Source organism: Manihot esculenta, chromosome 13, assembly GCF_001659605.2.
Source record: "Manihot esculenta cultivar AM560-2 chromosome 13, M.esculenta_v8, whole genome shotgun sequence".
NCBI lineage: Eukaryota > Viridiplantae > Streptophyta > Magnoliopsida > Malpighiales > Euphorbiaceae > Manihot > Manihot esculenta.
This window is the reverse complement of record NC_035173.2, coordinates 1,448,499-1,514,742: the sequence shown is the minus strand read 5'-3', so window position 1 is coordinate 1,514,742 and position 66,244 is coordinate 1,448,499. Positions and strand designations below refer to the sequence as shown.

The window sequence follows — 66,244 nt, the reverse complement described above, 5'->3', positions numbered from 1 at the left end:
GATGATGAGGATGATGACATTAGATGTAGTCTTTTTCGAACAAGTTCCTTTTTATCCTGTTGCACAAACCTCTCCTGATCAAGAGGATGATGATGAGTGGCTCATCTATAGAATCATATCTGATGGTGGGGCCTCTTCGAGTATGCCTTTTGCTTTACAATCTGATGGTAACATTCCTCCTAATACTCAGCCTCCTGTTAACCGTCAGTTGTTCAAGTTTACTCTCGGAGACCAATACCTGATGATACATGTCCCACACCAGAATCTTCTTCGTTATCAGATCCACCATCGAGTGACATTGACCTCCCCATTAGTCCTCGTAAAGGTAAACGACAGTGTAAATCTATCTATTCTGTTGCTAACTTTATATCTTAAGATCACCTGTCTCATTCTTCTACCTCCTTAATTGTCTCTCCAAATTCCATTTCTTTGTCTAAGACAGTTAAAGAGGCCCTGACTCATTGTGGATGACGTGATGCAATGTTTGAGGAGATCAAGGCTTTAGATGAAAATCATACTTGGAAATTGGTTGATTTACCCTCTGGCAAGAAGGCTGTGGGCTGTAAATGGGTTTTTGTCATCAAAGTCAATCCAGATAGCTCCATAGCGAAACTTAAGGCCCGTCTTGTCGCCAAAGATTATGCCCAAACCTATGGCGTTGACTATTTTGACACTTTCTCTCCTATGGAAAAAAATGATTTCAGTTTGCTTATTTATCTCCCTAGTTATTTTTTAGCATTGGCCTTTATACCTATTAGATATCAAGAATGCATTTTTACATGGTGATTTCCAAGATGAGGTGTATATGGAGTAACCAGCAGGGTTTGTTGCTCAGGGAGAGTATGGGAAAGTCTACCATTTGAAGAAATCTTTGTACGGTTTGAAGTAAAGTTCCCGTGCATGGTTTGGCAAGTTCAATGAAATTGTGCAAAAATTTGGGTTGAAGAAAAGCAAGTGACACCATTCAGTCTTCTATAGAAATTCAGATATTGGTATTATTCTCCTTGTTGTATTTGTTGATGATATTGTCATTACAGGGAATGATAGTATAGAGATCTCTTCTCTCAATCTCTCAAAAACTACTTGCATGTGAGTTTTCATATCAAAGACTTGGGTCAGCTTAAGTATTTCTTAGGAGTCGAAATCTTGTGGAGTAAAAGGAGAATATTCCTATCTCAAAGGAAGTATGTCCATAACTTATTTGCAGAAACTGGGAAGATGAGAGTTAAACCATGTAGCACACTAATGATTCCTAATATATGTCTTACAAAAGATGACGGAGAAGAACTACTTTATGGTGATGACTCGGCTAGATATTGTTTTTGCAGTAAGCGTCGTAAAGCAATTCATGTCTGCACCTATGGTGAAACATTGGACCGCTCTAAAACAAATTCTATGTTATCTAAAAGGGACTCCTAGACTTGATATACTCTACAGAGATTATGGACATACTGCACTTGAGTGTTTTTCTGATACTGACTGGACGAGATCCAAAAGTGATAGAAGGTCGACTATAAGCTACTGTGTATTTGTTGGAGGAAGCCTAGTAACTTGGAAAAGTAAGAAGCAAAATGTGATATCCAGATCCAGTACCGAGTCAGAATATAGGGTCATGGTTCAATCTACTTGTGAGATTCTGTAAATAAATCATATGTTGAAGGAAGTTGGTGTGAATGTTATATCACCCGCAAAACTTTGATATAATAATCAGACTGCTCTTCACATTACTTCTAATTCAGTATACCATGAACGGATTAAACATATTGTAGTTGATTGTCATTTCATCCCTGAGAAGATTCAAGAAAATTTAATCTCTACCAGTTATGTGAATACAAGAAAGCAACTAGGTGATTTACTTACCAAAACTTTAAATAGATCTCGAATAGAATATCTATCTAACAAGTTGGGCACAATAAATATCTATAATCCAACTTGAGAAAGAGTGTTAGAGTGTGAACATAATCTGTACATAATTATAAGAGATTATATAATCATAAGCTAATTTATTGATAGAGTATTATTAGGAGTTGTCTTAATAAGACCTTTCAATAGGTATATATACCCACTTACTTCAATGGAAAAATATACTGAAATTGTCCAATTATTTCTTATCTTATTTTACATATGAATAATAATTATTAAAGGTTACTGTTCAGTTTTTATTTATAATAATAATGATGATAATGAGCAGAAGAAAGAGATATCCATCGATGTCTCATATCTGATTACCGTCTTCTTGCGGCAGTTTCTCTTTGAGCATTGAAGTAAACAGCAGCTACAGGAAGACCAAGGTCGTTTTCAGCAGCAAAGTTTCTAGTGCTGAAATGATCTCTCGAAGATGGTGGATTGATCGTGTGTCTTCGTTTTTGCTTGAATAGAACAAACACAAACCTGTGGATCCCTATGTTTGGCCTTGGAATTTCATAGCTCACCACCTCCCTTCCTGTATAAAAATTATTCTAAAATTTATTTCTCCCTGGAAAGTTTCATTTGCTGAAGGAAAATATGAATTTACCAAATGTAGCATCTGTTGTTCCTGGGATGTCGCTCACTATCCTGTAAAAAGAGTGAAATTATTTTAATTATCACAGTAATAACATATAATTAGAATTATCATGATTGTATTATAATCATTGATTATTTCGTATTCCATGTCGGTTCCACCGTAATCAATCATTAATTATAACCGTTATGTTCGTATAAAATGATTTTTTAATGTTTCAGTTGTTAAAATATGATGAATATGCAATAACTTTGCATGTGACTAAGCAGCAGCCAACATGATTTCTACGTAGTGAGAGATTATTCAGAGCATCTGGTGTACATGCACTTCCAATCATATTTATATTTGAATACACTTTTCTTATTGGATGGAGGAGTACTCCCATGAGTAAGCAAGCAGAATTCTATTATAATATGCTCAGCTCCATGCAGACTATAATTAATACGATACACAATTCTTATTTAAATTAGATTTATATATTTAAATCGACTTTATATAAACACATAATATAAATATATAAAATTTTATATAAATTTCAATATAATTTTTACACTATATAAATTTGATATAAATTTGATATAAATTTCTATAAGAGAATAAGTATTGTATGAGAAATATACATATAGACTAGAAACACCCAATAATCTCTCAGCTTGTGTGATGTTGGTTTGGTAATTTAGCCAAATAATCAATCCTAGTTTTTTTTTTTTTTTTTCGTGAATATAAACACAAGAACTTAAAGGACAAAGTAGCCCCCCCACAAAATAAGATTCAGATATACCAGTGCAGGTGCTCCCTCAGATATGGATCACTAGGACCAGGAACATCAGGGTCTGTCATGACCTGATTGAAAAAACCAAAAAAAAAAGAAAAAGAAAAGAGAGATGGACATTGAACGATCACAAGAAGCTACCATTTTGCAAGAAATTAAAAGAACATGAAAAGATGAGAGTATGCCATACCAGTGTAAAGAAAGTTCTCATGTCTCCTCCTTGGACCTCAATCTTAGGTTTCGAAGCAACTGCCGATGGATAGAACTCATGTCCGTTGTAGACGTTCCTGTTACTGTAAGAGACAGACATTTTTATTGATGGTGTGAAAGAATCAAGAACATCTCCTATCACTCTTCCAACAATAAGAGGTTCTATTATTCTTGCCATTGAGACAGAGAGAAAAAGAGATATAGATGGGGTCTGCCTAAGAGATATGATCAGTATAGGGTTATTTATTGAGCTATGATATTAAAAAGGCCCATATTTATAGTGTCTGAACAGTTACTCTCTGCAAGTTACAGTTGTCAATTCTGATTTATGTATAGAAGGAGTCCTTACATGGTGGACCTATGATGCAAGTTGTCAATTCTGATTTATGCATATAAAAAGCAATAAAAACAGACCAGAAAATACAAAAAATCATAAAAAAGATTCTTGAAAAATTCTCTTATTGATGATCATGACTTCCACAAGCTGATAAAATTATAATAACCCATCTTTCAATTTGCATTTAAGGAAAATTAGAAAAAGGAGAGATTGTTGAAGGCAGATGTCTTGGTTTTCATAGAACCTTCCCAAATTAAATGTTCACTTGTAAACAACTTTTACCATTTTCAGATATATTCTTTAAGAAGAGGGCTCAGCCATTCAGGGCATGAAGGACCCCTCCACCCCCTAATGCCTATGGTAAAGGCACTCAATATATATTTAGCGAAAAGTCATTTTAACGATGTGAAACAAGCGCTCGTACTCTCAATCGTAATATTAAATCAAAAATATAAAATATTTAATATGATTCATTTATAAAAGTTATATTCGATGATAAATAGAAATAAAATTACATTATATTATAAAGAAATAATATAATCTCTTAAAATTTTAACTCTAATACGATTTTTGAAATTTTATATAATATAAAAAAAATACAATTATTTATGTTTTCTTTGCGATGGTGAATTTTTTTATTCAATTTTAATCACATTATATAATTTTTTAAATCGAATTACGATTTAACCATAAAAAAAAAACAAAATTCAAGTTGTTAGATTTTCAAGAGAAAAAAAAAAAAGAGACTTCCAAATGTAACTAGAAGCCAAAGTATTTTTCTATTTGTGAGAATAGCTGGGCCTCCCTGGTACGATAATTTCTTAACCTGAAATTATATGCCATTTTCATTTCTTTGTTTTCTTAATGATTCTCTCTGTGTATTCTGCTTTTCTCCCTTTTTTTTGTCCATATTTCTCTAACTTTTTAATAAAAGCCCATTTTGCTTTTAAGGTGAATTTGTTCTTTTTGTTTCCATTATGACTGTAAAATATAGATGATGTGTCTATCTCAACCCACTTGGTTGCTGTATCAATTAATATTAAATTCTGTTGGTCAATAATTTTTAAAATAGTTTTTAATATTTTAACTGAATTCTGAAAAGTTACTTCTTTTAATTTTGCTTAATCATCACCATTACAGCTGTAGATATTAAAAAGTTATCGCTATTATAATAATAATTAAATATTATCAAATAAGGTGTAATATTTTCGACGCATGATGCTAGTCGATGAAAAAGCATGATTTTTTTGCTCTTCAATTGTTTTAATGAAGAATTTTGGGTTTTTTTTTTTTTTGGAAATGTAAAACAAATCATATATATAATTAATCTGCTAATTTTCTGAGAAACAGCTATATGACGTGGTCAGATTTCTTGTCTTGCTCTTGCTTTCCTTTCGTGAGAAAAATACTTTGCTCATCAGGCCATTAGTATAGTAAATTATCGGCTAGCCTCTGTTTAAAATCAAAAAATTGTAATAATTCAATTTAAATTTATTTTATGTTTAAATTTTTTTTTTAAAAAAAACCTACTTTCATTCTGTCTCCAAGAGATTAGTTTAGGTAAGAAAGATTCATCAACCTAAAAGGTATCATATTCAAATCTCATCATTGGCTCTTTAATGTGGTGATATATTTACATCCAATTAATCTACCTATGAAAGTATTCCCATATCGATTGAAATGAACAGAAATTAATTTAAATCAAAATAATTAATTAAATCAAATCAAATTAAAATTTTAATTCAACTTATTAAAAAATACAGCTTACTAGAAGTTTCATGCTTTTAACTCTTCTCAGCTTTGGCGTTCGACCTTGAAGATTGGATGAACTCCGGAATTTAGAGAAGAAATTACAAGGATTATGTAAATTTTTAACTTTTATATGGCATTTCAAGTTACTAATGCATTGTCATTGATGGGGCTAGTAAAATGAAAATTCAACAATGTTATAATCCAGAGAACATGAGCACGCCTGCCATGGATGGGAGTGAAATCCCATGGATGGCTGGCGATGCACAAGTCTATAGATGGAATCATGGAAAGAGTACCAGTGTAATTAATGCTGATATTGTATGACGAATGGGAGACTTCTGTGTGGAAGTAGTAAAAAATCTGCTCAATTTTTGTGGTTAAAAATCCTCCCTCTGCACTCCCAGTAGGAAAATCTATAGAGAAAAATGATTTCGACGAATCTGGTAAATATAATTTCTCCCTTGATTAATGCCTTTATTCCTCCTCTGATGCCTCTCAAGGTCGTTGCACACGACATCCTTGAACTTTCAGAAGATTATTTACATCTTTTCCTGATTCAGACACGGTTAAAAATCCCTCCAAAAGTCGAGGAATATAAAATGCAGGAAGGCACGCAGACTGATAATCTATATATATCCATGATCATAAATACTAGAAGAAAATTTGTATTGCTCTATCAAGGGGGCCAAATTGGAAACAATATAATTTACTAAACAATTTTTAGGTTAGTTTCTCATTTCTCATTAATTATCAAATAGGTGAAAAAATTACAGTAAAATCATAATGCTTTTCTACCCTCATGCTAACCAAAAATTAACAATTCAACTTACAACAATGACATGATATTTCAGTAATTTGCTGATAAGATATTTTTCAGTCGGAAAATTCTCAAAATCCTCGGGACTCGTAAAAATGTCCGAATCTATTTATTCTTTAAGACCCATTTTCTGGCCTTTCAGCTGAAGAAATAAACTACTTCCAATGATATACTGATTAATCGTCGTTCTAATGCTTCAGATATCTTCAAAAACTTCATCATTTTCCATTAATCCTGATGCCACCTTAACATTTTCTATGTTGAGGGGCTTTCCATTAGACACGTATTGGAAGTTAACAATTTGGATGTCGGAATCAATATGCTCAAAATACTTGTCTGATATTGATGTTGATTCTTGAAGTTCTAATATACTCCAAGACATCATTTTCTTGAGAGAAATGTACCTCAAGCGGTGTGATTTCAGCATTTTCTTCGTCTGTGAAGATCCGAGGCACACCTTACAACAATTACCAAGTAAAGCCATGAACTAATAGTCGGGAACAAGTGAATTGCAAATTCATTAGAACAAAATTCTAACCATAACAGGCCAAACAATCATTTTTACGCATGGACATGACACCCACACAGCCCCTTTATCTGCGTTTCTTTCTAGGGTTAGATATGATATCACCCACTAGAAAGTAAAAACCTTTTAAGGCCATAAGGTAGTCCATTAAAGTAAATAACTAAATCCCCCATCTGTTAACGAAGAGCTTAAAAGGCTCTGTATCACAATATCTGGACAACATATTATCTTTAAATATTAGTACACTCCTCTCTTATACCTACTGGAAATAAATATTCCAGAAGAAGAATCTGTGATTTGTTTTCAACAAAGTAAGGCATACCTTTATGGAAGAAATTTAACTGTCAACATCTACGCACATTTCTCTACCATATTGGTTTTCCATTTATCTTAACCAAGATGAATATTTTCACTATGAATTTTGTAATTCAGAGCCAAAAGTTAACATTTACCATGAAAACACTCCCTTGCTTCTCCAGCCATGAGCACAACATCACCACTTCGGAGAAACATAGCAAATGGAGGATCCTCCCTACTTTTTCCTCCCAAAAGGAAAATAGCCTTGCATCCCAAACTGAACGGGCAAGGATCAATAAGCAACCAACAATCTTCTTCAAAAATACATGAAGAATACAACCGAAAAAAGAATTTCCAACATACCTCATGCTTACAATAGGTTTACTCCAATCAGCTTCCATGTCATCCAAGTGACCCCCAAGCATATCACCTGGAAGGAGATGCAAAAGTGATAAAGATGGTGATTTATATACACATTTGCACGGATGCTTGTGTTAATTCCACTTTCAACATGATAGAAATTTATTTAAAAATAGAATTTTTTGCCATGCATAAAAAAAAAAGGCATGGGAAGGAAATGCTAGCGTGCTTGAGCAGGCATATCCCGGTCTTGCCTTCTAATTTCAGCCTATTAATTTAACCAGTGTTATTTTAACCCAGACCAGAGGTTGACCCAGTGGATGGATTAATGGATCAACCGATGGGTCAATAGTTGAACTACTAGGTCATTCAAAATTAACTAAAAATATATAAATGAATTAAGTGTTACACCTACCAGTATAAATAAATAAAATGTTATAATTAATTAAACAAACTATTAGTATAGGTTACATTATATTTATATTTAATTTTAAATAATATTTTCAATTTATGTGAAAGTAATTAATTTTAATAATTATTAAATATTTTTTCAATATCTATGAGTAAAAAAAAATGTAAATGTATAACTATCTTTTTAATAGCTATGAAATAATGATATAAAATTTTGTGTGTGTGTGTAGAAAGTTAGCCAAATTGTTCATGATTTTGAATTTTTTTTGAAGAGGTCTTGAGTTCACTTCCTCTATCAACACTACAAAAGATTTTTAATTCTATTCACTATTTGACCCACCCAGTCAACTGGTTCACAAAAGTTAATTGATTAGACAGCCGGGTCGACCTGTTCATACTGGGGCACCTCCTTGTTCGGTTTGATACAAACATGGACTATTTTAAGGTCCGGTTCACATGTCCGACTGGCCGGTTTGGTCCAAGTTCAATAACACTAGATTTAACAACATTTTGAAACTGATGTTAACAACTTAAAGTTAAAAACAAGACACATAATCAAGAATCTTTCATCAAGTAAATGCAATTAAAAATTACCTAATCCAAAATAGTTCACTATAGCAGCCTCTGGGTGGAATTCTTCTCCCATAGGCATTGCAGGAGCAGCCAATCTTTTAGCTAGTTGACAGAGTGCATCAGGGATCTTGTTATGTGGGAGAGATACATTGTAATTACGCTACACCATGAACAAACACACCTTTAGAAGCTCATTCCACTTAGTAAGTGTCTTCATTAATATGTAACATTGAATTTCATTTGTTTGCATCCATCACACTGAATCAATGTGCCCAGGGACAGAGATATAGGGGAAAAAAAGTAAAAAAAGGAAGGGATGGTTATGGAGGACTAGCTAGCATCTTCAAGTAATATCATAAGTGTTGCTGTGGACCTAAGCAGCAAATATATGTAGTATTAGTATATAGCTGATTCTTCACATATCCAGCATGAGCTAAAAGGGTAATAGCTTGATTATATTTTTGTCCACACTAAGTGTTACAGTAACTTCAGCCTTAGAAGGAGTCCGAAGCACTGTACGCTAAAGCTTCCACGTGCTTTCACCATGACTGGCTAAACAGAGTTACTACCTCAGGGCCACAACCTATGAATATCTACCTAAAAATTAGAGAAGTTGCCAAACAAAAATAGGTTCTTTGCTACAATTGCAAAAGGATCTAATGTAAGGCTGCTGAAATACTTGTTAGTTGTTATCAATCAGCATAAACCCAATTAAGAAACTCTAAAAAACAATAATTAGGCGTGCACACGTCCCTGATGCACAAATAATTGAATCACACAGACATGTGATGTAATAGGGTGAGATAAGCAATTCTGAAATTTGGAGAACAGAATTAAATGGGCATACCTTGGACCAGTCAAATTGCAAGCCAAGGGTACTCCACCGCAGCTTTCGTATTAAAACCGAGGCTGAAATGGATTTATGTGTCTTTCCTCTTGATAAAGCAATATGTTCTTCACAAAATTCCCATCTATGAGAATCTTCATTGCTGACACAAGCATTAGATCCAGAATCTAAACTCTGAAGTGTATTCTCATCCTCTACAAGTACTTTCCTCTCCTTTGAAGCAATAAATAAGTCATGTATAGGCCCATAGATAGCATTGTGATTTGTTCTGTTAGGAGGCTGTGGGAAACTTATTAAGCCCTCTCTTATCCATCGGCATTGTTCCTCAATGCTCAATGCTCCAGGAATGAAATAAAAACCTGTATTGCAAAACAACATATCTTTTTATTTTTCGAAAAAAAAAAAGAATAAAACCATCTCACAACATAGAAATCCGTCCCAAACCTTTAATTTTTTTTTTTATATGGACTATTGTATTACAGTCTACACACAAATGTACACAAGTCACAAATTCAAAGCGATAATCCCAAACGCATATCACAAAGCAAATTATCCAGTCCAATCGGCTTTGTATCAAAACCCTGTGAGCTATTTCAACTAACTATGCAAGTGATCAGAGATGATATGCGATGGGAAACTAACCACCCAGTTGATAGACATATAACAAATCAATACCAGGGCAATTTTGCAAGCAGAATACGGGACGGTCAAATCCGCATTGAAAAGGGACAATTCCAGGAGGAAGATCACCATTCTTGTCGTAAGATTCCGAAATTGTTTTGAAATCTAAAACCTCAGATAAATCCACTCGTTTTGGTCTCTTTTTCCTGCTGCAAAAAGTAGACTAAACATAAAGGTACTATCTCAATAGCAAAAGCAAAAAATAACAAAGAGCAAATAGAAAGAATGCGTATAGCTTTACTTTTTGGATGATTTAGAATCCTGATCGTAGTACAGTTTGTATTGCTTCTCTGCTCTCCGGAATGCTGTCCGCTCCGATACCGCTTCGTCGGTGACTCTATCTGGGCCGTACATTTCAGTGAGTCGGGCAACGAAGGAGGGAATCTCTCGCTCTCGAGACTTTCAAACCTAGGGTTTTAAGTAAGCTGTTCCACCAAAAAAGAAAAAGAAGGGGATGTGATCCTACATTTTCTTCCACTCGGCTGCGTTTCACGTCCTTTGGCCTGCGTTTTGAAATGTAGTATTTGACTAAAATAGACTCGACTAATCTACAATCTAGAGAGTAATTTTTTCTCACCATCCCATAACTTCGAAAATATTTCGTCACCCTTTCTCAATTTCAATTTCAATTTCAATCACAAAATTTTTTTCAACTTTCAATTTAAATCAATCTCTTATTCATTAGCTTTTATCTATATCTATCTATTTATACTATACATAAAATTATATATAAAAGTGAAAACGAGCGAATAATGAAATTTTTCATTATGTTTTTAAATCTTTAAATTATTTATAAATTAATTAATTTAATTATTTAAATAATTGATAATTTTATTATTTAAAATTTAATTTTTAAAATAGATGGTAATTATATTTTTTAAATTAATTTTAAGTAGTTAAAGAAAGTTTAAAAAATATATAAAAATATAATAAGGTTACATTTTTTTAATTAAGGATATATACTAGATTATAATTTTATTATTTTAAATTAATTTTAAAGTTTATTAAGAAAATCTAAAATAAAGATTTAAATTAATTTTAAAATAAGAATTATTAAAATAATATGTTTAAATATTAGATAAATATTAAAAAGATTATTCAAATAATAAATACATATTTTTAAATTATAAATTAAAATAAAAAATTTAAATTTAATTAATGAATATTAAAAATATTAATCAAATAAAAAATTAAAATAAAAAGTACATAAAATCATTATTTTTTTAATGAATAATAATTTAAAAATGATTTCACTTAAATATCTCTAATTCTTTTAATTTTTATAATTTATCTATATATTGGAAGGAGGAATTTTGTGATTTGTTAAATTAATTTTAGAAATTAGTTAAGAAATAATAAGATATATAAATTTATTAATATTTAAAAATTTAAATTAAATATATTATTTTTCATTTAGATTTAAAATCTATTATATTGTAAAAGACTTAATAATATATAAATAAGAATTATAATATTAATCATAAAAAAAATTTACGATTAAAATTTTATCTGATAAATTTCATAATTATTTTTATTGTGATTAATTAAAAAATAAAAAATAAAATTACTATTATTTAATATTTTAATATAATTAATTTTTTATTTAAATGTAAAATTATAATAAAATTTATCGATTATAATTTTATAAATTAATTTTGGAATTTACTAAAAAATCTAAAAGAAATACTTAAATTAATGAAAATATAACTAGATTAATTTTAAAATTAAGATTATTAAAATATCATGTCAAAATATTAGATAATTATTAAAATAATAAATTCATATTTTTAAGTATAATTTTAAATAAGAAGTTAAATTTAATTAATAAAAAATAAAAATATTATGAAAAATTAAAAATAAATTTACTATTATTTAATATTTTAATTTAATTGATTTTTATTTAAATCTAATTGTAAAATATAATTAATTGTAATCTTTATAATCTAAATTAATTATATTTTTAGATTAAATTAACTCTATATTAAAATTATTATTATTTTTATATATATAAATTTTTATTTTTATATGCTATTTTTTTTTTGAAATGGAATTTTTATATGTCGTTGTATATAAATATCTATATAATAACTATTTTATATGGTATCTCTATTTATTTTATGATTTGAGTGTTTTAAACTGATAAATAAATTATAATGAAAAATTATAAAAATAGTTACAAGAGAAAATAATTATTATGAATTGCTATCAAATTAATAAAAATATTATTTTAAAATCATCTTAATATGTAATATTATTTTTATTTTTTAATAAATTATTTTTTCAATTAATTTTTTAATTTTTATTGTTATAAATTAATTTATTATGTATAAATAATAAATTAAAAATTAATTTTATATTAATTTATATATATATAATATTATAATTTTAATATCTTAAAATAAAATTATAAAATATACATTACATTTAATATATAGATAAGAAGGTTGTTAATAGTTTAAACTGATGGATGACAAAAAATAAAAGAATAAAAATGGCAATTTACAAATAAGCTCTGATGTTATATTTTATTTTTTAAATTATAAAATTTAGAGAATATTATTGATTATGAATTATTAATGATTAGACTCGTATAAATAGTGAATACTTCGAGGTTTCATTGTTATATGTATATAAATAAGTTTTTTTATATAAAATTAATAATATTTAATTGAATTTAAATTTTTTTATATTTATTATTTAAAAATTAATACTAAAATTATAATTAAATCCCTCTTTATGTTTTTATATATATATATATTAGGATTTACAAATAAAAGTGATTAGTTTATAAAAATTTTCTTTAACTATAAATTAGCAGTTCAATAAAATTAGTATACAATAATTTTGTTTAATAGCATATATTTTTTATATATAATATATATTATGTATTTTATTTTATATATTTTATAAATTAATTTATTTCTTTTTTAAAAAATTATTCTTATATATAACTGGGAGAAAGAGAGAAATAATGAAAGCTCCCATGCAGTTGACTATGAATCTTTGGATACTTATCATGAGATTTATAAAACTATCTAATAGTAAGAAATATAAAAAAATAAATTTTAAATTTAAATTATTATTCATATACTTAAATTTTAATTTTATTATATTTTTAAATAAAATTATAAAAAAATAAGTTATATAAAAATTAAAATTTTATTATTTAAAAAATAAATCACGCAACCCACATTAGATAAAAGCTAATATATTTCAAACGGAGAAGTTTATAAATAATTTAATTAAATTAAAGAAAATAACTTATGTTTTATATATTAAAAGAAAAAATAATAATTTTAATTTTTCAAGAAATCAATAAAAATGTTCTTAAAATTTTTTACCTGACTCCAACCAAAATTACAAAAAATAAATCTTTAAAAAGTGCGAAAATAGATATTATTTGATTTACACTATTAAATTAATTTTCTAAAAAGTAAATTATTTTATTTTATATTATAGTAATAATATATTTAGATAAAATTTGATGAGATGCATTTTTTTCATTAAATTTAGTAGAATTTATGAATTTATTATTTAATTTATTAAACTTGAAATTATATGATGGATATTATAATTTTTATCTACACAAGACAATCTTACACCGAATAAGTTTATTTACCTACAAAATACATTTTATTATGATTTTTATTAGTTGAATTTTCTAAAAATATACTTTATGAAAAATATATTTTTAGAAGAAAAATTATTATTAGATTCTTGAAATTTTAAAAAATTTATTAATTTATTCTTATTTTAAAATTAATCAATTAAAATATTTTGTATTTTATAAAATTAAATTTTTTAATCATTAATGTTGCGTGAGACTCGTCCAAAATAAGAAATGAGTTGTGAGTATAAGATTGGGTCACATGATAAGCATCTGATAAATTAATATGCGGTCCTACCTATTAAAAGAAAATATCGACTTCAAGTTGGATAAGATTCACTCTCATATCATGAGGATTCCATAAATAAGTTATCGTTAACGACTACAATTTAGTAGATCCCTTTATGATTATGATCACGGGATTTCCAATCAATTAGCTAGTGAAGATCCTTTACTAACAAGTCAGCCACATCATCACCGGATTATCAGAAAATATTATATTTATCTCTGTTTTCTTATAGTATAAATGGGGATCGATCACAGAGGAAAATATACGCTATTCTTAAACATTACTCAAGTTTTAAATAATTCATTGCATTCTCTCCATTTTTCAGTATACTAACTTGATATCTCCATTTTTCAGTATACTGACTTGATATCAAAGTGGCTATCGTGTTACTCACCACCTCACATTCTGTTTTTTGCAAGTTTAATCAATAAAAGTACAATACTGTTTGGCCATGTCATCATTTTATTTTTAGTAACATCATTTTATTCTTTTATTTAAAAATCCATTGAATTCTCACAGTTTATTTGGATTAAAATTGACCTCTTATTCTTTTTTATCTAAAATAATTATTTTTTTTATTTTAAAAAATGGCTGACGGTTTATGAGCTACTGCTAAAGTTGCTACCAAGAAAGATATTATCATTTTTTTCACTCCTATTAGTGGATAAAACCCACCTCTATAGTCAACGAGATAGATTTTAACAATCTGAATATCGAGCAAATGCTCCAGTATGTTAAAAGATAGGGAAAATTACTTTTTAGTCCCTGAGGTATAGCGTAATTAACGGATTCGTCCCTCTATTTTTAGAACCCAACACTTTCGTCCCTGAGGTTTAATTTCGTCAAAATTCAAAGTCCCTCCGTTAAAAATTTCTGTTAAGTCAATGATTTTCACCTGGTCAAAGGAAAGAGAATAAATATAATCCCAAAAATACCCTTATCAATAATAAAATAAAAAAATACTATTTAGTCCCTATAGTATGAAAAAACTCGCTATTTAGTCCCTCAATTTTGAAAAATATATTAAAATGTCCCTAATATTTTAAAAAGTCTACTAGTTAGTTCCTCTATTAATTTTATCATTAAAGATTTTACTATTTAGTCCCTATAGTTTAGAAAAAAAAATTAATTAGTCCCTCAAATTATTAAAAAATTTACTAATTAGTCACTCCATATCATGGAAATTTTAGATTTTTTTTTATAACACTTAACGACTAAAATTAACGGAAAGTCTAACTAGTAAATTTTTTAAAATATCAGAGACATTTTAATAAATTTTTAAAATGGCGAGCAATGATCGATGACAAACAGCATCACAAAAAATATTTATATTGAGTTTTAACTTTTTATTTTTAATAATTTAAATTTTATATATTTTGATTTGTATTATTTTTGCTGAATTTGAATCTTAAATTTATTAAAATTTTTATTTGTTTATGGAGATTGAGTTTGAGATTTTCTTCCTTGAATTTTGACGAAATTAAACTTTAGGGACTAAAATGTTGAATTCAAAAAAATAGAGGGACAAATATGTTGATTATGTAATATCTTAGGGACAAAAATGTATTTTTTCCTTCAATTTTTTGAGAGAGGGACCTATAAATTTGTAGGAATTAAATTTCAGGGACTAAAGTATTGAGTTCTAGAAAGGGTAATTCGGTCATTTTTCCTATCACTAACTGCATTTTTGACGGAGGGACCTCTAATTTTGACGGAATTAAACCTCAGGGATGAAAGCGTTGAGTTCTAAAAATAGAGGGACGAATATGTTAATTACGCTATACCTCAGGGACTAAAAAGTAATTTTCCCTAAAAGATAACATGTTATGTTCGAACAATACAATACTCGGGAAGAGACGTCACTCATGACTCTTGGGAGGGAGAAAAAGTTTACATAGAAGACCTCAAGGATTCGGCCAGAGGTAATACAGATTCAGTCCAAAAGGAAGGATAAATTCGAGGAAGAGGAGCCATGAGATGATGTTTCCAATGACGCAAACTGAAAGTTGGTACAGACTGTCCAAAGATGTCAGGAAGGATGGGAAGAGAACAAAAAGGCAAGTTAGAAACAAGGCCAAAAGTAGGAGAAGTAAGGATAGGAGGGAGACCGTAGAAGTTACATGGTCTCCCAAAAAAAGAATGGTCGAGATAAGTCAATACAGATTCAGTCCAAAAGAAAGGATAAATTCGAGGAAGAGGAGCCATGAGATGATGTTCCCAATGACGCGGATTGAAAGTTGATACAGACTGTCCAAAGATGTCAGGAAGGATGGAAAGAGAACAAAAAGACAAGTTAGAAACAAGGCCAAAAGTAAGAGAAGTAAGGATAGGAGGGAGACCGTAGAAATTACCTGGTCTCACAAGAAAAGAATGGTCGAGGTAAGTATTAGGAATATGTTTTATTGAACGACTCATGAACACACATTATAATGTGGATTAGAAAAAATGACAAGAAAATTAGGTGGCCTCTTGAGCTCAACCTTAAAAAAGATGGAAAACGAGATAGAACCAAGTATTGCCGTTTTCATAAAGACTATGGATATACAACGGAAGAGTGCCAGCATTTGAAAAATGAGATCGAGAGGTTAATAAAAAATGACACCCTTCGAAAGTTTATTAGAAAGAGTAGAAGAGATAGGAGATTTGAGTGTGAGATAACAATTTCCGAAACTATCGAGCAAATTTGTGGGAGTTACTCATATATTTGCAGGAAGACCAAGCATTAATAGGGGTGATAATAAGAATATTACTACGGATGTCCAGCTCCTAAGTTAAACCTCGAGCCTTGAAAATGGTCAAGTAAGATGATCGAATATTTTATTTTATCCCAAGAAAAACATTTGTGATTTATGATAATATTACTATGATCCATTCTTCAAACTTCTTTTTTTAATAGAAAAATGAGAATAATTGGATGAAAGCATGAAAGCTTAAGAACTTGGGTGATTGGTATGTGAAAACACATTCATAAAATGACCGCATAGCCATTCGGGTATGGATCCTGCATATATTTGAATACGAGTCCCGCATATAATTCGTACATTAATACGCAAAATTAAATTTATAAAAAATTGACTTTTTGGTATTAATTCTGATAAATTTTTAAGTCATGTCATATTAAGACTGCAGACACGAATATATGCCAAACCAGAAAATTGAATATTAATTCCGAGAAGTTTTTAAGTGTTTTATATTAAGACTATGAAAATCCAACGTTAGCCCACAAATTTTTTAAGACATTTCATATCAAACCCAAAAGAGATATATTTTATCACAATTAAAAATATAATACAACATTGATATCAATTTTTTAGTTGATATCAAAATTTACTTATTTTTTATTAAAAAAATAAAAAAGGTGAGTTGATTTTTATTTTATTTTTTTATTCTCACATCGATTTATTTTTTATTTTAAATGTTATAATATTATTGGTAGCATAATATATTATTTAAAACTAGATAAAATTTTATCTAAATTATTTAAGGATCTACATAATTATAAGATATTTTAATTTTTAATCGGTGGAATGTAGAAATTTAAAAAAATTTCCTAAAACCAAAAGCAACAAAAATGGTTACCCAACGAGAGTAGTCGAAACTGGAAATGGCTTGCAGGACTCTTTTTCATTTCTCAACCTCTGCACCACCAAAATCAAGCCCTTTATTTGCTTCCGTCGAGAACTGCAGCCGCCGCTGGATTTTCTAGCCTGAACTCAAGCTATGGATTTTGTAGAAGCCGCTTTAGGGCTCGCGATTTCCACTTCGTGACCCCAAGCCACCTCAAGTGTTCTGCCTCTGCTGGTGATAATACCTTAGCTTCCGAGGATGACCAGGACCAGGGGCCGCCCCAAGAAGCTGTTCTCAAAGCTATTTCAGGTGCCTAGTTCACCATTTCTTTCAAATTATTGCTTCGCTTTTGTTTCCTGGGATGTTTTGGTGTATGTATTTGATTATTTTTGCATCTTTTTGGGTCCAGGGGTGTCTAAGACGGAAGGGAGGGTTGGGCAGACCATAAACGGGATCATTGGAGGCACAGTGACGGATGATTCTACTAACGAATGGCTTGCTTTGGATCAGAAGGTATCGATTTATTGCTTTTTTTTCCCGGATTCCCGCTTTCTTTTGTTCAATGGCGGACCTAAGGGGTGGGAAGGTGTGGCATCTGAACTTTTAATTTTTAAGTGCGAGCAGGTGGAATATGAATTTGTTTTTAATATATTGCGACATTTATCTCCTTAGATTTTTAATAACAATTTACATGGCTCCTAAATGTTGCTTTTGTTTGTTATCTTTTTGAGCCTTTAAAAAATCCTTGACATTGTTGTCCATGTCATTTCAATATTTGTGGATTTGAACTTTGCTTTGGATAATATATTAATCATAGTTGCGTATTGGATACAGAATATAGTTAAACACAGCTCATAATACTTCAGAGTACTTTGTTTATTGAGAAAAAAAAATCATGAAGTGAGGTTCTAGATTCATTTGATTTTTTTCAGTTTGACAATAGGATAAACTAATTTTTCGTAAGATAAAAAGAAGTTGTATCTTTCATTCCCCAGGTAAATTCATACCCAACAATTAGAGGGTTTACAGCTATTGGAACTGGAGGCGATGATTTTGTGCAAGCTATGGTTGTTGCTGTTGGATCTGTAATTCAGCAACCTATTCCTGAGGTAAATATTTTCCCCCACATTGATGCAAATGGATTTGATTTTTTTTTTGTGCCAAAAAAGTGGATTTGATTTAAAGAGGAAGACTGTTAAATTATTAAATACTGATGCATTGAAGAGAAAATAAAAATTGAGGCGGTGTATTAGTGCAAGTATTTTGTGTTCCTGATCATGTTTTTAGTTTGTTCTTGTACTGTTTTCTTATTTTGGGTAGATTTCCTTGAAAGTTTGCAAGTTTAAGGTATTGCTGGTTATTTTATTTATCCTTTACTTTAAACAAGTGCCAATCATTTAGAGAAAAGATGTTTCTGACATGAATGAATGATTGTCAGTGCACACTGTAACTCTCGAGTGGAATTTTTTTAAGGTGTTACTCTAATACCTTCAGTAAGTAAATGACTGTAGAAAATGACAAAGACATGAACAGAGTTGCCTGTTTTCTGCCATTATGGTGTTAAACATTTCATAGTTTAACTTTTTTTATCTATGCAGATATTTGTGTTGAATGATTACATAGGTGATGCTTGTTAGTCAACTGATTAATTCTTTCATTGCAAGTATTGGTACCTGCTGAGCTTGCATTTCTCCAAATCTGAAATGTCAAAAATGAGAGAAAAATGTTTGGTTATATCAGTGGAATATTAGTTATTATCAAATTTACTTGACTAGTGCATACATTGCTGTAGAGAATAAAGACTGAAGTGAAGATACAAGTGATCAACTTAAGATATTTGTGGTTAGTTTTCCAAGATTTGATACAATACAGAATTAGGAATCTCTCTGAAATTTGTTATCGGTGCTCTGACTTTGGTCTTTTGAATTGTGAAAAATGGGGTTCTTAATCTTATTAAGAGTGACATTTGTTATTACTTTTAGCCTTACGCCCGATGAATTTATTTTATTCCGTGGTTGCAGTGTCAGGAATCATGAAGTATTTACTTAATGGTGTCTTGGTGACCTGTTTCAAATCTTTTATTTTTCCAGAGCTTCTTGCTATTTGAAATAAGTATAACTACTGGTCATAGGCAAATGCAATTCTGATTGGCACATCACGTGTTGCTACTCCTTCGTATACCGGTGAATTTGTGACAACCAGTTGCAATTAGCTGCCTAAAATAAATTTAATTGGTACACATATATAATTGGAAAAAATACAATTTCAGGGTCATGTGAAGCAGAAAGTATCATCGAGGGGGAAGTATGTATCTGTCAACATTGGTCCAGTTCAAGTTGTTTCAAGTGAACAGGTCTCTCTCTCTCTAAAAAACACATGCATGCATGTATTAACACAGAAATACCAGTGCAGTGCCATTGTCTCTTCGTCATGGAAACCCCAACAAATAAATATAAGAGGTCATCAGGTTCATATGTGGACATCTTAAGATTTTTAAAGCCTTCTCCCCTGCCTAAAAGGGGGAGATAAGTATTTAGTAATCCATTGGTCGAGTAAATACCAAAGGAGGCTTTATTCACTATAAACAAATGATGTGTAGTATATTTGTGTGCTGCAGATGGAAATAGAAGAAAATTAGTGGATTTGAACTTTTTGTTTTGCTTTTCCAGGTTCAAGCTGTATACAATGCCATGAGGAGAGATGATCGGATGAAGTACTTTTTGTAGTAGAAACTTTCTTTTTGTTATGTATAGAGTACTGGTCATGTGGGGTTTTTTTACAGTTTCCCTCTCTCCCAATATTTTCTTTACCGTCCCTTAGTCATGTTCTTTGATTAACGCATCTGTTCCTGGTGAAGAAATCATGATTCAATATGGTCTGTTTCATACCCTACAAAAGATGTATATTATAGTGATTTAATAAAAGTAGGCTGCAAATTAATCTATTCATTTCTGAGATCGCATGTTTAAATCAGCAATATATGAATTGGTTATGGATAAGCACCATAGCGGGTAGGTGAAATGAATTATTCTTTGTTTGAACTTTTGGTTTAAGGGCATTGAAATTTGAAAGCGTGGATTTTATTAGCAGCTGCTACTATTTGAGAGTCCTTAGAAGTCCATAGAATGTGAGACTAGAACCTGCTAATTTGCCTTCCCTATTCCCCCGAATGGCATACTACTACAAATAACATTATGCCTTTTACCTATTTTAGTCTCACCTCTTTTATACCTATTCTGCCATGTAGGACTGGGGTATCCGACTTGGTCCGTCCTTCCGTGGTCTCTGGGAAACAAAAAACTATTTAAAAAAAATGGAGGCCAAGCAGAAGCTGGATTTCAATTGTTTGAGGTTAATTTTGTTTATCCACATTGCACTGTTTGATTCTTAGTCAGCAATGAATTTATGCCTCTAGTGGGATATTCTATTTATGGCAAGTGTCCTAACAAACTCATTTTTCATTTATCAGGTTTTTCTACGAGTTCCAATTTTATTTGCATTAGTCAAAGTATGCATAATCAATCATCATGAAATTTTTGGTGACCACCTTTTATCATTTAGATGGAGGTGATAATTTGAAGCCAGAAGTCATAATTTAATGTTGATAGGAGGCCTAGTGGGAGTAGTGGTTGAAAAATGCATCTGAGAAGCTTGTTTTAAACTAAATTCCAAATGCACGGATTTTTATAGCCAGTGTTGTTGGCCATCAGGTGTTTGTTAATTTCACCTAGCAATGACTCATCTAATAGAGCAGTTCAGAATCGCCAGATGCTGCCATTTGCCGTTATAAAAAATTCTTCAATTTTAATCAATTTGCATTTACCATAGAATTCTGGAAGGAGGAAGCTTGACTAGTATAGTGGTATGCGGGATATTTATTAAATACCCAAACTATAGTTCTCAAATCAAGTGGGAAAATCTGCTCATTTTGATGTGTGAGTGTTGATTTTCTTAATTGCAAATTGTATAATATAATTGCCAATTAGGTCAATCTAAATGTTTCTATTCAACTTTAATTAATAAAATAGAAATTTTTTTAAAAAAAAAATCATCTCCTGACAGCTGATGACACAATACAGATATGTCTTTCCTTTACCATCCTCTTTTTTTTCTTTGCCAAATTTACCAGCCTCTGTTTGCATTCTTCAAAGCTTTGGTTACATATTTGCCCTTTTTAGTATTGCAACTTCTTTTTATTATTTAATTATTTATGCCTTTTTATTCATTGGGGTATATAATATGCTTGCATCTTTTGTATGTATTCTTTTACTTATTTTCTTTTATTGCGTAACTTTCCAATTCTTTTTCATATGAAATCTGAATATTAGTCAACCTAGAGGTTTGATTCTTCAGCTTTTGAGACATTATTGGTGTCTTCTTTCACCTATTTTTCGCTATACCTCTACCCTCTAATACCAAATTAATATATAAATTGAAAAAAAAAAATATCAATACATAAATTCTCTATTTGATATCAAAAATTTTATAAAAATTTAATTCAATTGACTTATTGTTTAACGCTTCGTATATCTTATAATTAACCAATTTCAATGCGAATGAAATTACAGTTAACATACCTAATGTTTAATAAAAAATTCTAATGCATAAGATTCGGCAATGTGGTGAGAGGCGTACAAGTGCAATCGAGGAATAATTTTCTAAGGGTAAATAATTATTTAGTTTATTAAATTTAATGAAACCTACATAGTTCTTATATTGTAACATGAAAATATAATTTAATAATAAATATTGTATTATTTATATAAGCACCAATTTGTTATAAATATTATATTTAAACTACAAATTAAATTATTGAAATGTATTGAATTATAGGAATTTTAACTGTATTTCTCATAGGAGGACTAATTTATGAGTTTTTCAAAATTATAAGTATTGAATAGCATACTTTTAAAAACAAATGGACTATTGTGTAAGCTTCATTAAATTGTAGAAACTAAATTGTAATTTACTCATTTTCTAATTCAAAACTAGCAATTTCGAAATTAGTCATAGAGTGACGCCATGAGCAGTCCTTTTCAGTCCTTTAAAGATTCCCACTCCTCCCCATTCTCATTACATGCTTCCTTCCATCTCCCAAATGGACCATAAACATAACGAACAAGAAGCACCAACGTCCTCAAAACCTCTGCCAGTCACCATCTCTTCATAATTTTATATTTCTTCGGGTGACTTAGCATTCCTGGTTAATATAATATGCAAATTGATGCTCATTTCCTAGTTTTATATAAGTTTCTGCAACTCATATTGATTGAGGTAGGTGAATAGTCCAAATCATTGATGATTATTTTTATTACTATTTTTTCTTCAGTTCAAAGAACTGAAAAAAATACAGGGGTTGACTGCAAGTTCTCAATCATTAGACTTGCCATGAAAAAAGTTATTGGACAAGCACATTTTTAAGTATGTATTTTATTAATCAAATGAATGCAATTAACATAGCTCCATGTTGCAGGAAAACGCTGTCGTCATTACTTAGTGCTCCTCTCTTTGTCCTGATTCCTTTATTTCCATAACTACCCCAATTGTGATCTTCTTCTGCCATAGAATTTTTTTTACATGGGTTTGGCTGATCTTCACATCTACCTCTGTGGCTTTGTTCTTTCTCTTTTCTTTTGAAATAGTTCTATAATTTAGTCTTTCCTGGTCTGTTAAGAACTTCAAGAAAGAAGCAAGAATCATGCTGAGTAATCCAGAACAACTAGTCATAACTGGAGAATCTAAGGTAGTTTCTTTTAATTTCCTGTTGATTTTCAAGTTTTTGTTTTTCTCTCCACCCATCTGATATTTTCATTTATTCTTGATATGCGGGTTTGTAAATTTTCAGGATATGTTAGAAAGCAAACTGGAAGAAACACAAGTTTCTATATCCAATGATTCACCAATCCAGAATGGCAGGCCAAGCAGCATGGTTATTAAGGCAAGTCTTTAAAGTATTTTTTTGCTCTTTGTTGAGTTTGTAAGTTGCATATATACATTATGAGTGTTTCTTTATTAAATTGATTCAAAGTTTTGCTTTGAAAATAACAGAAAGCACACAGAGTAATTCCAGCTCACCTGATAGCTGAAGCCATATCAACCATCCGAGGCCTTGACCTGAGATGGTCAGGACCAATAACTCCAAGTGAAATGGAGTATGTTAGGCAGTATGTGTTTGCCAAGTACCCTCAATATTGCAATGGGATTGTGGAAGAGAGAGACTCTATTCATCTAAGCAATCTCTCTATCCATGAGGAATCATCTGAATCTACTGGGAACGAAAAGCACAATAATTCCCCCAAGAATCTTGCATCTAAAGAGTCTTCATCTCCTTCCTTCACTCGTACACTCTCTCTCGACAAATCGCAATTAGAGGCCTCGAGACTTGTAGATATTCTTTCCAAGAAAACTTCCTTTGAAGGGAATTTCATTTCAATCCCAGAAATCCAAGCTCAAAATCGAGCCCTCAAAAACTGCGGTCTAAGCGAAGAAGACTACTTGGTCATTTTCATGCCAAACTATAAGGACGCGATGTTGATGATTGGAGAGAGCTACCCTTTCTTCAAGGGCAACTACTACATGACAATTCTTGGAGAAGAAGTTGACACCATTAGGGAATTTGCAATTCAGAGAGAATCAAAGGTTATTCCAATGCCAGAAACATGGTTGGATCTGAGGATCAAAGGCTCACAACTTAGCCAATACTTCAGAAGGAAGTGTAAGTACACACCAAAAGGGCTTTTCTCTTATCCGGCTGTTGTGAATGGGACTAGATATTCTATGCATTGGATTTCAGAGGCACATAGAAATTCTTGGCATGTTCTTCTTGATGCCACAGGCTTGGTTTTTGGGGAGGATCGGCTGGCCCTCGCACTGCATCGCCCAGACTTTGTGCTATGCACACTTGATAATACACATGGTCAGCCTTCAAATATCACTTGCCTCTTGGTCAGGAAAATATCGTTTGAGACCTCTGCATCTTTGGCCTAGGTTTTCTTAGTGGGAAATTGCCTGGAATAAGGATGTTAGGATGAGAGGTAAGCTTTATTATACTCTTGTATTTCTTCTAAAGAAATCATTTTATTACTATGTAGGGCGTAGAGTTACTGGCTCAAATGGGAACCGAAATCAAATTTGGTTTTTATTTCTGTTTGATTTAATTTATTTTGGTTAACTTTAATCATTATAATTTTCTTTAAAACATGAAAATTAGAAGTTTTTGTTTTTAATTTAAAATTATAATAGTCAGTTTTAGCTCGGTTTAAGTTTTTGATTCAGTTGGTTTAACAAAAAATAAATTATATTTTTATCCCAAATCTCTAATGATAGAAGTCAGCTAAAGCATAGTTTAACTAAAACTACTAATTTGATATCCCACAGTATCTAGTAATCAAAACAAAATTAACACTCTATTTCCTTTTACAAATTTTTCACTCTTTATTTAAAATAAAAATTTTATAAAAATTCAATTTAATTAAATTTTTTATAATAATTTTTTAAATAAAAGAACTTAATTTTTTTTATTTAACAAATTTTTATTTTAAAAAGAATAAAAATTTTGTATAATTTTATAAGAATTTATTTAATTTTTTTTATAAAATAAATCACGTTAAAAGAGAAATCAAATATTTTTTATGAGAAAAAAAAAATTATTGAAAGGAAAGAGCTTTTTAACAGTCACACAATCTAATCTGACTCAGTCCAATCGTGAAGAGAATTAATAGCATTCACCACAATTTTATATCCATATGTATATTGACATTATTAGCATTTGTCTGGTTTAATCAAAGGAGAATTTTTCTGAAAGCCAGGACTTCAGCAGGGGAAAATAATACGTGTCTATGTTAATATTATATTTAAAGAAAAATTTTATTTAAATCCGATTTATAGAATTAAGTATTTAGATTCTATATAATTTTTATTTGGGGAATCTTAGATGGACTTTAGTAAAGATTGTCCAGCATTTAATTATTCCAGGCAGCAGTTTTAACCTATGATCTGCTCAACAGGTGGCTGGGCAACTCTCGTCTAGCCATCTACACGTGCCATCAAAATAATTTATTATGAATATAAAACATGAAAGTAAATAAAATATTTAGAAGTTTTTTAATTTATTACCACATTTATTTCACTCCAATTGGGAATCCAGAGATTTCATATACCTATACAACTCCAAATGACATGAAACGTTTTCTTCTATTGATCCAACTTATCCCTCCTTTAATATTTCTAAAATTCAACCTTCATTTAAAAAAAAAAAAAAAAAAGCTTACGTGTCCCTCCTCAAATCTTTTAACGGCATCGTCGGCCAGGCCGCTTTCTAGCAAAACCATTCGCCGCCGGTGTCACCTCCTCCATTGGTGGTCAAGTTAGCTGCAGGTGGTATTTCAAAATGCCATAGCCTACCCACGCCATTTACCACATATTTTCTGCACAAAAACTCTTCTGCGTAAACCTTCTCTACCTTCCGGTCTATATCATGCAGGAACACATGCGTCACACCAGATCCTTTCCTTGCTCTAGCCATCACCGCCGCAGAGAATATCGCCCCCATTCTTCCCGGTGCCTCAGCGAAGTAACCTCGCGGCGCATCGATCATGATCAGATCCCACTCCTTATCATACACCATCTCCGGTAATCCAGTCAATGCGAGCTTGCAGTTGTAATTACCTCGTAGATATGCTTTATACGGTGAACAGTACGGTTCTGTCCGGTACGTCGAGAGAAGCTGGTCGGCTTCCCGGAGCTGCGTCCTGTACTGTACAGTATAAGCCTGGAGATTAGGGGCGTCTTTGAGGACAGATTTCACCCATTTTGGGTCTTCTTCGAGGAATACGGTGGTGCCACGTGGATTGAGCGAGTTCCACATGACAGAGTCATGGCCGAGACCGAAGACGAGGAAGTTGCAAGGTGCGAGAGCCTTGAGGACGTTGAAGGTGATTGAGATTTCAGCGAAGGATTGCTGTGGAACGATTCGTGAGGTGGCGTAGTGGACGATGGCTTGAAGCTGGATCGGCGTCTCCTCATACTTCGCCTTTTCACGAGCTGTAGAGCTGGCCAAGGAGCAGAGGAAGGTGGTCTCACCGAAGTGGATGAAGCCGGATAGCATCATCCAGCCGATTATTAGACCGCCGATTGCCATGCCGATGAGCCATGGTTTCTCGGGCAGGTAGTATTTACAATTCTGCATGTCTTAGATTTTTTTCTCCCCTTTGTTCAGAGGAAGCAATAAATGATGTTTTTGGCTTCTGTCTTGAAAAGCTAAAGCCCGTTTTTAAGATGAAGTTTTTTTTTTTTTTTTTTTTTTAACTTTCAATAAATATTTTTGAAAATTAAAATTTTTAGCAAGAATTTAAATATAAATAATAATCATATTCCACTTATGGTATAAAGAAAAAAATTAATAAGTGGATAAATTAAATTTTGTAAAATTAATTATAATTCCATGTTATGCGTACACTAATATCTGGTTTTTTGACACGTAAAAAAAGATGACTTTTGGTAGTGCATTTCTAGACAAGCAAGGAAATAAAGGAATATGAGATATAAATTGGAATCTTACCATAAGTGGAGATTTTGTCAGACTTAGAAGATATTACCTTCTTTATAAGATGGTACTTGGATTTTAATCTAGTATGGCTTCAGAAAATTATTATATGATCAAACATACAAAGAATTTAATTTAATTATTTTTTTAATTTAAAAGTATAAATTTTAAAATAAATATAAATCATATATAATTGTGTAAACATTTAATTATTTTTTTGTTAAATTATATTCCAAACAGCAGTAAATGTTTTATTTTATTTTATTTTATGAAAATCACACATTGGTCTTTTTATACGTATTTAATTTTAGAATAGACGGATGCGTACATTAGTCTTCTGTTGCTAATGGCATGCATTGGATATTAAAAAAGTGTAGCCTGGTTTGCTTGGATGGTCAAAGGCATACCATCCTAGATCTAGATTTAAGTCTTATTTTAAGGGTGAATACTCTTCATTCGATTTAAAACAAATGACTTGGGAGGTGTAGGATAAGTGGGAGCTAGAAACGGTAACAGTAAAATACCACTACTTTTAATGTTATTTTACTTATTCCGTGAATTGAAGGTCGAACTTTGCCTCTCTCTTTAGATTCAAGGCTGCCACAGTGGCCGATTTAAATGAAAAATATTGTCAGGTGGAGAATTTGGCTAGGGCGGCACATCTGTTAAAAGATAATGCAGGTGTCCTAAGATGAGCTCAATGAGAACAGAAATAAATAAATTAAAAATTAAATTTTAAAAAATTATTATAAGTACTGCCCACTTTTACCTGTATCCTTAATTCCTTTAAAAAAAAAAAAAAAAAAAACTTGTGAAAAAGGTCCATATCCCAAGCCGAGCGAGCTCATAGAAAAGGGCTGAGGTCTGGTCCCATTCAATGGGCTAATCCTCATGGTTGCCCTTCACATCCAATCCATAGATTAGGTAGTTCAAGCTTGGGCTTCACATCTGTTCTCTTTATTTGAAGGAAAATAATGACACGTTTGGATTTATGAATTTCAAGTTTATGAGATTGAATTTAAATAAATAAATCTGTCTATTTCTGAAAAATAACATATATTTGAAAATATTTTTCATAAAAAACATAAATACTTTCTAAGAAATAATTTATTTTCTATTATTTAATTTTAAAAAATATATTAATAAATTTATACATAAAAATACTAATAATATTATCAAAGTGTAAAAAAATTAATTTATCTTTTTAAAAAATAAGTAATTTTTAAAAATGATTTAATTTTTTATTTTAATTAAAAAAATATTTTACCTTAACTAATTTTTTTAAATGTCACGAAAAATATATATAAAATTTAAACTTTAATTAACAGACTTTCTAAAATTATTAAAGAGAAGCTTAGATCCATGCATTTCTAATGGATACAAATGTAAGGAGATAAAATTATATATATTTGAAATGAATACAAATTTAAAAATTTATTAAAAGAAAAAAAAGTGAAAAATTAATATATAGTAATTGTTTAATAAATGCATGCTCCCTTTAAAAACAGATGATAAAGTCATAAAAGGGACCCTTGGCGGACTTGGGTCTCTTATCGCTCAATAAAAGAAAATTAATGTTTTTTTCTGATATAAGCTAAATAATAAATTTCGCTTTTCCATACTTAACGATTTATTCTTTTTAGAATTATTTATATATTATAAACATATAAATGCTTAATTAACATTTGTTACATAAAATCCATTCATGCATGTCAATATATATATATAATTTTATTAATAAGCTTTAATTTATTAACATCACAATCTTTTTTAAAATTATAAAATATTAAATTTGTGTTATGATCAAAATACAAAACTAAAATTTCCTTTTTTAATGAGTAATTTTCTTTTTACTATATAAACTAGGTAAAAAATTTGTTCAATTAATTTCATATGGTTTTATAGTCTAAAATTATTAGATTTGAGTTAAATTTAAAGCTAATTTAAAAGGATGAGTTCTAGAATTTTTATACCGATGATATTATCTTATTTCAAATCGATATAATATTTAAAAAAAATAATAAATCAATATAATATTTAAAAAAATAATAATAAAGTTCATCTTAAAAATTTATATATTTATACTATAGATTTATATAAATTCAATTTATGCATTTAGAGTTTTTGGCTTTTGATAGAGTGAAGAAAACATGGCATATTAACACTATTAAGAGTGAATAGTATTTAATTCAAATTAAAAAAATCGATTGGATTGAATTAATTTAAAATTTTGGTTCGATTTTTTATTTATTTTTATTTATTTTAGTTTTTAATTTTAAAAATTTTGATTATTTCAGTTGAGTTCGATTTTTATCATAAAAAAATTAAAAAAATCAAATCAAATCGATTAGTGATAATAATATATTATTTTCAATAATATAGAGAAATTAAAGCATATTAAGGTTAAAATATTTTAATTAAATTTTAAAATATTAAAAATAAAAAATAAAAAATAAAAAATTTATTAAAAATTCAAACCGAATCAAATTAAATCAGAAAAATTCAATTTAATTCAATTTTCTAATTAAAATTAATTTAATTCGATTTTTATAAATATATTCTATTCAGTTTGGTCTCACCCTACGGCATACGTAACCTCCTTTCACGCATGTTAAAATTGTGAATTCCTATTCCATTAGAATTTGGATCGGTTAAGAACGTTTAGAAACAAAAAGGTAAAGCTTACCTTCCTATAATAAATTCTGTTCCAGGCGTGCAAAACTTGTCTTTGTTAGTTCTGAACTTTGATTTCGACAATGCACCAATGTAAAACCGAGATCTCTAATGGCATTAAATCTTGGCCGTCAATTAGAGCCACACAAAAAAAGCATCCCAAACTGTGTCACATGGGTTGACGTAGTTTCAGTTCTCACTTCTCAACCTCATTAAATCCGAAACCGTCAACTACCTCAGCTTCTCTGGACTTTAAATGCAGCCCCAACCACCTCCATTAAACGTATTGTCTTGTTAGAACTTAGAACCAGTCGATCCAAGTCTCCGATCCTCCACCGTTGATCTGAACCTCTTCTATAAAGGAAAGCTGTGATCTTTCTCTTGTTAGGATCAAACTCTGGAAATGGGTAGCCGGGGATTTTGTGTTTTTAGGGTTTTGATGTTGATTTTGTTGAGTTGCTTTGTGTTGAGAGGAGCTGATGGAGATGGGATCAGTGAAGAGTGTAGCAGTGATTTTCAGAAGGTGATGCCTTGCCTGGAATACGCAACAGGGAAAGGGAATACGCCTGCGAAGCAATGCTGTGATGCAGTGAAGGATTTGCAGAAAAGTGAGCCAAAGTGTTTGTGTTATATAATTCAACAGGCACATAATGGTAGTGCTCAGGTAAAGCGCTTGGGTATTCAAATAGATAGGTTGCTTCAACTTCCTTCTGCTTGTCAGCTCCAAAATGCCAGTGCTAGCGTTTGCCCTAGTGAGTTCTCTCTCTCTCTAACCCCCTGAGCCTGTTTCCTTCATTCGGTGTGTAGATCTTTTTCTTTTTTTCTAAAATTCAGATTATTAATTACTCTTATATTTTAAACTAAGGTTAATATTTGTATTGATTGTGAGTATTAATTTCTATTGGTTTCAAGAAGATATATTTACTTTGTTTTATCATAATATGGCATGATATTTTATTTATTAGTGTCTTAATATTATCATCCCTAATATGTATTGAAAAAATGATATGAAATTCATTTGTTACTAGATAAATTTAATAATAAAACTAGAAATTAGTGTAGATTATATTATAAAAGATTATATACAATTTGTTATTTTAATTATATTAAAAAAATTATAGAATAATATATGGAGATTAAACTTGCTCATATTTAACTTAGAGCTACTTGAATTGGAAAAATTACATTTAATAATAATAATAATAAAAAAAACATTTTCAAGTTGACGATTCGATTCCATACTTTTGATTTTAAGAACAAAAAGACCGGAACCAGACGGGCTCATTGACTCCTACACATAGTCTCAGTAGTTCTTGCTTCTTTTTTTTTTTTTTTTTTAATTTTCAGGAGACAAATTTATAGTTCATTATGCTGACGTAATTTCTATGAATGGACAGAGCTTCTTGGCCTCTCTCCTACCTCACCGGATGCTGCAATTTTCACAAATACTACAGCAACTACTCCCGCTACTCCCGCCGGATCATCATCACCGGGGAATTCTGACGGCTCCGTTGGAACCACGTACAAACCTTTCTTCTTCAATCCTCTGGCGATCGCCGTGGCCCTTTTTATCTACACTCTCTACTGAGTTCACTTCTATGATCTGAACTCCAGAATATGGAAGGCCACCATTAAAGCTCTGAGTTTGCTTTTCTGTACTATTGTTGTTTTCTTCTTAACTTTCCCAGGATTCCATTTCAGTTTCTATGCATTTTTATTGTAATCATCTTAACTTTTGTGACTTTCTCAATTAATCACACGTGTTTTGGTATTTATGCCATTCTCTTCATTTTCAACTTATCTGGAAAGTTGCTGGCCAATGGCTATTGCAGTGTGTTAGTGAAAAGCTGTAATGTTTACACCTAAATAAGCAAATTAAGCTCCATTTACATGAAGGGATTAGCATTAAATCAGACACCCATTCTGTAAATGATTCCGCATAGAGGTTGATTAGTTTAGTTTATAGTTTATAGGTTAAATCAAATACCTTTAGTCACTTCACCATCATTATCTTTATGTACCTATTCTTTGTATTATTGAAAAGGGCCAAACATTATGTTTAGATAGTATATTATAAAAAAAAACAAAAATTGTATCTAACTTTGACATCATATGCAAACAAGTTTTAAAATTAATTAAAATGTCTACAATAAATATATAAATCTGGATATAAATTTAATTTAAAAATTGTCAAGATGAGCTCCAGCTTTCCATAAGCATAACTTCGAGGTTTAACAATTTACCCAAACAAGAAAAGCTGAAATTCAAGCTCTATTCATAAAAAGAGGCATAGTGAACATACCATGTTCACTTTTCTGCATCCTTTTTCTTATACCTTGATGCTTTACCAGACCCTACGATGTATCCATATCAAAGTGATGGAACACTGAGTTCCACAAGATAACTCGTAAAACAAAAGATATATTATATGTGATATGCCAACCTCATCAATCTTATCAAACAATCCAGATAATCTCCATGTAAATTCAAATACAAATAAAATCAAATCAAATAAATGGAAACAAAAACAGAGAATGAGAGGTATCATCGAGTTCAAACTTTTCCTGTTCAAGACACCTTCAAAGAAATTTTCTACCTATGCAATTAGCTAGGTGTGCTGTTTGTGTCAGCTTCTTTTTTCATTTTCAAATCCCATGGCCCCCTGAGGCAGATGTGAAATAGACAGCTCTGTTACTGTCTCATTAACAGACAGAGCTTCAGCAAAGCTCTTAGACATTTTCTTTATGAAATCATTAGAAATTGAAACAGGACTTTGTTCACCATCTCCAATCACTGAAGTAGGCACCAGACTTGATTGCTGTTGTTGTCTCGACTTCCTTGCCTGCATCGCTTTCTGCCGCTCTTCATAAAAATGAAAATCATCTAGGATGGATGAATGACTTTCATAGTTCTTAAATATTTTTAACATTTCAACACCATGTTCAAGTTCCACCTGTAATATTCCATTTAAAAAGAAAAGAATAAGAAATCTAACACAATTCACAATAAATGAAGATGACCTAAAAACAAAATATTGTGCATGACGAGCAAGCCTAAGTGTCAAGAACCAAAGACTTCAGTTTCACTTTCAAGAACCGAGGAATACAACAGCTAATATACATTGTTTATATTTTGCAAACATTCATCTATTAACACAGTAGACCACAAAATGCATGCAGTACATTTCCATCCATCCACAATCCACAAATTAGTCATATGAAGAAGAATATTGAGGTAACGTAAATAAACATGGAATTACTACATTTAGTTTGTGCAGCACAGCACAAGGACAAGTAATACCACTACCAGGCAAGGGAATGACTTTTTAAGGCTTCCTAGATAAAAAAGAAAGTTGTCCTGCTGGTCATAGAGAGCTGTTCCTGAATGCTATTTGAAAGAAAAAAAAAATCAAATTTACTGTTATTACTAGTTATTGTATTTTACAGTATTGCATATAAGCGTGTTGAAAAATGTAACAAATAGTGTAGAAGTACTGTGTCAAGCTTCACCCTTCTAATAATTAATTCTTAGGCATTGTATAATAATCATCACAGCCAGCTGACAGCAAATTGTTAAAACAGCCCAACCTCATGCAAATGGAACTGAAATTGTTTATTATCAAGCAAACTGCAATACTGCAGCATTAAATTGGAGGAAAAGTTGATGAAACAAAATAAAGTTCTACCTCTTGAGTATCTCTACTGTTGGTGACTGGTTTGTTGTCATTATTTTCAAGCACAATATGACGAAACTGACTGTTAGGGACATCTTTAATAATGTGCCACTTGACAGGAAACTGTCCAGACCACTTATCCTGCTGCCAGTAATCCACACTCTTGTCAAAGTCCACAGCCCCAACCATCTCAGCCACTCCACAAAACTGAGCACTAGCATTCACCTGTATATAATCATGCAATATGAAAAAAAAAGGACAATTAAGTTGGTAATTTACTGTTTTTCACTTGATAGGTTTCACATTATACTTACCCCAAAAAGGAAAGGAAAAAAAAGGCATTACACAATGCAAGAGTGCAAGTAACCTTTAGTAGCTAGATAGAGAGCTAACCTGACAAAAATATTCTGACAATGGCCAAATAAAAAAAGAACCATAACTGTGGAAGAATATCTTTCACAGAAAATTATAAAGAAAATATAAACATATACAACTAGAGAACAAAAATGTACATGAAAAAATACATTAAGTTGGCTCCATATGTCTTTAAAGCCATCAACCAACCATGAGTATAAAAAAACAAGATGCATAATCTAAGAAGGCATATAGACATAGTTGCCTCGTTGACCTTGAAAAAATAAGAAAGGGATCATGTTGAATTTGCATTAAAATATCTACCCCATCCCCCTTTCTTGAACTAGATTTCCTACACATTTTCTTGTCTTTCAGTGATCCTATCAGCCCATTCAATTAATCCTAGTTGGATGAATTAAGGATATGTCTAATTATAAAACATCAGCACGTGAGAATTACCGAAAACAACAGAAAGATTGGAGATGTCCCAGTTTTCTCCTTTGCCTCATGATAAGCAGCATCTAATTTTTTGTTGCCATTTGGGGTACTTGCCCAGACACCATACTTTATGCTCTTATGAACATTATCTTCACTGTAAGATTTGATAACGAAGAACTTTGCATCCTTGTAATCGGTGACAAAATCAAGGCGGTTGTAAGACTCATTATAAACATCAGAAACTGCAGTCCTGCGACTGTCAATTACAGATCCATTTGCTGATGTCTGACTTCTTGGCTTAAATGCCCTAGGTCCTCTATTTCTCTCACCCAATGTATCAAGTGCAAAATTACAACTACATGAGAAGTCATTGCACCTTCCTGCTTGTCTTGCTTCATGAAGCGTGGGCCAGCTCTGACCATTTATTCCAAACATGGAAGAGGAAACATCATAGCCAGAGTTTCGATTCGTTTGTCCTTGAGGATAGCTTTTATTGCTGGCACGAGTTCCAAACCCATAAAATGATTCTTTTTGTTGAGACGCCTGAATAAATTTTAATTGTTAGAAGGCAAAGCAAAACTTGACAATATTAACAAAGAGATCTAGAAGATCTCGAAACAATGCTACTTGTCTACTTAATTGAATAAAAGTGAAAATTCTGTTACAAGACTAACCATTCCAAAATGATTTGCAGAAAAACCTAGTGAACCAACTGGTTTTGGACCAGTTGTTGCTGATGACAAATGCAACATAGAACCTTTCCCATTCCCAGGTTTTGGCCAATCCGACCACAATCCATTGCTTTCAAACCCAGCATAGCCTTGCTCCAAAAGATTAAATCCTCCAGTATCTCCTGGATAATTGCTTCCTCTCCCAAAAGTTCCCATTGCAGGCAGATAACCTGGTTGGTGCCCAAATCTGTTGCCATCTCCTTGGGAATTAATGCTATCTGGCCACTTAGCAGAAGAAAGTGACGTTTGTGAAACAATGCTAGGAACATTTGGAGTCATGAAATGTTGGTAAAAAGATGGATCTGAGTTTGGTAAATCTTGGACATTGTAAAGCTGGCCATGACAATTTACAGAAGGGGGAGGTGTTGCAAATGAGGCAAATGGCCTTTGTGGCATTTGAGGAGTGTACCCATTGCCATGAAATGGAAGTGATGAAGGATCATTGTAGATTCCCTTATGTGAGATGGAAAAGAAACAAATACATCAGAGCAGAGCTTAGAAGAACTCAGATATGGTAGTGGGGAAAATTGAAGGCAATGAAACATTCTTACATAAGAACTATCCAAGCCTTCAGCATTAACATCTGGAAGGCATGTACCCCATGTGCCAACTATATTACCATTACCTGATAGACACCAAAATGAAAGATACAAAAAATGTAATCATGGCAATTTTTTGATGAGCTACTTGGACAATCCTATTGCTCCATGGGCATCCAAATCATCTCAGTGAACAAAATCCCACACAGATCCATCAATAGATCACTCCTTAATTAATTGCTTCATGAAAGCTTTTTACCATTTAACATTTAGTTGGAAACTAATACAAACGTCTAGAAGGGAAGAGAGGTCATTCATTTGTATGAATGAAGAGAGTAAAAAATTCAAATATCACTAAACCCAACATTAAGGGACAATGATATGGAATTTGCTATTTCCAATAGTTTTAAGTTGTTATATCTAAAACAAGAATGCTTTTATATAATCAATATTTTTAATTATGTTTAAGATTCAACAGAGATAATGATAGTAAGTTTTGATGAGTCAAAACTCATATCTCCTGGAAATGGCAAGCAAAATTCTCAAGTTCTTTGATTGATAATATCTATGAGCATGATCGTCAACCCTTCATATACATCTCAGACAGTAAACACCAATAAAAATATTAACTTTAGATCTTTCACCCATCCAATGGCAGATATATAGCATACTAACAGGGAAACATGAACGCCAAATATCACTTCTTCAACTTCTTTTATTGACACGTATAAAGAACTAACCTCCATGACAGGCTGACTGTGTTTGAGAGGGAGAAGCATTGGGTGGAGCATCAACCCTTAAAGACCCAACAGCAATAGCAGCCCTTGAAGAATCAACCACATTTTCATCTAAGACCAGAGAAGGCTAACAATCGATTTCAAAAGAGTTGTCACCAAACGAAATTATTGCATAAACAAAAGAAGATAAAAATTATATGTGGAAGGACTAGCAACTACCTGATCCTGCGACATGTTTTGGACCATTAGGTTTCTTGTATTGAAAATAAAAAACGATAAAAGCTCCAGCAATACCTACAAACTTAACATCTCAAGAGATAGAAAGACATGAATCACATATCCAGAAAGGGAAAAAAATAACCCAGAAAATATTAATCTAAATAAACGAGAATTACAAATTGCACATTGTACACTCCAGGACAAATGCAGAATTTTCATGATCATTTTTATTTCTAAGTTTTTCCCTTGATCGTGGATATAATTATAATCAAAGCTGAAAAAAAACTAAAAACTTTCAATTAATCCAAAAATAAATCGGACCCTTTTGATCGTTTGAAATTCTTCAAATTTGAGGTATAATAATAACACTTCTGGATTAACCAATACCCATTTGGGCAAAATTAAGAAAATAAATTACAAAAAAAAGGGTCTTTACATTTTTTTGTTGGATATTTGGGTTTTTATTTGTTTAAACAAGGAAAACAAAAATCGGTGTCTTGCATACCAGTAGAGGTTAAGCGATGATGAAGTGTTTTAGGTGGAAGCAGCCATGCGGATAAAGAAGTGTTTGAAGATTACAGAGTAGTGTTTGGGAAGTGAAATGGCAGAGGGGAAGAGAAAAGGAGAGGAGGTTTAGGGCGTAGAGATTAGAAGAAAATGGTAGTGGTCTCGCGTTTTGGGGGTAGACATTGGGGATGATGAGAAGCGCCACGGCAGATGCAAACGTAACTGCAACTTCACAGTTGGCTCAACCTTACTTGTCCACCTGCTTCCCGATATAGTGTTTCTACTGCACTCCTATTGCCGGGTTAAAGATGAGATTTTCAATTTTTTTTTATTATTTATTTTTTATAATTTATTACTTACTATTAAATTTTAAAAAATTATTATTTAATCCTATAAAAACTCATTAATTTATTTTTCAATTTTAAAAAAAATATATTTAAAAATCTCTAATTTTTTTAAAATATAGTAATTATTTTTTTATTAATTTTAATTAATTAAATATTTTACTATTTAATCATATAATTTAATAAAATTTATCTATTAATTTTTCAATTTTATACAAATTTATTAATTAATCTATTTATATTAAATATATTTTAAAATTTTTTATAATATATTTAATGGTTAAAATTAATTCATAAATTTTAATAAAAATTTTTAAATATTAAAAATATTTTAATATATTTTTTAAAATAAAAAAACTAATTAATAAATTTTTCTATAATACATAAATCAAAAAGCAATTTTATCTTTTTTTTGAAACAAAAAGCAATTTTATCTTAAATTTATTACTTAATGTTAGATAAATATACACAAAAGACTATGAAAATTTTTAGTATTTTTAAATGATGTAAAATTTCATATAATTTAATTAATATCAAAATATTCTACATGTTTAATTTGTATTTCTATTATATACTATAATTTTTTTTTTATTAATTTCATTAATAACATCATATATTTTCATTAAACAATTATGAGATAAAAAATAGTTTATATAAAATGATGAAAATAAAATACAAACTAATCAATGATAAACTTAAAACATTGTTTTATTTTATATTAAAATTAAAAATAAGTATATAAATTAAAATTATTAATAGATATAGGCAAAAGAAACCACCTAACATAAAATGGTTATGATTTAAAATATATTAAAAAAGACAAATAATTAAGTAATACGAGTTTGCAAATTACATTTTTACTATATAAAGGCAAATAAACAATAACGAAGTTGAGCTAAATTGATTCAAATAACTTTTCAGAAAAGTGACCGTCGCAGCTGAATGGATACAATTGTTAACCAACACTGGATCTTTAGGTATTGTGATTCGCTAATAATACAGACAGTTCCATCTCGTCTCACACGGATAGTCATTTCTTTGCAAATCTACTAGTTCCGCATAATTTTATATGATTTAGAGTGACTCTATACCAATTGAAGTAGCCGGTCCAAATTGACTCAAATAACTTTTAAATCCATTTTTCATTTAGTCCAAAATGGTTAATCCAAATAATTTTGTACCAGTTATATATAATTTTAATTTCCTATTATTTTTTGATGTGGATGATTTTTGCAATGAAAGCAGGCAGTTGATCATTATAAACTTAGAACTAAAATCGTTGTAAAAATATAGATAATTAGAGAGGATAAAAACTATGAGCTTTTCTAACAACATACACCACACTTGGCAGAAAAAAATATAAAAAACATTAAGAAATGAAGGAACCCATAAAAATCATATTCCCATCCTCAGAAGCGGAGATTTGGTGGTTAAAGCAAAACAAAAGCTGGGTCAACATGAAGAGTAGGGAGAAAACAAAGCTCATGAGGAACTAGATCCACCCAACAGAATGAGCATCCCGAATAAGTACCAACTACCCAGCATGCCAATGCAAGGCTAAACAGCAAGGACAATAACTCTTTATATCGACTAAAGGAAGAAAACCCACAAACAATACACTAAGACCAATATGTAAGAGCCAACAAAATCAAAGACAACTCAAATAACAAATTTAATAATAGATTAAAGATTAGCTCTCACAAAAATACTCATATTTGTTAATAGAAAAATTAAAATCAAAAGAAAATCTATATATCAATTTGGATGGAGAGAGTAAGACTCACTATCGAATGGGAGAGCAAGAGCTTCCCATGCAGGAAGAGGACACGGGAGCCGACAGTACCCGTAGAGAAGAGTAGGATGAATCGTTGGGTACTTTAATTGTGCAAGAGAATTTGAGATAAATTAAAAGAAAGAAATAAAGAGAAAAGGAAAAAAAAATAATTTACTTTATGTTATTTAGATAAATAAGTAATTTAAATGAAAAATTAAATTTTCTCCTTAAAAGAAAGAATTAAATTTAGGTAATGTGTGTCAATTTCCTTCCTCGTCCATCAAATTGGAGGGAAATATTTCGAGGCATTGATAACACATTGAATACAAATTTCCTTTTTTTTTTTTCCCTCTGCTTTCTCTTTATTTTTCCTTCTCAATTCATATCCAAACGAGAAATATTTTATTTTATTTTTTTTCTTTCCTCTTCTCGCCATTTCATCAAACCAAATAAAGAGGATAAGAGAACTGGAAAAAAAAACGCGGGAAAAGAGAGGCCCTCGAAGTAAATTCGAAGCATCACGCTTAAACCCATGTTGGCATGAGACGTGTAATAAACGGCGATTGTGTACCATATTCATATGTATTTTTGCTACGAAGGTTTAAGTCGAGGTAGTTTAGAGTTGCAAATTGAAGATTTTGTCATGTACCTTGTTGAAATTTAGCTATACCTTCCTCCAAGACCTCCCCCGCCCATCACTCCCTCCCAGCCTCCAAATCTAAAGCAGAGGTCTGTTGCTTCTTGATTCCTCTCTAATGCCATGTCTCAGGTACTCCTCCTCATCATCCTTTTTTTTTTCCTAACCTTTCTTTTGAGTAGAACCCTAGAGGATCTGGTGATTTTTGTTATATGGTTCATGATTCCAAAAATTAATCTCCATTTGCGTTGTTTGTTGATTTTTTTTTCATATTTTGGATGCAAATGAAGCTCGCTTTTCTAAGTTTCTGTAATTCGGTTATATTGCCAGTTACGGGAGTTGGTGATTTCTTTTTTTCTCTTTTGGGTGTTCAGGAAGATAACAGAAATTCCTCCACAGCCGAGCGCGCAAGCACCGACGGTATGCTTTTCGCTTCTGTTAGTCAAATAAAATTATCCTTCTCCATAAATAATTAGTAGGGATTTGATCATGTTCGTCAAAACTTTTACTCTCCTTTTGATATCTCGATTTGGTATCAAGAATTTTACAAGAATTCAATTCAATTGATTTCTTTTCCGATAATTTTCTCATTTAGAAGGAAAGAATTCAATTCTTTTTAACTTAAAATTTTTGCAAGAATTGATTTGAATTCTTTTCAAGTAAAATGAATCATGCCACCAAAGGAAGGCTTTATGATTTATAGGTGGACGCGGGGAATATGACTGGACGTGTCCACGTTGTGGCAACGACAATTCTTCATTCAGGAGCATTTGCAATAGGTGTAACTGTACCCAACTCAGGCCAGCCGACCATATCTCAGTAAGTGAACTTTTGGATTAATTTTGTAGAGAGAACTTGCTTGATGTTATCTTGAATTATGGAGTATGCCTCTGTAATTCAGTGGTAGGATACAAACTGCATTTTGTGCTTTTCTAACTTTTCTTGCACAGTGATTTGGTTTTTATTTTAGGATTGATGGGTACAGTTCTAGTACTTGCTAACACATTTGAAAAGAGGTTCAAGTGTATCATGCAACTTTAAGAACCAAACTTGATAGATGCATTGTAATTTCTATAGCAAGCAGCTGGTATCAACATGTCTGGTTGCATTTGAGCACTGGGATTGATTGTTGCAGCAGGATTAGTCTGTGCTTATTAATTTTGAAGTTAAACCTTTCTTTACAACCTCTATGTATATATAGTTGTGTTGTACTATTTATGTACTTGCTCACCATTCTCCCATTTCATTGACTAATACTTATATAGGACCATTGCTGAAATGTATGTGTGCCCTTTGTATTCATTGATGCACTCATCTTGTTATCTGTTTTGGCTTGTTTTACTTTTAAAAAAAACCTTTATTGTTATTTTCTAAATTCTACATTTGTTCCCTCCAGAAATCTGCTGCGGAGTTAGTGCAAACCCCACGGAGTTACCCATCTTCAGCTCCTTATATAGGTTCTGGTGCACCTTCTTCAATGTATATGGGTGTGCCACCATATGGATCATCCCTTTTCAATAGGTTGTCTATTCCACCATATGGTGTTCCATTTTCTGGTGGCTCAGCATATCATTATAATTATAGTAGCCACCTTTCTGCTGGCAGTCCTTATAGGCCACTGCATATATCTGGACCACTTCCTTATCCTGGTGGATCTATGATGGGGAATGGTAAAGATTTCTTCACCAACTTGTTTTTCACATAGCTTTTTAGATAACAACAATAAAAAGGAAACCAACATTACCATGTATACCTAATTGGCCTGGCCCCTTAGCTTCTGTTGGTTGCTAATGACTTTTCCTCATTTCTGTCAGCTGAGATGTATGGTATGCCACTCTTGATGGACCGGTATGGATTGGGTATACCAATAGGCCCTGCCCTTACAGTATGTGACTTTTTCCAGCATTGGCATTTTGAATGGGATTAATTTCACTTATCATTCTGCATTTTTCATTTCTGTGCACCTTGCCATCTGTTCTCAGAAATGCAAGGTCATAACACATGTAGATGTGTGTGTTTCACTATGTTTTCAAGAAAGGACCCAAAGAACCGACTCTCTGCTTTCTAACATGCTCTATTTCTCTCTCTCTCTCTCTTAAAAATTTTCAATCATTTAAATATGATGTGAATTTATAAACAAACCTTATTTATTTATTTATTGGTCAGGGGCCTAGGCCAGGCTTCTTTCCTGATGATAACTCTCTGAAAAAGGATGCAGGTTTGTCATTTCAGTGTGCTGGATGAGCATTTTTTTTGTGAACCCTTTGTGTCTTCTAACTTTGATTTTTTTTCCTCCACATTCTGTGCATGTAGATGCAATGCGTGATAATGACTGGATATGTCCAAACTGTGGGAATATCAACTTCTCTTTTAGAATTGTTTGTAACATGAGGAACTGCAATATACCTAAGCCGGGATCCCAGGTTTGCTCTGCTTTTCTACTTCAATATATTAGAATCATTTTGGAGGAATTGTGTTTGTTCATGTTGTCTCCTTTGTCATATAATTATTTCTTGGCAAAATTCTATTATTTTGCAACTTGGCTTAAAAATAGTTTGCTTTTTTTTCTTTTTCTTTTTGAATAAGAGATAGTTTGCTCATTAGTATATTTGTTGCTTTAGCTTGTTATTTTGTTTATTAATATTAATTTATCTGATTTCTGACAATATCCTATTACAATTCCAGGCTGCAAAGTCAAAGAAAAATTCCAGTAAGTCTTCCTAAATTCCTTAAGATGTTGAATCTCATATTTTGAATTTGATACTTATGTACTATTGTACTTGCTCTTCAGAACAAAAAATGCCTGAGGGAAGCTGGAAGTGCGAGAATTGTAATAACATAAACTATCCATATAGGACCAAGTGCAACAGACAGAATTGTGGGGTTGAGAAACATGTTGAATCAAACAAGTCACCTTCACCAGTGGTGGATGAGAATGATCAGGTTTGTTATGTGATTCATCCTGTTTGTATTTACTTTTATTGCTTGATACTGTTTTCTTCATTAATTACATGTGTATTCACAAACTCAATGAGCATTAATAAGATGTTTCTAACAAGGCAAACCCTTCCCCCTTTTCTCTCCCTCTTACTCTCGCTCTTGCTCTCTACCCCATCTGTTTTAAGGTATAGATATGTGTACCTTGTTAGATGTCAGTTGCTTTTTTCACTATGCAACAATTGATTTGCAATTGTCTACTGTTCCAGTGAGTACTAGGACATGTTTGAGAAGGTCTAAAGTTGTCATCCAGCATTGTTCAATATGGGTGTCAGTTGTGTTGTCCTCATGTTGCAGCGGTTGTCAAGTTTCTCTACCTTCTCATGATGTCTGTCAAGTTGTTGTATTACTTGCAATGATTTATGGTCTTTATGGATCCTTGATGCATCAGGTGTCTACTAGTTTTGATCTGGCAGAGATAATAAAGGTTGGTTATGTTTTTCTATTAGTTAGGCTTTCGTAATTCTTGGCAATTCTTGGCAACGAATCATCTGTTCTAGTGGGTATGCTACCGTGATCTTAGAATACTGCAAACAACATGTTCTATGTTCATTTGGATTGTTTTTGTCTCTATGCCATTCAGTATCACTGTCTCAGCATCTTCTGTTAGAAGCTAATGGGATCCGAGTTCAAAACTTAACTATGTTTCCCCTAGCAAGTAAGTCTGATGGTTATGTAGTTTGAATCAGTGCAACGACCATTTCCCCTTATTTAGTTGCCTTCCATGGTTTTGTGGTGTGAAATTAGAGGCGACCAGACTTGTAATATAATCCATTACCCATTCACATATTTGTAGGTAGCTTTTGTAGCAGGCCTATTATGTAGCTGTGTTGGTTGAGTAACTACACTTGTTAGCTTTGCTTTAAGCCTCATGGATGTAATATTTGTGCTTTTACCTTTGCTAGCCCTGATATTTCTCACCTGTTAGCCTTTGAATTTCATTTAGTGGACAATGTGAACTCCTCTATTTTGTCAATTCAATCCAAGTTTTCTTCTTGGAATTGATCTTGCAGTACGAGGAGCCTCATGTCCCCCTATTAGTATTGATTTAAGTTGGAAATTATCATCTTAATTTTGAGTGTGAGAATACCAGTAAGATTTTGGATTGAACCTCAGAATTGTTCAATACAAATCATTATACAAATGTATAGTAAAATTAGTAGTCGCATTTTTACCCCTATATTTGAGCAAATTGAAAGCGGGAGTGCCTGAAACTAATAAAATCATAATTATCATGGAACCTGATTGAATTCCTCCATGAAATAACTTGACTTGGAATTGACTAAAATTGCTTTAGGTTGGTTCAGTTTTGGTTCATTTGCTTTTCAATCCTGAATTGTAGATTGATTTGTAACTCTAATAAAATAAAATTAACTTTTCTTAATTAATTAATATAATTAACCGGTATAAAAAAAATTCTTCCTCCCAATGGATTTAGAGCACAGTTAATTTTTATGTCACGTCAGTATCTCTTCATACCAATTACAGATTTTTTAAGGTTCCAAATCGAATTAAAATTTAAACTGAATTGGAATAGAAAAAAAAAATTATTAGTGAAGAATCAAACTGAAATAGCTATTAAACTCAATTGGAAAAAAAAATTATTAGCATAAGAATCAAATTAAATTTATTTAGTTATTTAATTTTAATTTTAATTTTTTATTAAAAAACGTATTAAAATTAAATCAAAATTATACTAAAAAATTAATTTATATGTATATTTTAAATAATTTATAATAATATTATAATTTTAATAATGTATTTTATATATTATATAATATTAATAAAATACACATATATAATTATAATATTATTTCATTATTAATATTTTTTATCATTTTATTTAGTATTAGTTAATTGATTATAATTTATTTTATTTAAATAAATTACATATATATAATATATATATATATTAATAGAATTATACTATTAAAATATAAATTATTAAAATAATTATATATATACACTTGTTATTATTATTTATATATATAATAATTTTTTAGGTATTAATTAATTATTAAATACATATAATAGTATAATTTAATTAATTTAATTAGTCAATTAAAATTCATCCTATCTAAATAAATGATGTGTATACACTATTTCAATATTAATAGAATAGAATTGTACTGATAAAATATAAATTATTAAAATAATTATATATAAATTGATATGGATATATGTTATTAATCAATTATTAAAGGTTTATAAAAGTATAATTTAACTAATTTAATTCATTAATTATACTCTATTCTATTTAAATAGATTATATTATACACTATTTTCATATTAATAGAATATAAATTATTAAAATCAATTATATATATATATATATACTTGTAATTATATTATTATTTTTATATGCATAATTCTTAACTAGATTATATATAAATAAAATATAATTTAATAAAATTAAAAATAAATTAAATTAAATTAATTGTGACTACTAAAAAAATACTATTAAATTAAACTACATCTTATTTAGTTTTATTTAAAGTTACATAGTTTTGCTATAAAAAATAAAAACATTAAATACATTTGTAATATAAGGATAAAAACTCGTTTAATTGAAATTTATTTTTTATGGATTGTGAAAATATTGTAACAAAGTTTTTAGAAGTTTTATTAGAAATTTCTTTTTTCTTTTAAAAATTTGAAAATTGTAATAGAAAAATTATATTATATTTAGTATTTTAATATATTTTAAATAAAAATATTATATAATATCATGAATATTTAATATTATTTTAAAATTGAAATGTGAGATTTGTTAGTTAAATAATATTAATATTATATTAAAAGTATTTAATTATTTTGTTTAAATTTAAATATTATAATAATAAATAATTATATTGAAATTAGAAAAAAAAAAGTATTAGAACGATACTAAAATTAAATTGAAATAAAAAATATGTAAAAATGTACTAAAATTGAATCAAAATTTAATTTTAAAAAATCAACTTTTTAATTTTAATTTTTATAAAAATCGTTCCGAAATGAAACTGTACATCCTAACAAGGATTAGAGCTTTCAAGCAGTTGGTCGGACAGCTTGAGAGCAGAATTTAAATAATTTGCTAAGAAATTGTGGCTTCGATAGCGTCAGCCATCTCTAAATTTTTCTTAATTCAAGTTGTTTTGGTTTTATATAATATGGTAACTATGAACTCAAGATGTGGTGGTGGGACCTAAATTTTTTTAAGTAAATAAATTCTTTTAATTTTGGTTTAAATAATTAACTTCTGATTGTTTCAACCACCACTGTGCTCTCAAGATGCTCGACCAAATGCGTGAAAGAAGTGTACTTTCCTGTTTTTATGAACATGACTGCTTGCACCAAGGTGGCCATAACGTACGTACCTATCTTTTATTTTTTTGAAAAAAAAAAAGATATATTAATTAAAAGGCCCATAGCCCAAATACATCATCCAATACAAGAGCAATGCATTAAAAGAGACTCATTTCTCACCGTGCATGCAAAACCAATCGCTTTGAAGATGAAGAACCACCTGTAGCAAAATTAACATGCAACCTAAACAAATACATAGAAAATTTCTTCACTAAGTATCGCCTTTAAAAAAATCATAAAAATAACTTTATTTGCATCCAACCATAGAAGGAGAAATTCACTACTGGGTCATAAGAAAAAGGGTCTTTTCTCATTAGAAGGGCAAAAGAAAACTAAATGACCACCGGTGAAGGGCCTAACGCCCAGAAACAAAAATAAGAAAATAAAGAATTTTTTCTTTCTACAAATATAGAGAAAGATTTTTCGCTTTTCACCTGCCTTATCATCGAATGAAATGCATCTAAATTGTTTAATTAAGAATAATTTAGTTCACACATCAAAAGATTTATTAACGAATTACTATCGAGTACTCAAAAAATTAAAACCAATTGTTTTCAAATGTCTTTAATCAAGTTAATTAACTATTGGGATCAAACAAGAAACAAGTATTATTGATCTTAGCAAATAATTTTTAATTTAATAAAATCAGATATACTTCTAAAATTACAAAATTTAAAATTTAGTCTCAATTGGAATCAGATAAACCAAAAAAAAAAAAAAAAAAAAAAAAAACTCGATTGCTCAAAATAAAAGCCATTAATTTTAAAATGAGTTTACACACCTTAGCTCGTAATATTTTCACTAAGACTACAGGCTCACTCTATCCCACAGAAAATAATTTGTGCGTAAATAATATTTTCTATTAACTTTTTCATAAAATTAATTTATTTTCTATTATTTGATTATTAATAGTGGTTAGATACTCAAACTATAAAAATTAACATTCTTTTCAAAATATAAAATTATTTTCTTTAAAATGATTTAATTTTCACTTTGAATTGAAAAAATAAATAACAACTAGAATGCCCAAAACAATAAAAAAAATATATATATATTTGATGTGAAACAAACTGAGAAATAAACTCAATTTTACCTCCTTTAAAGCATTAGAGTCCTGCATTTCTTGCTCAGATGGACATTAGCAGCTTTGCAATATGCCCTTTTAACAAGACCTTGAATTTTGAAGAAGCTTCCCATTAGTCATGCATTCATTCATTCTTAAGCTGCTCTAATTTGAATATATTTAATATGAAAGCTTAGGCAACATTATTTCTACCAAAATACAATATCAATAACTAATTCAAAATTGAAGTCACAAATTGACTACCTTGTTTGCACCATAACTATGAGATTATCATGCCAATTGCCAACAATCATGTTTCTGCCTATATCCAGAATCTCTAAAGGTTAATTGCAAAACATAGAGGAGATATGGCAATGCGCATTGATAACTAGAAAAGACAATTTAAAGTTTCAATCCCATCTGAGTTTCAGAAGTTGTTCCAAAACAGTGTCTGAAGAAATGAATGTTCTGCCAGTTAAAACAACATTCAATTAAGAGGTAAATATGAAATTGCAAGTGTCAACCACAATTTAGGAGACAACAACATCCTGGAACTCCTAATTCCGATGTTCTGAAATCTGACAGCACAAGTAAATACAGCCAAGGTCCTGGAGAAAACAACTAACACTAATCAGAACATTACAGAAGTAGAGAACTTTCTTCTGTGAGATTGACAAAAACTTCCAGAGTCTGTTGGTTAAAATGATTTATCTGATTCCGCTATTTCTGAAACATGGTGTTCATTTCAATAAACTAAGCATCTTTCTCAACCTAGTGTCACTCAGAATTATTAACAACGTATCAACAAAAAGTTCTGAGCACGGAGGAAATAAAATTATCTTATGGCGTCTGAGCTAGATGTTGAACCAGATACAGACCTTAGCAAGTGAACTCATCAATTTGAAAATGATGATTGATTTTGAGCAGTCAGTTTAACTGACTAGAGTAGAATTCACTATCATATGGGGCTCTTAACATCTGGAACTCTTGAAAGTAACTGCTGTTATCGTTGTTAGTAGCCAAGTTATGCACTCGAGAGTCAGTAGTCTGTTCAGTCCTCCAGTAATCTGATGAGGCAAGTGGCATGCCTTGGGGCATGACATGCGGCATGAACTGTGGCATGCCTGTGTGACTTGCGTGAGCAGGCTGCTCATGTGACACAGATTTTTGCTCACATGAACCCCATGAATTAGTTGACAGAAGAGAGAGAGCACGATGAAGATCCTGAGTCGCATCCACATTGGGTGAGATAATTGATTCTTCTAAACCTGCAAAGTTTAGTTGTCTAGTAATCTCACAACACCAATTTAGAAAGACTAGCACTGCTCAAGACAAAAAAGGAAATGCCAAGACGAAAATGACTCATTAAGCACTAGGTTTCACAACATTGATTCTCTTTCATGAAGCTTAACATCTTCAAAATTCAAAATCATAGTTCAGTTGGATGATTTGTGTAAATGCATAGCTTATGCAGTCTCTTCTAGTGCCAGAAATTTAAAAATTACTACTTTCTAAATTTCATTTGGAATTTCGAAATTTTACTATGAATTTCGACATCTCTTCCAGTTTCTCTTTTAGTTCAATCTCTGTTCTCTAGTCTATCATATTTTGTGGATCTGGATTAAGGATATCTTAAAGAATCCCTCCTTGACTTGAAGCAGTTGGGAGAGTGGTGTTTCTATTATATACACATCTTCCCCCAGTTTTTTTACTGAAAGGACATTTCTATAACTTGAACCCATGACACAATGGTCAGAAAGGAAAAACCTTACTGCTATTCGAAGGCTCATCTTTATTATTTCACCTTGACATATAGCTTTCTTCTTATAATCAAAACTGAGAACCTTAAGCCTTTAGTTCCACTCTAACTTCACAATCCATGTACTTGTGACATTATCCCATATTAGGTCCCTATTAACAGTTCCAAACTTGTCTAGTACTCAACCATTACCTTCTCTGCTGAAAAAATTAAAAGTTTCAGTTACCTCAAGCTCATAATAAGAAAATGTTTATGCAACATGTGAAACCGTCTTCTGGTAATTTGTGCAGATAAAAGGAATTAGTAAAAGTGCATGCCTGGCATGACATCAGCATATGGACTTAAACAGGTGAATTTAATAAATCAACTGCTCTCTTTTTTGTTTGGACCTTTCAACAGAGAACAAACTGTTGTTGGATCTATAGAACAGTCACTTCCTTAAATAGTGGCTACTACAGCATAATGGGCTATACATGTCATGTGGAAAATCTTGCTAAAGCATTCACTCATGAAGGTTTGTATGATACTTAAACACATCATCAAACAGTTAGAAATTTAATGACATAAAATGTTCATTTCCTAATACAAAGAAGAACAAACCTTGGCTGATAACCTCAGCTGTGGTGACCTTGGATCTGGATGGCAACAAGCACTTGGAATCATGAGAATGCATAGGAATGGAACTTGTCAGCTTATTACCAGGCAAATGCAGCTGTCTGTCAATACATCCTACTTTTGGAGGCTTCATTACATACTCCTTTGTTATTGTGAACTTAGAGCTGGATGTGCCTTCCCATGTCAAATTCGCATTAGGCCTGGAATGAACAAGTGGGACACTGTTCCAAACAAAACTCATCTGTTGCCTCTCATCTGCACAGGCAAACACATGTCAAGGCATCAAGCTGCTAACTCAACTTGAACAAATGCGTATTGTGCTCTATGTAAACTAATAAGATCAACTGCAAATGGCAACCACAACGACAAACAGTTCTATTTAAACTAAAACAAGAGTAAAATAGAGAACTCCTAATGTTAACTACTTAGCAAAGAGGTCCCTCAAAGCGTGTGTTGTTAAGGTAAAGGGATAAGTCTACCTTTCAATTCATAGAAATTCATTGTATATGTCAAATTAATGAAACTTAAATAATGGTTAACGTTACTAGCATGTTCAAAAAGTCATCAAAGTTTGAAACAAAACTAGTACCATACAACGATGGAGACAGCCTCGCAGGATTCAATTGGATGGGTTCGGGCTGCGGCTTACGGCGCCTTGCATTGTGATCAGAAAGACGCCTGCGGCAGCTTCGCTTCTTTTCGTCGAACTCTGACAGCCCATGAAACCTATGACACCAATAACAAAGAAAACATCATCTCAATTGATTATGCAAGCCAGGAATTATTATTAATAACATGAGGGAAATGAAATAATTCCCAATCCTCACACAAGATAACCGTCATTAACTCACAGAGACAGAACAAACAGAAAATTGGACAATCTCAGAACCCATCATCTTCCAAAATTCAATCGTTTACTAATTTCATTAGAAGCCCTACCTGCTACACTGCTGGCAAAACCTGCGTTCCAAACCAGCTACAATGACCTTTGGGGCTTTTGAATGACTTTCACAAACTCTATGTTTCCGATGATAATCTTTAGCTGATGAGAGGTCAAGGTTACAGCCTTCTACTTGACAGCGTGGGGCAGGTGAAGCCTGACCATTGGACTTGGATCTCTTTGCAGGAGAAAGAGAAGATCCAGGAATCACAGAGGATGCTGAAGTCTTAGCATTGTTGCCTGCACAAACATCTTCAAAGTATGTCCGTTTACCTAGCTTTAAGCCTAGCAGCTCACCTGAGCCGACTGAAGCCTCAAGAGTAAAAGTACCAGTTGGCTTTGCCTTTGTAAGTGCTTTCTTATTGTTGGAATCTTCTGGAATTGCTTCAGAAACCTCCAAAGTAAATTTGGATGTTTTCACTTCCCCAACTGATGAAGAATTTATGGAAGCTGACTTTGAGCTCTTTGATAAAGAAGCAAGTCCCAAATCAGAACCAGAACCACCACAACCACTTCCACTACCAGAAGAGTATAACGACCCAGAATCAATTCCTCTATCTCCATCAATTTCCCACTCTGTCCATCGTAATTTCTTTGGATGTTCAGTTGTATTAAACATTATCAGGTTCTCCCAGTCCCACTGAATGGGGGTTTTCGTGTTCAACTCCATCAGTGAGAGGGAACTCATAGAATAAACTTCACCAGTTGCACTCAGTTTTTAATGAGAAACAACCAGATCCCAGATCCTGAAAAATTAGGACATCTACGCTTATCATTTAACTAGAAAGCAGGATGAAACAACATAATCAAACAGACTAAAATTGCTAAGGAATCCTACGCACAAAAAAAAAAAAAGAAGCTAGAAACAGCATGTTACTTGAAAAAAAAAAAACCAGAAAAAAAAAAAAGAAAGAGCTTACCTCTGAAATTCACTGAATTAAAAGGGGTTGGCCATATCTGTTTAACTGAATTAGGCGAGCCAATATCCAATCCCCCGTGGAAGAAAATCCGATCTGGCTGTTCAGATACTGCAGAAACAGTCCCAGTTGATGAAGTGCTCAAATTCAGCAACCTCTACAGCTCCAAGAGTTCAAACAGAGCAACCAGACAGAACTATTAACTACATAAAATCAATCTAACGAAAGAATCTCGCTTTCCAACCAAGCAAACTCTGTTGCAAACAAGAACTCTTCCATCCCAATCTCCATAAACAGATACATCCAACCAAAACCAATTAGTCAAGACTTTTTCAATCCAGTAACGTTGAAACGTGATCTTGCAGAATCCCAGGACCTAAAGATATTGATATAAAAACATTCCTTACTCTATAACTTGCTACCTAAAAAGTTTCTCCACCATTCATATCATAAAAAAGCAAATCTCACTTTTTTTAATCTGAGTGAAACTGTTCCCCAATTCCCTGCAACACATCTACTTTTTGGTCAAATTACCACAAGAATTTTTTTTTACCGTTATTTAGGAAACTCATCTAACAGCAATCTCTCTTTATCTTTCTCTCTCCCCAATTTTATGGAGCAAGAACTAACTGTGAGTAGAGGAAATGTTTCACCTTTTACCATCAAAGTGAGATCCGTACTAAGAAACCTTCAACTGCAATAATTGAAATCGAATTTGTTTGGGCTAAATCAGAGAAGTAGGCCCCTGAATAAGACCCACATCCATTCATCAATATATCTGTTCCATAGAAAACAGAGGAAAAAGAAAAATAAAGAACCCAAAATAGATCAATTATTAACAGCTTTTCCAAACACCCATCTTCTAAAAAATTGTTCTTTGGAAATAAAAAAATCAATGGTCAATCTACATGCAGACTAAAATCTATCAATAAAATACAATGAACCCAGTTCTTATCTTTCTAGTATTTTTATCCATAGACGGGTAAAAAATAAAAGACAGAAAAAAAAGAAAACTACCGTTAGCTCTGCCTGTGCTTCCCCTACTATTTATGATTTTCCTGCAGGGGAAAATCGACGGATGTTAAACGACAGTTTTTTCAGCTTCCAATTTCCCGAGGAAACTTAAATGGCGCAGATAAGAAAAAGGAGAAAAGAAAAAGCAAAAAGAAAGAAAAGAATCTTTGCGAAATTCCATAGAAAAAGCAAGCATTTCACATTTATACTTAATCGAACTATCCAGAAAATGATGTTTTCAATCTCAGCAGCAAAAACCCAGAAGTTTCACCAAATTTAGCAACCAAAAGAATTAGAAAAAGAAAAAGAAAAAGAAAAAACTTCTGCCCCCTCTTTCCATCCTCATCATTATCAATCTGAACAGTAAAAACCCCAAAAATATTAATATATATACCTATCAGCTAAACGAATAGGGAATGCAATTGGTTAGGTAGAAGAGCAGGACGGAATATGATAAAGAGGGTATATAAATTTTTTTTTCTTTTCTGATAATGGAAATGATCAGAGAGATGAGAGATGAGAGAGAGAGGGGAAGAGAAGGTACAAGCAAGAGTTGGCTTCTTTTGGACGGTCTAAAGCCTCGAAACTGTGAGTGACGTTGGCGCAGAAGGAAAGGAATGGTGGGATTGGGAGTAGCAAAGTGCAACGCCAGTGCATGTTAAGTATAGTGGCGAACCGAGTTTATTCGAGTCGACTCGGGCTCAACGTTGACTGCATAGACTTTTCTTTGATCAATCCGAGAAATTCAGAAAATTGTGTATTCTCTCGTTATAATAAACAATATTTTTTTAATTTTTTAGTTATATCTATTTTAAAATATTAAATATTAAAATAAATTAAAATAATATTATTATTAAATAAAATTATAATAATCAATTTACATACAGCTAATTCTAGGTTGATCTAAATAAATCTTAAAAATTTAAAATTTTATTCTTTCGATTCTAGATCTTTATTTTTAAAAAAATAATTAATTTATATATTATTATAATATAAAAATAAATAATAAATTTAAAATAATATAAAAAAATAAAAATCATAAAACAAACATATTGAAATTAAATTATATTATGTTAATATATTTTTTAGTATTAATTAACTTGATAAAAACATTAATTTCCAATTTTAATTTATACTTTTAATAGAAAATAATTTTATTAATTAAATATAATAATTTTATTATAATTAATAATTAATTTTAACTATTATATATTTATCCAATATACTAATTACTTGCTCCAGCAAGTAATGAAAAGGTGGATAACATGTTTCTTCTGTAAAATATTTAAAAAAATTTTTGATAATTTTAAGGGTCATAAATTTATTATAAAAAAATTAATAATTATTTTTAATTTGTATATTAATATTTTATAAAAAATAAAATTTATTTTAAAAGATAAAATTAAATATAAAATTGAGAGACAAACGTTTTGCTAAACATATATACCGAAGAAAAAAGAAAAAGTTACATCGTAAAGCAACTTATTGGTCGACAAGTTGACAAACTTGACTGAGAATTAACATTTAATACAAAATCAAATCAACCCAAAAAAGAAAATCACATTTTTCAAGATAACAAGCAAAGATGGGTCATATGATGTGAGTTTGAACAAATATTATAAAAAAAATTAAAAAATAGTTAAAGTTGTAGTTGATTATAAAGATTTATAATTTAGTCTTAAATATTATTATTATTATTAACATATTAGTTTTGTAGTTTTAGAAACGTTCTTATATTTTCTTTCCGTCAATAAAATAATCTTTTCGCTTATTTTTACTGTTAAAAATATAGTAAAAGACTAAATTATCCCATTATTTTTCTCCTTCTCCTCTTCTTCTTCTTTTTCTTCTTCTTCTTCTTCTTCTTCTTCTTCTTCTTCTTCTTCTTCTTCTTCTGAGGAGGAGGAGGAGGAGGAGGAGGAAAGAAAAGATAGGGACTATTTCGTTGACAAAAAGAAATAATAAGAATGTTTTAATAGATGTGAGAAAAGACAGGGACTATTTCATTAACGGAAAGAAATGATAAGAACGTTTTAATAGATATGAAAAAAAATAAAAATATTTTAATAGATTTTTAAAAATGTAAGAACTAACTTATTAATGATAATAATATCTAGGAACTAAATAAAAGGTTTTATTTTAGGGTAAAATTGGATTTTAAAAATTTTATCTCTCATCTTTTATCTAATTTTAACGGAAAAAAAAACAGAAGAACTATTTTGTTGACGGAAAAAAAATATAAGAACGTTTTAATAGATTTTTAAAAATACAGAGACAGACTTATTAATAATGGCAATACCTATAGATTAAATTATAAATTTCCCTTAAATTAATCTTACGTAGACTGAAGTTGGCACATAATTAATACATGAAATCATTAATTAAGATATTAAATATTTTTGTTAATCCAAAGTCCATGATCTCTTGTTTATCATTGACGCATTGGAGATCCACGTGACCAAGTAATGCCTTCAATTTCAGCCTATATACATATATAAATAAATATATTTTTCATAATATTATCGTGTGGCATTTTTTTAATTTTCTTCTATCTTATGTTACTTTTCATAAAAAGAGTTTGATTTGCTTTATAATTAATATTTATTATTTTATGCTCACTTTTAATTATATTTTTCATTTTAAAAATCGTTGTCATTGCTCACTTTTATAATTTATTTATTTTTTTAATAGAGATTGAAATTAGAATAGTAAAATCGTTGAAGCTTTAATCTCAACTCATAGGGTTTATATTCATATTTAGACAACAAGCATAACCACATCTAATATTAGAAATTTATTGTGCCTCCTTCAGGTGAAAAAAAAAATACAGAAAAGACAAAATTTCAAACTTAAAAATTTCATAAATTTTAACTACACTTTTTTGATAGGGGTAAGCATTAGGCTGTTCGGTTCAAAATCGAATCGAATCGAATAAACCGAAAATTGAAATTTTAATATTTATAAAAATCAAATCGAATTGATTTTGGTTATAAATTGAATCGAATCGAACCGGTCTGATTCGGTTCGATTCAGTTTGATCGGTTTCGATTTTTAATATTTTTTTATTTTTTACACTTTATTTTTAATATTTTAAAATTTAATTAAAATATTTTAATCTTAATATAATTTAATTTTTCTATATTATTGAAAAAATATATTATTATTATTAATCGGTTCGGTTCGATTTTTTTAATTTTTTTGATCAAAATCAAACCAAATTAAAATAATCAAAATTTTTGAAATTAAAAACCGAACCGAACCGAAATATATAAAAAACCGAACTAAATTTTTAATTCAATTCGGTTTGGTCGATTTTTTCGATTTGAACCGAATAAAAGTTTATGAATAAACTATAATGTAATTTTTCTAGTTTACCGAAAATATATTTGTATTTCAAACATCAATTAGTTAATTTTTATAACTTTAAAATTAAATTAATCGCTATTATAACAAATATAATTAAATTATTAGTATTATTATATTATTTTTTAATAACTAATTTGCTATATGTGTTTTCAGTACGGATATTAAGTTGTTAAAATATATAAACTAAATTATGAATAAAATAAATGAAGTCTAACGGTATTATTTGATTTTTTTTTTAGAATTTTCAAAACTTATATTATTAGCTTTTAAAAATATGTTAATTAATGTGTAAGTTTGATTAAACTAAAGAAGTAAATAACTATATAGATTTTTATTATATTTGACGGTTTACAAATTTAAAAAAATTAAGAAATATTTATAATTTAATTCTTGAATATTGTCATTATTAACAAGTCAGTTCGTATTTTTAAAAACCTATTAAAACGTTCTTATCTTTTCTCTCCTTTAATAAAATAGTCATTTCGTCTATTTTTACCATTAAAAATATAGCAAAAAATCAAATTACCCCTTTTTCCTTCTTCTCCTCTTCCTTTTCCTCTTCCTCATCCTCCTCATTCTTTTTCATTGATTTTTTTTCCTCTTTCTTCTTCTTCTTTGGTTCTTCTTCCTCTTCTTCTTTTTTTATTTTTCTTTGATTTTTCTTCTTATTCTTCTTTTTTAAAGAGAAGGAGGAGTAGATTTTTCTTCATCTTTTTCTTCTTCGTCATCTTCTTCTCTTTTTTCTTCTTTTTCTTCTTTTTCTTCTTCTTTTCCTTCATCATCATCAATTTTTTTTTTTTTAAAAGGAAGAAAATAGATTATTTCGTTAACGAAAAAAAAAATAATAATAACGTTTTAATAGATATGAGAAAAAATAAGAATATTTTAATAGGTTTTTAAAAATATAGGATTGACTTATTAATAATAGCAATATCCAATAATTAAATAAGGGTTTTTATTTGAAAGCAAAATTAGATTTTAAAATTTTTCTCTCTCATTCTTTATTTATTTTTAACGGAAAAAATAACATAATAACTATTTTGTTGATAAAAATAAAAATTAAGGATGTTTTAATAGATTTTTAAAAATGTAGAGACTGACTTGTTAATAATAGCAATACTCAATAAATAAATTATAAATCTTTCAATAATTAATTATAATTCAATTACAAGAAAGAGATAGAGAAAGGGGGTAAAAGAGAATCTAAACCATTAACACATACATATTAGGATGAGATATATTGTTATTAATTATTTGGCAGGATGAGGTTAAGACCAATGTTTGTACTTTTGTTTATTGCTGAATCAATTTTTTGGAGAAATAATTAAGCTAATGAAATTATCAAAGGAGTTTGCCTTAATCACTACACTAAGGTCTTAGGACCACCTACCAAATGTCAATATCTGGTGCTGGGACATCATGAGCCTTGGTTGTCTTGTGGACCTTCTAAGTGTTTGATTACGTGGAAAGATGGATTCATATCCAAGAGATTATCTATTTGGCTTATATATTTAAATGTTTAGTAAAATCTTTTTTAAATAAAATATATATTTTTTAATTATAATCGATAAAAGTAAGATGTAATAAGAAATAAATAAATTTTACGTGTATAAATTCTACCATCCAAATTTAAATAACACTGAGTATACGTTTGAATGATTAAATTAATATTGAGAGAATGTTTTTTATTTACCCATTCATTGGTTTGTGACCAAAAGAGTTAGATGGATTAACCACAAGATTTGATTGGCCCAAGACCTATATCATCTTGGACACGGTGTCAAAATCTTGAGAATAATTAGTATAACGTTATATAAATAATAAAGCATATCTAAATAAACAAAAAAACATTTCTCAAAAAAATTGTGAGAAAAAGAAAAAACTATTTTCATGTGGATGGTTCTCCTCCAATAACTAGTTCCATCACCTTCTCAAGCAATTTATTTATCTTTCTTTCCCATCAAATTCAAAATAGACAAACACACATTAACTTATTAAATTCTTCTCTCAATTGATAAAGTTGTAAATATTATCTAATCAAAAGACACAAGACATGATTATATTATTAAAAAATAAAAAAATAAAAAGCTAAAAGGGATTGTGATCATAACTGAAATAAAGTCATTAAAAATCATTATTAAACATTAATCCCCTAAATCTAATTAATCAAAGTTGGTGGGTGTGGGGGTCAATTGAGAGACAGTGGTTTGGCCATTGGCTTGCATCTTCTCAATCATTTTTTCTTTAAGAAGCCTTCTCATTATTTTTCCAGAAGGTGATTTTGGAATAGTTTCCACAAACTGCACTTTTCTTACCTTCTTATAATGGGCAACATTGGAAGATACATAGTTAATAATATCTTCTTCGCTTTGTCTTGCTTCTTGCTTTATTACCACACAAGCAGCTGGGATCTCTCCTGCCTCTTCATCTGGCAGCCTGCATATATGCACTCCTATAAACAACACTGATTCTGTTTGGTAAATAACACTAATTATATACCCTCTGTTTTTATTAAAAATTTTGTAAAAATTTAATTCAATTGATTTTATTAATTTTTTTATTTAAAATAAAAAATTATTATTTTTTTAATTCAAAAACAATTCATTTTAAAATAAAGAGGTGATTATACCGTTACTTCAATTACTCTTTTCTAGTTATATATTTAAAAAAAAAAGAGTTTAAGAGGGTTAATAAGATTCATGTATGAAAATATAATCATGTTAATAAGATTATTAAATTATATAAAATGGCTCCTTTTTAAAATAATAAAATCTATTTTCTTAAAATGATTTAATATTTTCTTTAATTAGTAAAATATTTTTATTTTTATTTTTTTAAAAGTTTCAAATGCAAAGAAGATATGAAAAATAATATTTTTGTGAAATATATTTTCTGTGACATAAACAAAACATAAATTTAGCATGTTTTAATTATTAAAAAAAGGTTTGAAAAAACTCTTAATTTCAATCCTAAATCGGATAGAAAACTCTCCCTTCAATCTTTAAAAATATGAAAAATGTTTTCACCCAAAATAAATAAAATATAAATTTAACATGTTTTAATTATAAAAAAAGTGATACTCACGATACGACAGCTACATCTTCAACAGAGGGATGAGTGAGAAGGAGAGCCTCTATTTCTGCAGGAGCTACCTGTGAGCCAAAATGATATTGGTTCATTGGCTAATTCAACAAGAAAGTTCCCTAAAATAAATCACATGCTTGATGTTTAAAACCCACGAAATTGTATTTTGTGTCCTACATACTCCCATATGAACCGAATAAAGTGAATATTCTCTCATTTATCTTAATCAATAATTATTTTTTCATGGAATACTGATATACATGGACATGAAATTGTAAAATTTGCCTAAGGGAGAAAATAGAAAACAACATTTTGATCTTACTTGAAAACCCTTATACTTGATGAGTTCTTTGATACGATCCACAATGAAAATATCTCCATCATCATCAATATACCCAATGTCACCAGTGTGTAGCCAGCCATCCCCGTCAATAGTCCTGGCTGTCTCCTCCTTATTGTTATAATAACCTGTAAGAAATCATTTTAATGGCACTGGAGATGCTAATCAAATCATTAAAATTATTAATTACTAGTAAGTGGTAGTATTTGTTTAACCTTGCATTACACATTGGCTTCTTACACAAATTTCACCAGGGGTATTCTTGGGGAGAGACCTTCCAGATTCAGGGTCTATGAACTTGACTTCCAAATTTGGAAGGATAAATCCTACTGAGTTCTTCTTTGAAATTCCATGGCCTAAATTAGGATCTCCATGAGTTAGTGTGATGCAGCTGTGTTCAGTCAGTCCATACGCCTGTGAGGGAAAAAAACATGAGATAAGATGCATTGTCATCTTAAGATACAATCTCACACGCCAAAGACCAAACACCTGGAGTGTGAAATATTTATGGGTGGCCCTATGTTAAATAAGAGACTTTGATACCATCTTAACACTAAAAATGTACTCACCTCATGAACTTGGACTCCAGGGAACTTGTTTTCAAATGCTCTGAGTAGCTCAGGAGCAAGTGGAGCTGCTGCAGTCATAATTGCCCTGAGTTTAAGCTCGCTGAGATCAAATTCATCTACTATGGGGTTCTTAACCAAGGCCAAAATAATTGGTGGCACAATTGGAGCATATGTGACCTCTTGTGTCATGAGTGCATTCAGGAATGTTCTAAGCTCAAACCTATTCATTACCACCACTTTCCCCTTGTTCCTAAGAGTGGAAAAACATATTCCTAGGATCCCATATATATGAAAGAATGGAATTAGACCCAGTGTGGTAACCTGACCAACCATTTGTGGTGCCACACTGAAGAGAGTTGAGCAAAGATTGGCTACCAGATTTCTATGAGTTAACATTACACCTTTGGACATCCCTGTGGTGCCTGATGAAAATGGAAGTGCACATAGATCATTCTGGTCTACATCTTCATAGACATATCTATCGGTTGCTCGGTCAGCTGCATCCAGCAGTTCATACCAATTCATGGCACTTCCAATGCGCGTTTCACCTAGCGTAATCACTGGAAGCTCTAGACTCCTCACCTGCAGAATATGATTAGAATTTTTAATCGTCGTATATCGAGTAATTTTTCATAGATATGTGTCTTAACCAACTAGGGTATTACCTCAGTGACGGTCGCAATTCAATTTAGACCATCAGAAAATTTCATTCATTTATTATAATGAGACTCATATGGATCCACCATAATCAATAAAATATCTTTATTTTTGGATAGATATTATAAGATTGAGACCATCACCTTTTCGTAGCTTAGATCATTGGTGACAATTAGCTTGGCATTTGCAGCCAGAACCTGCTTTTTAATCTCAGATTCATGTGCAGCAGGATTGACACCAGAATAAACTCCACCAGTAGCCATTATTCCAAGTGCTACAATTCCATATTCAGCAACATTTGGGAGCACAACAATCACTACGTGTCCCTTTCTAATGCCAATAGACCTCAAGGCCTTAGTAAACCTCCTGGTTTCTCTAACCAATTCACCATACGTATATGCCTTTCCAGTCACAGCTTCCACAAATGCTACCCTGTCTGAGTATAATTCATAATCCTGTAATACAAAATCTGGTAATGTCACATTTTCAGGCACAGGAACAGCGGGATATCGGCTTCGGAAAATGTTCTCTTCTTGTGCTGAAAATGTGACGAGAGGAGTTGCCATTGCAGATTAAGGAAAAAAAGGGTAAGATTGAGCAGTGCTTTAAAGGAAAACGGAATACAAGAAATTTCAGAATCATGTTTGTTGCATGACATTACAAAGTTTATATTAGTAAGGAAGTAAGCTTGCGATGGAGCTTGGTTGGTACGAATTTGTTGAGTCATGTAAGTAAGAATAAGGCAATGGCACAATCTAGTCTACATACATCTTCGTCACAAAAGAGTCTATTATCCTTTTTTTTTTTACTTTTTAAGTTCCATTCCAATCAACATTATAATCCATTAGAATTAAAAAAAAATTACCATTTACTTTCTGCAGTGTTGGAAAACTCATTAATTAGTCTATTTAAATTTTTAAAAATTTACTAATTAATTATTTTATTAGTCTTAATAGTTAAATATTTTAATATTTAATCTTTTTCTTTTGGTATGAAAAAATTTCATAGTTAATTCATCAATTTATAAAAACGTATATTAATTAGTTCTCTTATGTTAAAAGTATTTTAGATTTTTTAAAAATATTTAATAGTTAAAATTAATGAATTAACTGATTATTATAATTTTTAAAATCTCATAAATATTTTAATGTATTTATCAAAATCAAGTGTAATGATATTTTATATATTAAAGGAACTAAATAGGTGGAGGGTGTTTTTGCATTAATGGGTTCGAGCCTTCTAGAACAGCAAGATGGGCTTGTTTAGAAAACAATAGGTGAGCTTGCAATTGTTTTTGGATATGAATCTCTACTTGGCCCATTAGAACCACTAAAATAAATAAATAAATAAAAATAACTTAACAAAAAAGGGACCTAAATGAGAAAAAAAATCGTGAAAGCCCATATTGGAAAAGGGAAAGAGAGCAGCATAGGAAAGAGATGATGCACACGTAAAAGAAGGGACTCCATGATGTTGATCATGATGAGGGATGATGCAGATACCCACCCAAAAATCAAAATCAAAATCAAAGCTTGTTTTCCCTAGACAAAGTGAAATGATTACCCATCGCATCCCATCCCATCCTCTTGGTTTTGACAAACCTAATCATTCAATAAATAAAATAAAATAAAACTTGCATATTACCTTAACTTTACTCTCTGCTCTTCATCATTACCTTTCTTTGCTTTACCAAATACTCCATCTCTCTTCCTTCTTTTACATTCCAACGCCATTACATTATCCCAATTTACGAATAAACTAAGACAATTTTTATAATTTTAATTATTTACGTTGATATTTAATTAAAATAATATTAAAGGAAACAATTATTTAGTTGATTAATTTATTAAATGTTTAACATTAAAAAGGGGATCTGTCTTTTTCTTTAAAAAAAATAAAACATTTAACAATGTATTTGACTTACATTTGAATGCTAAATTAACAAAATAAATAAATAAAAATTATGAAATTTCTTCTTTGATAATGATGGTGGCATACATCTAATTGGATGTAAAGAGACTTAACCTAACAAGCAGTAGGAACACAAAAGTCCAAGTGCCTATTTGAAGCAAAAGCAAAGCAATGTGTGATCCAGTTAGCGGTTGAGATTAGGAAGAATAAATATTCCTTTTATAAAATTATTATTTTAAATATTACTAAAAAATAATTTAAGTCAAATTTTCATAAATTAAATATATTAATTTACTTTTAATCTTATTTGTAATAAATTTATGTAATATATGTTTATTAAACTTGAGATAATTTTTTTATCTTAATATGTAAATCAATACATTGCATAATTAGATAAAGAAAGCCAATCAATTGATAAAATATTTCTCAATTTTAATTTAATTATATTTTACAAAAAAAATATTTGAAAAACCAATTTAATATTTTAATTAAACTATTTTTAGAATCTCAGTCCAAGCTGAATTCATGTGGATTATGACTTGCGAGGTGGTCGATGACGTTTCACTTACCACTTGACTTTTTGGTTGTTTTTTCAAGAGTTTCGTTGCCTGTGACACTCTACCTGTAACATTTGCATTAGGTGAAAATATTGTATTGGAACCTCAAAATTTAATTAATTTCCAACTTCTCCCTCACAAAACAAAAATTTTTTACTATTAAGAAATTGCCATCATTATTATTATTATTACTATTAAGAAAGGATTAAAAAAAAAAAAAAAAGAGAAATGGGCATCATAATTATTATGCAGAAATTATTAGTTCGGTTCATAATGATCAAAGTTCCGAATAAGAAAAAAAGTGGGTGGGTGGGGAAGGAAACAATATAATGACAAATTACATATTTTTTAAATTATATATTAACAAATAATATTAATAATTAATAATAATCAACGACAAATTTAAAAGCTCCGTTAGTATTTTTTTTTTAACTTTTAATTTTTATAAAAATATAACTAATCAGAGCACAAATAAACCATATTAAATATGTATATTTATAGAATTTTAAAATTAAATAGTTATATTTTATAAAATTTATATATTAAATAATTATATTTTTATAAAATTGAGATATTAAAAATTGAAAAAAAACGTTAGATGTTTACTAATTTTTTTATAAATTAAGGGCTAAATTATGTATTTTTCCCTTTCAAAAAAAAATTATGTATTTTTCATAATGACAGCTTATTGGAGGGCAAAGAGGACATTTCACACATAGGACGATCACGATGGGTGATTACTATTATTATTTTTTTGGAAGAAGATGGATTAATAATTCTAAAATTTAGAAAAACAAAAGGGAGGACAATCATGCGGTCTGCGTGGAACAAAGAATGAAGATGGAGAAGATGAAACGTAGACCGCATGATCTTTGGAAAAGTACAAAAGAAAACATTTGGTGCAAAAAAAGCTAGTTCTTTGGGTTTTGGTGATTTGACCATAATAAGCCTACGTTCACACACACGTGGAAGGCTAGCTGGTCAAATAAATATTCTACTTCGTGGAGAGAATCATATGCAGTCATTTTCATTTTTCACTTTATCGCCCTTCACTTTGCCTCGAAATTCAATTTCATTATCTCCTTTAATTTATCACCAACGTGAATGATAATCTACATGATAAAAACATTTTTTAAGTACACTTTAAAATTCTCGAATCTTTTTTTTTCAGGGAAATTTCTCGAATTTATATGAGAAAAAAGTGGAACCATTATTAAACTCAAACTTTATTTATATTTAAATATTTTTAATTAATTTTATTTGTTTAAAACTAATTAATTTTATATTAATTTCAGTGCCACTAATTAAATATAATTTATATTAAGTTGATTTATATTAAATAATGATAATTATTACTAATTAATTTTAGCTTTTTCTCAATATTGGAATTGTTTTTGAAGGATGTAAAAATTTTAAATTCAAATCAAAGTTAAAATCATTTATGTAAAACACTAATAATAATTGTAATATTTGTATATAAATGTTTATATTTCGAAAGCAACATCGGATCATTAAATTAGCATATTTGACTTTCACTTAATTTTTTGAATCATTTATAGGTTTGAGAGTAAAAGTATTTTATTATCATTCTTATTTATATATTTTTTCAACCTATTATATATCACTTTATTTTAAATAAATAATCAAATTTTAATTTATCATTTTTGTGAATTGCGGTGTGGTTCAAACAAAAACAAGTTTAAATAAGAGCTAAACTACTCTACAATTATAAAATTAAAAAATATCAAACAAAGTCTAGTCCATAACTCAAAATTTGAAAGAAGGAATTGCGAACTATCTATAAACCACCGAATGCCACCACCATTTATGTCATGAACACCGACCTAATAAAAAAAAATATCAATATACACTGAAAAAATAAATGACAAAACAAAATACGACATGCAACTAAATAAAAATTTAAAATTCATAGATAAATTAAACAATATGACTTTTATTTTACAATACCACTCTCATCGATCGCTTCTAAATTAATTCAAAACTCAAAATTAGATTTGATTTGCCGGCAATTCATATGTTATATAGGAGAGGTGAGAGAACACAATGGAATTGAGGAAAGCGTAAATCATCTAGCATATTAATATGGGCTAAGGTTATTATTGTTGATAGTTAAATTTTTTTTTTATGATAGTTAATTTTTTTTTAAAGTACATAAATAAAGATCAAATTAAGGAAGAAGAAAATGAAATCGTTCTTTATTAATTAATAATAAAAAGAATCGTGCAATGAAATTTAAATTTAATTTCTATAAAATTAAATAAAATTATACACTAAAAATTGAAGAAGAAACGATAAAATCAATATAATCTCCTAACGAACAAAAAGTAGGACACTCACCACTTGATTTTTGCTTTTCAAAACTGAGATTTATGAATCGATTATGATTAATAGATAGGGGGAAGATGTCAACTTATAATAGTAATAAAATATAACTATATAATTTCTCATATTTAGAAAGCTAATTAAATTATTATTTATTCATTAATTAGTTTTTCTAAAATAATATGATTAATTAGTTTATATTTTTATTATATTTTAATTTTTAAAAATAAATAAATTTATATTTAATATTTGACTTGTATTTATATAAATTGGAGGTTTTTTTTTTATCAAATATAAATTGGAGTTTCTTTTCATAAATATAAATTGGAGTTTTTTTCATAAATGACCGTACTTCAAAATTTTTAAGAGTGCGTCATGAGCTGACATGGCAAAGGGCATTGGGTTAAGGGATATATAGAGAAAAATGAAAGAACTAGGCAGAAGAGACAGAGGAAAGGGACTTGGGCTCTCTCCTCTCTTGGGGTCTCTCTGCTTTGATTGGATTGGTGGGTTTCTTTTTAGAGGCGGAGAAAGTGGCCTCTCTCTCTCTGCCCTGCTTCTTCCTGGGCATGGAAGAAGAGCTTGCCATGCTTAGGCAGCTTATTGCTCAGCTTCAAGACCTCTTCAATCTCCACGCCTCTCCCCCTCCACCTCTTCATCCTCCTTTGCCCCTCCACCACCAGCCTTTTCTCCAACTCCACCACCACCGCGACGAAAACCACCACAGGTTTGCTTTTCCTCCGCCTCCTTCTCTGTATGTCGCTAGATCTCCTCCATTTATCGATTATCTTCTGTTTAGTAGTGTTTACTGTTTTAATTGGGGACCTAAACTTGAATTGCTTGATTCTTCCTTTTTTCTTCTGTTTGGCTTCTGATTTTTTAGGTTTTTGATGTTGTTACTAGTCATCATCTTTTAGTGTGTTCCATTTTTTGTTTGGCAAGTTAGGTGACTTTTGTGCCTCGCCTTGTCTTGCCGTGTTATTCTAGTGCTTATAGTTCTTCTTCTTCCTTTTTTTTTTTATTTTTATTTTCTCAAAATTTGACT

At 30.4% G+C, this 66,244-nt stretch overlaps 11 protein-coding genes across 39 annotated transcripts in view; 5 read left to right on the top strand and 6 right to left on the bottom strand.

The window, feature by feature from the left end:
• Positions 1-2,066: 2,066 nt before the first annotated feature.
• On the bottom strand, positions 2,067-3,738 carry LOC110630377 (protein TERMINAL FLOWER 1). Its single transcript, XM_021777842.2, has 4 exons — positions 3,466-3,738; positions 3,285-3,346; positions 2,516-2,556; positions 2,067-2,443 (listed from the first exon to the last, which is right to left on the bottom strand). The coding sequence occupies exons 1-4, from the start codon at positions 3,661-3,663 to the stop codon at positions 2,226-2,228; spliced, it is 519 nt and encodes a 172-aa protein (XP_021633534.1). The 5' UTR covers positions 3,664-3,738; the 3' UTR covers positions 2,067-2,225.
• Positions 3,739-5,637: 1,899 nt separating this feature from the next.
• Positions 5,638-10,579, bottom strand: LOC110629077 (alpha-ketoglutarate-dependent dioxygenase alkB). 4 transcript variants are annotated; one of them, XM_021775942.2, is made up of 8 exons: positions 10,328-10,579; positions 10,081-10,235; positions 9,406-9,764; positions 8,580-8,718; positions 7,578-7,644; positions 7,370-7,491; positions 6,796-6,848; positions 5,638-6,125 (listed from the first exon to the last, which is right to left on the bottom strand). In XM_021775942.2, exons 1-8 carry the CDS (start codon positions 10,438-10,440, stop codon positions 6,114-6,116), a joined length of 1,020 nt encoding a protein of 339 aa, XP_021631634.1. In that variant the 5' UTR covers positions 10,441-10,579; the 3' UTR covers positions 5,638-6,113. The 4 variants fall into 4 exon arrangements, with proteins under 4 accessions (XP_021631634.1, XP_021631633.1, XP_021631631.1 ...); XM_021775941.2 differs by lacking the exon at positions 5,638-6,125 and adding an exon at positions 6,267-6,659; XM_021775939.2 differs by lacking the exon at positions 5,638-6,125 and having other exon boundaries at positions 6,267-6,848.
• Positions 10,580-15,971: 5,392 nt separating this feature from the next.
• LOC110630063 lies at positions 15,972-20,497 on the top strand. The gene is made up of 7 exons (XM_021777373.2): positions 15,972-16,039; positions 16,229-16,361; positions 17,546-17,858; positions 17,959-18,062; positions 18,545-18,658; positions 19,819-19,902; positions 20,219-20,497. The coding sequence occupies exons 1-7, from the start codon at positions 15,972-15,974 to the stop codon at positions 20,273-20,275; spliced, it is 873 nt and encodes a 290-aa protein (XP_021633065.2). The 3' UTR covers positions 20,276-20,497.
• Positions 20,498-22,497: 2,000 nt separating this feature from the next.
• On the top strand, positions 22,498-24,706 carry LOC110629662. 2 transcript variants are annotated; one of them, XM_043949295.1, is made up of 4 exons: positions 22,498-22,823; positions 23,023-23,292; positions 23,395-23,487; positions 23,598-24,706. In XM_043949295.1, exons 2-4 carry the CDS (start codon positions 23,248-23,250, stop codon positions 24,534-24,536), a joined length of 1,077 nt encoding a protein of 358 aa, XP_043805230.1. In that variant the 5' UTR covers positions 22,498-22,823; positions 23,023-23,247; the 3' UTR covers positions 24,537-24,706. The 2 variants fall into 2 exon arrangements, with proteins under 2 accessions (XP_043805230.1, XP_021632435.1); XM_021776743.2 differs by having other exon boundaries at positions 22,498-23,292.
• An 803-nt stretch (positions 24,707-25,509) lies between these two features.
• Positions 25,510-26,777, bottom strand: LOC110629663 (probable methyltransferase At1g27930). The gene has a single exon (XM_021776744.2). The coding sequence runs from the start codon at positions 26,734-26,736 to the stop codon at positions 25,867-25,869; it is 870 nt and encodes a 289-aa protein (XP_021632436.1). The 5' UTR covers positions 26,737-26,777; the 3' UTR covers positions 25,510-25,866.
• A 3,272-nt stretch (positions 26,778-30,049) lies between these two features.
• On the top strand, positions 30,050-31,555 carry LOC110629664 (non-specific lipid transfer protein GPI-anchored 1). Its single transcript, XM_021776746.2, has 2 exons — positions 30,050-30,518; positions 31,164-31,555. Exons 1-2 carry the CDS (start codon positions 30,170-30,172, stop codon positions 31,352-31,354), a joined length of 540 nt encoding a protein of 179 aa, XP_021632438.1. The 5' UTR covers positions 30,050-30,169; the 3' UTR covers positions 31,355-31,555.
• A 619-nt stretch (positions 31,556-32,174) lies between these two features.
• Positions 32,175-37,220, bottom strand: LOC110629661 (YTH domain-containing protein ECT1). 3 transcript variants are annotated; one of them, XM_021776739.2, is made up of 8 exons: positions 36,963-37,220; positions 36,458-36,539; positions 36,242-36,365; positions 35,514-35,587; positions 34,906-35,415; positions 34,253-34,774; positions 33,452-33,664; positions 32,175-32,719 (listed from the first exon to the last, which is right to left on the bottom strand). In XM_021776739.2, the coding sequence occupies exons 2-8, from the start codon at positions 36,482-36,484 to the stop codon at positions 32,393-32,395; spliced, it is 1,797 nt and encodes a 598-aa protein (XP_021632431.1). In that variant the 5' UTR covers positions 36,485-36,539; positions 36,963-37,220; the 3' UTR covers positions 32,175-32,392. The 3 variants fall into 3 exon arrangements, with proteins under 3 accessions (XP_021632431.1, XP_021632433.1, XP_021632434.1); XM_021776741.2 differs by lacking the exon at positions 35,514-35,587 and having other exon boundaries at positions 36,963-37,219; XM_021776742.2 differs by lacking the exon at positions 35,514-35,587 and having other exon boundaries at positions 36,242-36,349; positions 36,963-37,219.
• A 2,490-nt stretch (positions 37,221-39,710) lies between these two features.
• Positions 39,711-43,781, top strand: LOC110629497 (ranBP2-type zinc finger protein At1g67325). Of its 11 annotated transcripts, XM_021776490.2 has the most exons (12): positions 39,711-39,851; positions 40,094-40,139; positions 40,423-40,538; positions 41,116-41,389; positions 41,534-41,604; positions 41,886-41,937; positions 42,033-42,142; positions 42,405-42,429; positions 42,511-42,662; positions 43,108-43,143; positions 43,300-43,374; positions 43,513-43,781. In XM_021776490.2, exons 1-11 carry the CDS (start codon positions 39,843-39,845, stop codon positions 43,324-43,326), a joined length of 918 nt encoding a protein of 305 aa, XP_021632182.1. In that variant the 5' UTR covers positions 39,711-39,842; the 3' UTR covers positions 43,327-43,374; positions 43,513-43,781. The 11 variants fall into 11 exon arrangements, with proteins under 11 accessions (XP_021632182.1, XP_021632186.1, XP_021632179.1 ...); XM_021776494.2 differs by lacking the exon at positions 43,108-43,143; XM_021776487.2 differs by lacking the exon at positions 43,108-43,143 and having other exon boundaries at positions 43,170-43,374.
• A 1,880-nt stretch (positions 43,782-45,661) lies between these two features.
• On the bottom strand, positions 45,662-53,010 carry LOC110629844 (squamosa promoter-binding-like protein 2). 12 transcript variants are annotated; one of them, XR_006348253.1, is made up of 8 exons: positions 51,362-53,010; positions 50,441-51,187; positions 50,091-50,227; positions 49,487-49,756; positions 48,006-48,395; positions 47,158-47,236; positions 46,185-46,247; positions 45,662-46,079 (listed from the first exon to the last, which is right to left on the bottom strand). XR_006348253.1 is itself a non-coding variant. In XM_043949637.1 (8 exons), the coding sequence occupies exons 5-8, from the start codon at positions 51,127-51,129 to the stop codon at positions 48,055-48,057; spliced, it is 1,437 nt and encodes a 478-aa protein (XP_043805572.1). In that variant the 5' UTR covers positions 51,130-51,187; positions 51,362-51,734; positions 52,012-52,136; positions 52,376-52,416; positions 52,767-53,010; the 3' UTR covers positions 47,474-48,054. The 12 variants fall into 12 exon arrangements, 11 of the variants coding, with proteins under 11 accessions (XP_043805572.1, XP_043805564.1, XP_043805570.1 ...); XM_043949637.1 differs by lacking the exons at positions 45,662-46,079; positions 46,185-46,247; positions 47,158-47,236 and having other exon boundaries at positions 47,474-48,395; positions 51,362-51,734; positions 52,012-52,136; positions 52,376-52,416; positions 52,767-53,010; XM_043949629.1 differs by lacking the exons at positions 45,662-46,079; positions 46,185-46,247; positions 47,158-47,236 and having other exon boundaries at positions 47,474-48,395; positions 51,362-52,136; positions 52,376-52,416; positions 52,767-53,010.
• Positions 53,011-57,846: 4,836 nt separating this feature from the next.
• LOC110630473 (4-coumarate--CoA ligase-like 1) lies at positions 57,847-61,009 on the bottom strand. The gene is made up of 6 exons (XM_021777985.2): positions 60,532-61,009; positions 59,732-60,313; positions 59,378-59,576; positions 59,145-59,290; positions 58,823-58,890; positions 57,847-58,174 (listed from the first exon to the last, which is right to left on the bottom strand). Exons 1-6 carry the CDS (start codon positions 60,952-60,954, stop codon positions 57,901-57,903), a joined length of 1,692 nt encoding a protein of 563 aa, XP_021633677.1. The 5' UTR covers positions 60,955-61,009; the 3' UTR covers positions 57,847-57,900.
• A 4,621-nt stretch (positions 61,010-65,630) lies between these two features.
• The window catches only part of LOC110630218 (F-box only protein 6), a 5,114-nt gene continuing 4,500 nt past the window's right edge, over positions 65,631-66,244 (top strand). The window contains exon 1 of one of the 2 annotated variants that reach the window (XM_021777588.1): positions 65,631-65,953. In XM_021777588.1, coding sequence (XP_021633280.1) covers positions 65,769-65,953 — 185 coding nt within the window. In that variant the 5' untranslated portion in view covers positions 65,631-65,768. The remainder of the gene's footprint in view (positions 65,954-66,244) is intronic. The other variant, XM_021777589.1, reaches the window with a different exon arrangement.

Excerpts from the sequence above, each read along its gene's own strand:
- LOC110630377 (XM_021777842.2), bottom strand. The coding sequence starts at position 3,663 with ATGGCAAGAATAATAGAACCTCTTATTGTTGGAAGAGTGATAGGAGAT. Across the intron at positions 3,347-3,465 it reads TGAGAACTTTCTTTACACTG|GTCATGACAGACCCTGATGT; the intron begins GTATGGCATACT and ends TTTTTCAATCAG. Across the intron at positions 2,557-3,284 it reads CTGAGGGAGCACCTGCACTG|GATAGTGAGCGACATCCCAG; the intron begins GTATATCTGAAT and ends CTCTTTTTACAG.
- LOC110629077 (XM_021775939.2), bottom strand. The coding sequence starts at position 10,440 with ATGTACGGCCCAGATAGAGTCACCGACGAAGCGGTATCGGAGCGGACA. Across the intron at positions 8,719-9,405 it reads TGCAATTTGACTGGTCCAAG|CGTAATTACAATGTATCTCT; the intron begins GTATGCCCATTT and ends TTCATGGTGTAG. Across the intron at positions 6,849-7,369 it reads AGCAAGGGAGTGTTTTCATG|GTGTGCCTCGGATCTTCACA; the intron begins GTAAATGTTAAC and ends AATTGTTGTAAG.
- LOC110630063 (XM_021777373.2), top strand. The coding sequence starts at position 15,972 with ATGACGCAAACTGAAAGTTGGTACAGACTGTCCAAAGATGTCAGGAAG. Across the intron at positions 17,859-17,958 it reads TGTTCTCAAAGCTATTTCAG|GGGTGTCTAAGACGGAAGGG; the intron begins GTGCCTAGTTCA and ends TTTTGGGTCCAG. Across the intron at positions 18,063-18,544 it reads GGCTTGCTTTGGATCAGAAG|GTAAATTCATACCCAACAAT; the intron begins GTATCGATTTAT and ends TTCATTCCCCAG.
- LOC110629662 (XM_043949295.1), top strand. The coding sequence starts at position 23,248 with ATGCTGAGTAATCCAGAACAACTAGTCATAACTGGAGAATCTAAG. Across the intron at positions 23,293-23,394 it reads TCATAACTGGAGAATCTAAG|GATATGTTAGAAAGCAAACT; the intron begins GTAGTTTCTTTT and ends GTAAATTTTCAG. Across the intron at positions 23,488-23,597 it reads CAAGCAGCATGGTTATTAAG|AAAGCACACAGAGTAATTCC; the intron begins GCAAGTCTTTAA and ends TGAAAATAACAG.
- LOC110629663 (XM_021776744.2), bottom strand. The coding sequence starts at position 26,736 with ATGCAGAATTGTAAATACTACCTGCCCGAGAAACCATGGCTCATCGGC.
- LOC110629664 (XM_021776746.2), top strand. The coding sequence starts at position 30,170 with ATGGGTAGCCGGGGATTTTGTGTTTTTAGGGTTTTGATGTTGATTTTG. Across the intron at positions 30,519-31,163 it reads CAGTGCTAGCGTTTGCCCTA|AGCTTCTTGGCCTCTCTCCT; the intron begins GTGAGTTCTCTC and ends ATGAATGGACAG.
- LOC110629661 (XM_021776739.2), bottom strand. The coding sequence starts at position 36,484 with ATGGTCCAAAACATGTCGCAGGATCAG. Across the intron at positions 35,588-36,241 it reads ACAGTCAGCCTGTCATGGAG|GTAATGGTAATATAGTTGGC; the intron begins GTTAGTTCTTTA and ends GGTGTCTATCAG. Across the intron at positions 32,720-33,451 it reads ACAGTAGAGATACTCAAGAG|GTGGAACTTGAACATGGTGT; the intron begins GTAGAACTTTAT and ends GGAATATTACAG.
- LOC110629497 (XM_021776486.2), top strand. Across the intron at positions 40,140-40,422 it reads CGAGCGCGCAAGCACCGACG|GTGGACGCGGGGAATATGAC; the intron begins GTATGCTTTTCG and ends TATGATTTATAG. Across the intron at positions 42,430-42,510 it reads AAAGTCAAAGAAAAATTCCA|AACAAAAAATGCCTGAGGGA; the intron begins GTAAGTCTTCCT and ends CTTGCTCTTCAG.
- LOC110629844 (XM_043949630.1), bottom strand. The coding sequence starts at position 51,129 with ATGAGTTCCCTCTCACTGATGGAGTTGAACACGAAAACCCCCATTCAG. Across the intron at positions 50,228-50,440 it reads TTTTGCCAGCAGTGTAGCAG|GTTTCATGGGCTGTCAGAGT; the intron begins GTAGGGCTTCTA and ends TTGGTGTCATAG. Across the intron at positions 49,757-50,090 it reads GCTGTCTCCATCGTTGTATG|ATGAGAGGCAACAGATGAGT; the intron begins GTACTAGTTTTG and ends TTGCCTGTGCAG.
- LOC110630473 (XM_021777985.2), bottom strand. The coding sequence starts at position 60,954 with ATGGCAACTCCTCTCGTCACATTTTCAGCACAAGAAGAGAACATTTTC. Across the intron at positions 59,291-59,377 it reads AAGCCAATGTGTAATGCAAG|GTTATTATAACAATAAGGAG; the intron begins GTTAAACAAATA and ends GATTTCTTACAG. Across the intron at positions 58,891-59,144 it reads TCAAGTATAAGGGTTTTCAA|GTAGCTCCTGCAGAAATAGA; the intron begins GTAAGATCAAAA and ends TTTGGCTCACAG.